General features: G+C 35.7%; 5 protein-coding genes across 5 annotated transcripts in view; 3 read left to right on the forward strand and 2 right to left on the reverse strand.

The window, feature by feature from the left end:
* The window catches only part of LOC113500154 (band 7 protein AGAP004871), a 9,732-nt gene extending 6,088 nt beyond the window's left edge, over window positions 1-3,644 (forward strand). Inside the window, exons 3-7 of the mRNA XM_026880856.1 lie at window positions 18-90; window positions 217-299; window positions 454-713; window positions 2,613-2,793; window positions 3,496-3,644. Coding sequence (XP_026736657.1) covers window positions 18-90; window positions 217-299; window positions 454-713; window positions 2,613-2,793; window positions 3,496-3,600 — 702 coding nt within the window. The 3' untranslated portion in view covers window positions 3,601-3,644. The remainder of the gene's footprint in view (window positions 1-17; window positions 91-216; window positions 300-453; window positions 714-2,612; window positions 2,794-3,495) is intronic.
* Window positions 3,645-29,190: 25,546 nt separating this feature from the next.
* On the reverse strand, window positions 29,191-48,368 carry LOC113508480 (titin homolog). The gene is made up of 8 exons (XM_026891552.1): window positions 48,069-48,368; window positions 47,841-47,946; window positions 37,975-38,068; window positions 34,084-37,625; window positions 31,837-31,935; window positions 31,496-31,673; window positions 30,966-31,104; window positions 29,191-29,815 (listed from the first exon to the last, which is right to left on the reverse strand). The coding sequence occupies exons 1-8, from the start codon at window positions 48,083-48,085 to the stop codon at window positions 29,233-29,235; spliced, it is 4,758 nt and encodes a 1,585-aa protein (XP_026747353.1). The 5' UTR covers window positions 48,086-48,368; the 3' UTR covers window positions 29,191-29,232.
* Window positions 42,254-47,821, reverse strand: LOC113508471 (mucin-3A-like). Its single transcript, XM_026891541.1, has one exon. The coding sequence runs from the start codon at window positions 47,549-47,551 to the stop codon at window positions 42,353-42,355; it is 5,199 nt and encodes a 1,732-aa protein (XP_026747342.1). The 5' UTR covers window positions 47,552-47,821; the 3' UTR covers window positions 42,254-42,352.
* Window positions 48,369-49,014: 646 nt separating the features above from the next.
* On the forward strand, window positions 49,015-52,947 carry LOC113508491 (LETM1 domain-containing protein 1). The gene is made up of 4 exons (XM_026891564.1): window positions 49,015-49,228; window positions 49,496-49,858; window positions 50,077-50,365; window positions 51,697-52,947. Exons 1-4 carry the CDS (start codon window positions 49,128-49,130, stop codon window positions 52,018-52,020), a joined length of 1,077 nt encoding a protein of 358 aa, XP_026747365.1. The 5' UTR covers window positions 49,015-49,127; the 3' UTR covers window positions 52,021-52,947.
* Window positions 52,948-55,976: 3,029 nt separating this feature from the next.
* Window positions 55,977-59,695, forward strand: LOC113508497. The gene has a single exon (XM_026891577.1). The coding sequence runs from the start codon at window positions 56,280-56,282 to the stop codon at window positions 59,538-59,540; it is 3,261 nt and encodes a 1,086-aa protein (XP_026747378.1). The 5' UTR covers window positions 55,977-56,279; the 3' UTR covers window positions 59,541-59,695.
* Window positions 59,696-60,948: the final 1,253 nt, after the last annotated feature.

Here is a 60,948-nt window from a genome sequence, read left to right on the forward strand (position 1 = left end):
CTTTTGATTTGTTTTAGGTTGTGCAAGAGTACGAAAGAGCTGTCATTTTCCGTTTAGGGCGCCTTCTCTCTGGAGGCGCCAAAGGACCCGGTAAGTAACAACAGTTTAAATAATTTCAAAAATAAATTCTTCAAAAAAAGTATTTCGTTCATTCTCTGACAGCCTTTAAGCATTAGATTTTCTTGAAACAGTTCTTCAATGTTTGACATTTTTCAGGCATATTCTTCATACTTCCGTGCATCGACACCTACGCCCGAGTTGATCTCCGCACACGTACCTACGATGTCCCGCCTCAGGAGGTTAGTATTTTATTAAGATTAGGTTAGTTTAGCCTTAAAGTCGGACCAAATTTCTTTAGAATCTAGACATATTATGTTATCATATCAAGATGATGACGATGAGCTTGCTAATCTAAGAATGGCGGAAACAAACTGCAGCGGCTAACAATTTCAGGTTCTAACGAAGGATTCCGTCACTGTATCTGTGGACGCTGTGGTTTACTACCGCGTTCACAACGCGACAATATCCATCGCGAACGTTGAGAACGCTCACCACTCCACCCGGCTCCTCGCCCAAACGACCTTGCGCAACACGATGGGAACACGGCCTCTTCACGAGATCTTAAGCGAAAGGGAAACCCTCTCCGGAACCATGCAGCTTTCTCTTGATGAAGCTACAGAAGCATGGGGCATCAAGGTTGAGAGGGTTGAAATGTAAGTCTTACTTAAAAAATGACTTTTACACATCATATAGGCGCAGATAACACCCAACTTTTTCCATCACGTCGTGTTCCAAAAAATAGAAAATTCACTAGCAAAGCAACAAAACGCATACGAACCGACGCACATAAGTCAGCAATGATCAGTTACAACATGTGAACGTACGAAGCCAAACAACAGAGAACTTTGTCCGGCGCATAGCCCTAAAAAAATGTCAAAACAAACTTTATACTCAAAAAAAATCGACATGGTGGTTGGGCAAAAATGTACAACCTGTTATTCAAAGTCTACAGTCCTTTTTAACAGACTACAGCTAACTTTTACACGTATTTTAGTTCCACCGGGAATATGTCAGTAGCAGGCAAGCCTACAGTTAAATTTACGTACCGTATACAGGGAGAGGTTTCACTACATTTTGTTACACACCTGCATTATATAACTTTCCGGAGGGTATGAAACGTGAAATTTTAGATGATGAATCAGGAATTCTAGAGAGTAGTTCAAATTGCTTGATTGAGAAACAATGGTGGCTAAATCACACCGAACATACGAGAATTTCGTACGTGCCTTTCTGCGCTTAATGTAACATGACGATAACATTTGGATGCACGCATGCCGCATACACTCATGCGGGCTCAATACGGCTAATTTGAAACAAAGAATGCAATCAACTTGCGGAAACACGCGGTGAATTTAAACTTGTGGATGAAATGTGGAATTTCACAACTGTACCTAGTTATGCGGGCATTCTGTATGCAATGATATTTTCATGTGGAACTGTTTTGCTACCAATGTCAATAGATTTAGACATAAATGGCGTAACAAGTATGACAATATTAGTTTTAATGAGAACCAAAATTCAAATACAATTTTTATGTGAAATTTAAAAATCTTCACCTTATTGAATTTAAATTCTTCTATTTAAAATTATTAAAATTAATTGAGTTAGTCGAATTGTTGAGAGGTTAATGCACCTTTAAGGATACATTGAAAATTGATTTCGATTCTTCTAAGAACTATGGAATCTTAAACGGCTATTAACTCTTAAAAAAAAACTTAAAAGCTAAAGTAAAATGTTTTCTGAAGTCTCTTACTTAAAATATGTTTATTCATGTTTCATTTTTAACGTCGCAACCTGTCTGGACCTGCCTGTTCGAAATATTTACTCGCATACCAAATTCCACGACCGAAGTCGCAAGAAAATTCAAGACGTATTTCACATAAAGTTTTGCAGCATCAATTTCAAAATATTGACTACACACGGAGTGAATTAAGTAATAGTAATATTGGAACTTTTTGTAACTTCCAACGGTGCAGCGCTGTATACGAGAAAATTAATAAATTGCCTTTCGATATAATTCACCTGAATAGATGATCAAAAGACATTGAGAATGAATTGACTACAATTTAGATAGCATTATCCAATTAGCCTTTTGATTTATATGAACTACTTTCAATCATACTCAATAGAACATGAAAAACAAGGCAATTTGAAACCTGTATCTAAACCTTGAAAGAGTAATTTTCCGTCCTTCACTTCTAAATTAATCCATAATACCCGTGAGATGTTTTGCAGTTGCGTGATTACACAACTTTTGATCTTTTAAAAAGAAAATAAGTAAATTAAGCTACTATTAAGTACTTTTAAAATTTCTCTTTGAGAAGGAAATATCATTGTCACAGTAGCATTGGTGCACTGGACTTCGAGATCCTTCATCATGCATCCAAAAAGGACACGCATTATTAGTTCTTTAACGCATAGGTTATGTTATAAACCATACTCATTTCGCAGATATTTAGCCAATTACGAATTGACATTTTAATAAACGAGCATTAGTTCTTCACACTTTACATTTTGGGGCACGTAAAAAATTTCGCACTATTACCTAACAGCAAGGACGTGCGTCTGCCAGTCCAGCTTCAACGGGCAATGGCAGCTGAAGCAGAGGCCGCAAGAGAGGCTAGGGCAAAGGTTATTGCAGCTGAAGGCGAGCAGAAGGCCTCTCGGGCCCTCCGAGAGGCTTCCGAGGTCATTGGGGACAGCCCTGCGGCACTACAACTGCGATACTTACAGGTACGACCATACTATTAGAAGCTCCCAACGATTCGATTGAAAAACTGCGCACGATCAAGGGATTCCCGATAGTATTAAGAAGTAGAATTTAAAACTGGATTGCTAAAAACGACTTTGGATTGTTTACCGGATACCTGGTAGATTAAGAAAAATTTAGATTTAAAAATCGACACTGGCTTGTTCAAAGGATAAATGATAGGTTAAGAAATCTTAGCATTTAAATCTCGATACCCAAAAACGACCCTGTTTATGTCTGAAGGATTAACGATAGAATAAGACATAGCATTTAAAACACGGATTCTCAAAAACGACCATGGAGTGTCTAAAGGATTACTGATAGTTTAAGAAGTAGAATTAAAAATCGATTGCAAGAAAAAAAACCGACCTTTGTTTAATGTATACTCGATAGATAAGAAGATGATAATAGTATGTAAGAAAATTATGTGCCAACTTGTTAATTTTTGCAGCTCTATCCTTAGTGCTATTAACCTTAACCTATCGAAAATTATTTATTTTTGGCATGAATCCCTGCTACATGTCTGTTCTTTCTATAACCCTTACTTTACTATATCTATACGTCCTTACTCGACAATGGGAGTTGAAGAAAGTCACAATCACTGCATCAATCCTCCTACGGGGTCAGCGAAGATGGAAGACCAAATCAAGGTCAAACCTGTACTTAGTTTTAACATCTCTTTGCAGACCCTGAACACCATATCGGCAGAGAAGAACTCGACCATTGTTTTTCCGCTTCCTATCGACATGATTACCTATTTCATGCGAGCGAAGGAGGAGTCTCGCATGTAATAGGTCCCTTCTCTTTCTTACTTCACATTATTTTGCAATCCCAATGTATAATTTGCTATTTGTTTTCGCATCATCGTAGGCTAATGTTCGAGTTTAAGATGTTAGTTGTAATTCAAATATTTATTCAGTAGATCGTAGAAGAAGCATTTAAAAAAATATTAATATCGCCTATAAGATTTATTGTTACATCTGTTTGAAGATTATTAGATATCTAAATAAAACAACAACTATCGTCGCCAAGATTTAAGTATGTGTATTAATATATAATCGTTCGTAGGATTTCGTAGTTTCTCGTCAATGTTCGTAGATATTAGTTCTAAATTCCGTAGAAAATAAGGTCAGTTCATAGTTCAATAGACAAAAGCAAATATAAAAATCACAAAAAAAAATTAGACAAAACTGACAAAAAAAAAGGAAACTGTATGGAAATTACATTTCTGAGGAGTTCAACAAATCCGATGTGAAAATTCCATACAATTTGGAAATGGAAATGTTTGATGTAGGAACTTTCCTCCCTGGCCCACCTCCGCCGCTTGGAGTATGCCTGTTGGTATTGAGGAAGTGAGAGAAGCGGTGGCCGCCTTTCTCGTCCTCTATCGCTGTCTTACTCCAATAGGTGTTGGTAGGCCGCCTGACCTCCTAACCTTTGCCTTCAACGTTATGCTGCGAGGCACAAGTTAAGCGGTCAGCCAAACACCACTTGTCAATAGATTCTCATCGATTACTTGTTTATGTGACGTCACAGACGTAACCTTTGGCTAGTCAACAACAGTATTAGTAGTTTATATCTTGTAGTTTAAATAACGTAACATATTTTAATTATTTTAGTCTTAGCCCCTATATACGCGAGGCGACAATGATTCTCTCGTCGTCTGGCGTACAGAGGGCCTTATAAAGGAAATCTCATCAAACGGCTGTGAAAAAGTAGTTCAGACTAGGTTCTAACAAGAATGAGAAATGGATGAAATAGTGAAATGAAAAAAAAAACGTAGTACCAAAAATCCGAAAACCCAAAAAAATAGCGTAGATACTGTTTTAAATTTTATTGTAGAATGTAGTTTCAATAATATTGTATTAACTTATACTATAACTTATACCTATTTAACCATATTAATCAGAGAGTCTTTTCAGAGAGTAGTTTACGAAAGTATGTAGATATTATTAAGGTGTATTATAAGGAATACATGTATTTGAAAGGTGCTATAAAGCAAAGTGTATTACGCAGATGGACAACGAGTAAATCACGAAAAGAGAAAATGAGCATTCATACCAAAAAAATCTCAAAAAAAAAAACAAAAATCTCAATGATTGCTCTATTTCTACATACTTCTTGATTTATTTAGTAGAAATATATGCATAAAAGATAATCAGATGTAATTGATCACATAAAATGTTACTTAACTGAGCAATGAAAAGTAGGCAAGATAAAAAAAAACAAAAACACAAAAAAATGTATAAAACACAACAAAAAAACAAAAAAAAGTGGGTAAAAAAATTAAAAAAATACAAAAAAAGGAATGTTCAGATTGGTGCTCATTTAAATAACTTTTATGGTGTCAACGTATCTGCTATTTAGAATATAATATTTAATTTAATTAAAAGGAACGCATTCGAATGCGTTGCACGCGCCTCAATGTACCTGAAAAAGTCACCACAAAGAGTTGTGTCAAACTGTGTTTTATGATCATTGTAAAACATATTTTGCACACATCCATCAAAATGTGGATATAAATTAGTATGTATATTAATTTTAATAATTATGGACAGTGCGTTGGTTTCAAGTGGAAGTTAATACAGAGGGTGTGTGTATGCTTTGAGCCCACAAAGACATACTCTCTCTATCAACTCGAGTGTCAAATAACATGTATTGCGTAGATTCGAAATAGGCTATATTCCAAATTATAAAAACATGTATCTCGTATTTAAAATTTCTATATTGTAAGTAGGTTATATTCCACATTTTTTAAATTTAAGTAAACGAGGTCGGGAAATGTGTTGTTTTATTAAATACCTTTGAGATCCCTCTTTGAGCAAACTTAGAACACAGAAGACAATAGCAACAGTTCTTTTTTAATATTCTATTTATCGTTTATATCGTAGAATAATCTTTCTACAAATTTTTCGATTGGTCTCACAAACCTTTCCATCGCTATTTAGGAGCTGGGGGAAGATTACCAAAAGTTTAAATAAAGCAGGTATTTTTCATTGATAACAAAGAAAAAATATGAACTATAACACTCCATATTTTCGATGATGATGAATTAATCGCTCCCTTTTTCCGTGAAAGACTGACAAATAGACACTTACTGAAAATTTTCCATTTATATTAGTCTGGATGATCAGGAAAGCCCAAAGTAACTGTTGAAATATAATTCTCTTAAGCCAAACTAAGGAGGAATTACAGCGGAGCAATTAGCCAATAGCATTTCTCCAAGTTAATGAAAGAAACGAAGACATTTAAAATTATCCAAATGAGAAGACCAAAAGTCAAAGTCACTTGTCAATAATTAATGCCATTCCCGCAGATAGATTAGAAGATTTCTGTTCGTTGTCTATTTTAATTCAGCGTAACATTTGGGCTTTACTGGTCATATTAGCAATATGGATCAAACAGTGCTGGGATTATATAGAGTTGACGATTTTCTTTTTCCTGTAAAGCTTTATTGGCAAATGTTGAAAGTGTATAAGCATCATTGTTAGCTCTATCATCATCTTAGTCTTTTCTTGACAATCCTCTTTTCCGGATAGGAAAGAATCATCGTTTTGCTCTAGTCTAACCGAATACAGCTAACGACCAATTTTTACGAGGAACGACTGCCTGTTTGACATCCTCAACCTAGTTACCCAGGCAACACGATACTAATTAGTAAAACTATTTATCTACCATTTTACTACCCGCTACTGATTCTGACTACCCCTAACGACCGTCGAACATGTGTAAAATAACAGCCGCAACTCACAAATCCAGATGTCTTCCGAAATACGAAGGAACTCGTTATGATATAGCTGGTCATCTTACCCACGGATCGGCCGTATCAAGTCTAGCTTAATCCGTCTTCGATCAGAACCCGTGACTAATGAAGCGGGGCGCAGTTTGCAGATTTAAAAAAAGCAGTTGGCGTAATAGTAAAATCATTAAGGCAAGTATAAGAGGTGAGCATTTGTGTGATTGCAACAGGAACCTCCACTGTGTTGTGTAAGAAGGCCTTTATGAAAAGCTACAAACAGTCTACCCTAATTCTTTAAATGAGTACTTGAACATTAAGATCGAACATTAAAGAGTAGAATAGAATATTCTTTAATTTCCACCAAAGAAAGACATCCGTGAAGTTAATTACGTACTTAGGTATGGGTAGGTACAATGGCTTATCGCTATCGCTAACGATATATTTTAGGCAACCTTTTAATGGACAAGAAAGATAGAAATAGAGTAATTATATCAATTCTGAGATTCGATCAAATTAAAACGTGTCATTACAAGCATTGCCAATACCGAAAACTTCAATCCTTATTAATATGTATATGACCCTTTACAATAATCTCGTTAATTGTCTGACGTTTGTCGAAATTTTAATCAAGAGAAATTCGTTCATACACGCCATCGGTCATTATGCGCGTTACGTCATAGGCCGCGTCTGCCTTGATGATGGTGATGATGTCAAATGTATAAAAAAGATCTTATTGTTTGACAAGTGTCGTACATTGACTTGTCAGTACAGCACATAGAAAGGACTTATTAGCATAAGCGCTCGAAATCATTTATACATTCTTCACACGCCAACGTCAGCGTCATCGCATGTGTTGTAGGCGACACACGGCGTTAATAGGTGATTCCGACCGTAACTTGTCAACTATTATGCGCTTCGTAATACCGGACAGGGGCCTTTCAAAATTTTAATTAACGAACAGACTTCAGCTGCGTTTAATTTTCAATTGACAACCTCTCACATATAAATAAGGTTCGGGAGAGTTTTGCAGAGGTATTGAAAATTTAATTAGTGACACATGTTGTTTTTAATTACTGTGGAAATTAATTCTCTAATGGATAGACTGATGAGGTAAAACAAACATCTGCCTAGCCTTCTCCCCTACTATCTTGGGTTCAGCTACCAGTCTATCGGATATCGGATGCACTGCCATCATTCTACGAGAGAATCTTATTACCTGTCGAATTCCTTAACCCAGTTGAGCAACACAATTCATCTTCATAAGACTCAAAGAGTTATCAGTCATCGCATACGCCTCAAGACGTATATAAACAAACTTTATGTGTTTCCATCCATGATCCTATTACATTGCTTAACCTGTGACCGGCCGAACCATAAAGACAGAACTCCTAATATCGTCAGGCAAAGTTAAGAAGCCAAGGAAGTGTATGACAAAAGAGGTGGAAAATCTGCCGCTGTTAGTCTTGTCTGTAAACACTTTTCATTACTAAAAGGATCCTTATCTTCCCTCAAAATGAAGGCATTGGTCAGTTACCGAGCTCATTTGCAGTAAGCGATCTTGAGTTCCAATTAATTAATTGAATTTGAAACGTCGGGAAATAAAATCAAAAATTAAACCGCGATAAAATCCGTAAAAGTAGTTTCATTTCAATACGTAATTGAATTTAGGACTTTTAATACATTTCATTTTATTTTATTTACTAAGTAACCTATAGAGCTTCCTGCAGGTTCTTTTGACGTCACTATATATGTAATTTTACGTTTCTTAAATGCCTTATTACGATCTACTACAAGAAATATAAGAGTTATTTTTTTGTATAACTAGCTGACCCAGCAAACTTTGTTTTGCTTAATAATTTATTTCTAGTTGTATGTTTTTTTTAATGCCACATTTATAAAAAATAAAATCAAAAAATATCGTTCAAAAATTAAAGAAAAAAAATTGAGGGTGAACAACCCTTATCACTAAGGGGTATGAAAAATAGATGTTGGTCGATTCTCAGACCTACTGAATACGCATATAAAATTTGGTAAAAATCGGTTAAGCTGTTTCGGAGGAGTACGGTAACTAACATCGTGACACGGGAATTTTATATATTAGAAGATTAGAAGATTAAAGGAAAGGTTTGGTTGAGGTTTTACCTTGTTTAACCTCAACCGCATTTAACGGCTGTACCATAATATGACATCAGTAATTCTTATGATCTTACTGTTTACAGCAGGGCAATGCAGTACATCCTTAAAATGTATTACTAGTAATAAGTAATAAACTAATAGTAGTAATTAATCCCTAACCAACAAGCCTTTTTTAATCAAACATTCCATTCAATTAAAGAAAGAGCGTTTACGAATTGATATTAACAAAAAAAGTATCAACCAAGATTTAGCACCATCCTCATTCAAATCTTCGACCAACCTATTTATAATAATTTGAAATACGTAGACATCTTTGTAACCATGCCAAGAATAGGAAAACGCGTATAAAAATGTTTTGTAACAATAACTAAAAAGAAATTTCTGAACAACGTTTGCAAAGAAAAAAATATTATTATATCATGAAAAAGAACGTGACTCAAATGCCAACTAAACTTTTTTTAATTAACTAAACAAATAATTTCGACGTTTGAAAAGAAAATCGACAGCTTTTGTTAATATTTTCGATATGGTTTCTTACGTCAAACAATGATCCAAGTTTCACAAGTTCCAAGAATTTGGATTACAAACAAACATTGATTTTACACGAACTACAAAAATAAGCTGTTGATCTAAAATATATTTAAATTAAGATTTTATTATAATTATTACAGAATCGAGCAACAGTGCAATATACACGGTGATTTTTTTAGTCGTCTTACAAAAGTAGCCCAGTTCATGTACCCGACGTAAAATACCCCTAGGCGCGATTATTATTTTTTTATCATCAACTAAGATAATAAGTACGAAGAAAAATTAAACAAGAGAAATCTGAAATATACTCTTAAAAATGATAAAAACGCGGCCGCCCGCGCCCCTCATCATTGTTACAAGGCTCGGACCGCGCTCGCAACAGAGCTGTGTTTCTAAAAAACTACGAATTGCATCATAATATTGAATAAAAATTGCATTTTAAATTTATTCAAATCTCATAAATACCTATTTTTTTATCATGAACGTGTTCTAGTCATTGGATACATGAACTGGGCTGTTTTTGTAAGACGACTAAAAAATCACGATGTATAATCACATTCCTAACGATTAAATATACTTTGGCCAGCATATTCCAAATCATTCAAAGCATTATCGAACTCTACCGCTATTCGTCCGCGTGGTTAGAAGATATAAGTTATAATTTATACCTGCCTTCTATCTATCTATCTGCCTTCTATCTATCTTGTAGGATTCAGTCAGCGTTTGCAATGTAAGCGCAAAAAATGTGTTTTTTACGACCTCACATTAGAAACCTCAAAAATTGTAGCCTATGTGTTATTCTGATGTATAAGCTATATTGTGGTAAAGTTTCATTCAAATCCATTCAGTAGTTTTTACGTGAAAGAGTAACAAACATCCATACATCCATACTTACAAACTTTCGCCTTTATAATAGTAGTAGGATATGTATTTTAAAAATACTTGAAAGTATATACAACACATATTATAAAATTTGGTTTAAAGACTAAGCAAAAGTCCGCGTAAGGAAAACGGTATAAAGAACATTGTAGTATCGAATCGAATAAACAAGTTATCTAATGTTTAAATATTTCATTAGGTCTATAGTTAGCCCACACGCCATCGTCGCATTTGAAGACGGATAACAACGTAATTTTTAAAAATTCAATGCGCTCGATACCCCTTAGGGCGTATTTAGACGATAAAAGAAATGTCTTGCTAGTTGCAATACATATTGGAGTCGAAAACTACTAGAAAAGTGATGTATAATTGTTGGCAAAGAGTTGCAATTCGCACGACAATTCTCGCATCATCTAAAACAGCCTTTATAACATTTTGCTAATAAGCCTGAACGCCGAAATGTATGATACACCCAAGACAAAAAAAACGACAAGGAAAATGAACCTTAAGATCAAAAGAACAAGCATTATATTTCAAAGTATCCTGTTTATGAATGTAATCCTGCAATTGATTCGGTCCCTCCAATTAATTATTGAAGCATCAAATTCGTCATTTATGTTTATTATTTTACTATGATTGGCTAAATGTTAGTAAATAAATACTATTTCGTACAATAATGAAGGGTTCTACAATTTAAGTGACGACACTTTTTTGTGTCCATTAAAGACAAAGGCCGTTAATTATGTATTTAAGAATAATAGTGGATATTTTTTTTCTCTGTCCCACAAACATATTTTCGGAAAAGTACTGTGAACGGAACTTCCATGTGATGTCACTTCTATGTATAATTTCTGCTACGTCAACGTAAGCCTTTAATTGAAGTTAAATATTAATCCTAAGTAATATTATAGATGTGAAAGTGTGGATGTTTGGATGTTTATTACTCAATCACGCAACAACGGCTGAACGGATTTGCATGACATTTAACATGCATGTAGCCTTTGATCTGGAAAAGAACATAGGCTACCTTTTATCGCGATTTCTTAAGTAGTTCCCGAGGGAAAATTTAACCACGCCGTATAAGTCGCGGGCTACAGCTAGTTTATTCTAATTATTTACCTAATATATTTTAATAAGCATTTTTATCACAATTTAACAAAGCCGTTATCCTTAGTATAATATCATTGGTTATTAGAAGGATTATTTTAAAAGAAGCCCAATGCCAATCCAATTAAAAAAAATTCACGCATCAAAAATGATATCTCCAATCTTATACTCGTACAAAGAATAAATAATAAATTATTTCAACAAATAATAACATTCTATTTATCTTCTGTTCAATTATTTATTGGGCGTCTATTATCAAAATACAGTATATTAACCTTTCATGACCCAGACAGCTTAATATTGCTCATTAAGTATTTCTTTGAAAACCTCATAAGAGTCAGAATGTATCATCGTTTAGCAGGATTGATTCTGATAGAGTGACATTCGAATTCTCAGAACTTTATATCGAAACATTTGAATATGAATTATCTATTTTATATATTCACTCATGTCGTATCCTTGGTTTGGCCGAGTAATTTATTTCGCCTATGATATTGGTATATTAAAAATTATGAATAAATAAACAAGTCTTTAAATTACTGGGAACTAAACGCCATATCTGCTCACAGTTTATTCGTTGTTTTACGTGATTTAAACAAACCTTATAGTATTTAGAACAATGTCCCCTGTCTTGGTTTTTAATTTTAGATCGTTTTTATTGAAATCCACAATGAAATTTCATTCAATCAAAAAAATAAACGACTCATACTTTGGTGACTTGATTACAAATTCGTAAGATTTTTCAATTATCTGCTACTTATAGAGATAAATTAAAAAAAAACACTGTTTAAAACAAAGTACGTATAAATCTTATAATACGGTGACAAACATAATAAAATACATCACAACACATATTTTCAATACTAGTCCATTAAAAAAAAAATATCCAGACATCTTCAATTCAATTTCAATAAGTCTTCATCTTAAAAACATGTTCAATGATGTGAGGTAAAAGATTAAAATCCTCCTTTGAACTACAGACGACATTGGACGTCTGAACAAGATTTTTTGTCTGAAAAACAGACAATTATCTAGGCTCAGACATGTTATTAAGGGAGCAAAAATTGAGGCTTTATTTTGCCGTCTTTGGAGTTTTTCTTACATCAATATTTATTTTATAAATTGAGTGCTAACTTTAAGTTTGTTTTTATTGAAAGGTAGAACAGTTTTCAGCGTATTCTTTAATACTGTTCAAAATAAAGTAAAATATTAAGCTACCTCTTTGGTCTGTGGTGCAATGAAATATTTTATGTAAAGCAAAAAAAATTTCGTTTCATAAAACATTACGTATTTACAAGAATCTTGCTCTATAGCAATCAAATGCTAAGCAGCCTTTTTTGTTTAACGTAACTGCTCTTTAAGCCGCAAGTAGTCAACACGTGGTTGCCAGCAAAAAACAAAAGCGGTAAACCACTACCAACGGTACAGTTATCCGATGGTACAAGAACTAAGACTTTATTAACTTACAGGATATCTAAGTGTTTTAAAACCAAAGAAAAATCGATTCTTGATTTTGGAATTTAGATTGAATACCTAAGTTGGATTCACGGCAACATTATCTTTGTCAATTTATTTATTGGCCTCCAAAAAAACTGTATGTACAATTTAAAATTAGATATAGCATTTTATTATTAGAAAACCGATTAAATGTTTGTTTGTTCAGAAGCTTGAAGTCTAAAACCTTGTCTTAACTCTTGCTCTGACCGTGAAGAGCGCTACTTTACTTTCGGCTGTGTAATATTTTCATTCTTAGATGAGGTGACAGGCTTAGTGGTGGCATTCTTTCCGATTTTTGTGGTCGTTTAATGATGAATTGTTATTATATTGCCGTGCACCGACCAAATGCAGGAAACGTTGCACGGTGGTTCGCTTTTAGTTAACAAGAGTCTGACGCTACCCGTTTCGTCCCCCAAAGAGGTCCCCCAAAGTGCCCATGATCATTAAAAAAAAGACTCTCATAACTACTGGCAACAATGCTTACCATCGTGGTTCATGAATATTTAATTTGCCTTCACTGTGAAATTAAATGACTAAAAAACTTATTTACAAACTATAAATAAAAAGAACAGTGATTGTTTCAATACCTCTCAGAGAGAGAAGAAATCAAATTAATTATAAAATGTAAACAGAATTCAGTGTACCAACAATAACCAATCAGATCGACAAACAACCGTAACACTTTCAATTACATTCAATTCGATTGAACTTCGTTTCGTATCGCTTCGATAAGTAGTCTACGTGTTAATTCAGAATATTAGTTCAGGCTTTGATAATTTTAATTATATAATATTTTGATAAGTATAATAAGCAATCAGTTGTTAGAAATCCCTAACCCAAGAGGTAGATTTTAAACTCTGGAAACAATGAATTTTTAAGATTACTCAAAGTCTACAAAGGGCCTCGCCTCCACGCACCATAATTATTATTTTTCTCCAAATTTATGTGAAATAAAAAAAAGAATTGGAACATTTTTTAAATTATTGATTTTCTTAATATATTTTGGTCGGGAAACTTTAGTTATTAAAAACAATATAATATGCAGTTAATTTCACCCGACTCTACATTTTAATTACGGATAATAATTGAATAGGGTAAACTAAAATCCATTCTAGTATCTTTTAATTACACTGGAATACAAAACCTTCGACCGTTTTTATTAATAATTCCTTTGATGTAAAGTCAAAGGCCGAACGGCTGTCAACAAACAATAAAAATACAACTACAAAGCAATAAAGTCTTTTATTAACCTTTGAATATTTCCATGGCTGGCAACGCTGGACCTATGCGATGAATTGTAAATGGATGACAAAAAAGCGAGCGCCTCAAAGCGAGTGCAATTTTTTCATAAGGTACACTTCCGAAGCCTTTCAGGTTAATAAAAACAGGTTAAATGCAAATCGGACTTTCTATACTGAGAGTTCCGTACAAATACGTGAAATAAAATACAATTAACGAGCATAATTTTCCACTCCTTAACTTTTATGACCGCATCAAGCGTTGCTAAAGATCTATGTTTATTTTCAACTGTCAAGCCATCATGGTTTATGAAGTGCAGCCTGGTGGGAAACAGAAGGACAGGCAAACTGACAGTACTTTTTTTACCGTTGCATACCTACGGAACTCTAAAAAGTTTAAAAAATACGGAACGATTCGGTGCAAGCTTTCAAAATGAACGGTTGACTAAAAAAAGATAAATAGACGGGCACCGAGAATATTAGCACGTGATATCCAACCCCTGCTAGCAATAGCGGTTCAGTTTACCAGTTCGAAAGTTTATTAGGTTTCTCTCTATAAAATACTGAAAGAGAAGGGAAAAATGTTAGCAAACAAATAATTTTCTCTGTGAATTGTAAGCTTTTATTATGCCAGGCAACGTAGGCCAATATTCGACGTCTTTAGCCTCCGAACGAAACTCTTTGAGTTCTTATTGTAGTAGAGTCTTGGGGACTAAAGCTGTCGACTATCGGAGACTTGCTTTACTTCGTGTACGAGGAGCCTTACTCTTTCCAGACTGCACAAAACTTGCAGGCTTCACGGTACACAATATACTCCAGTCTTTCGAAACACAGAACAAGTTTTATTTATGGTATGAATATAAATAATTTTTCAAGGAAAGCAATTGTGAATGTTTTAAGTCTTCTTTTCTTTAGTTGAACGAGGGTAGAGAACAGAGTAGGTATTTCTTTATTTACGTCTAAGAATCGACAGGATTTTATTTTCAAGTCAGCGCATGTAATCTTTGTTGATATTGTACGTAATTTGGCCGGTTTATATGGGTTCGATTCCCTCATAGGACAAGCGTGATCGACAAATGCTTGTTCTGAGTCTGGGCGACTGAGTGTCCCAAAGTTAAATAACCCAAACCGCCCGCGACACAAGGATTAAATTTCTTACTGCAGAAGTAGTTCTTTTTCAAAAATAACAACAAAACACCTAATAAATACAATAAGATTTTTTGATTAAAAAAATGTGGTTTTTAAATAGCAAAGTGTAATAAGTAAAATGTTATCTAGCAATTAAGCATTACAACTTAAAACGCAGTTAAATTAAGAATCTCAATAAAATAAACCTGACAAAAACAAAAAATCACAAGCCCTACTTTATAAAAACATGGAAACCAAGTTATTAGCTACAAAACAACCAGCTCATTGTTTAAAAAGCATTCAAATTAGAACATACGTCGTTAGACCAAACAAAAGCGTTTCCATTCACAAGCCACTGAGCTAGTAATACAAATTAACTGGCTGTGTTACCACACTTCAAAATAATTAGAAGCGTTCCACTGCTTGCTATGAGCTCTCAAAAGCAAAGTGTTACAAGTGTGCAAGCGAGTCGAAGCTACTTGTTATGTAGAGCGTTTTCTCGCTCCCACAGTCCTTATCAAGAGCTTGTAGTAGGTTTCCTGTTATGTGAAACTTTTGTTCTTAATTAAGTTTAGAGTTATTTATTTATGAAGTTATATAAACGTTTACAATGGTGTTGATTACAAAACGTACAAATTCAAGTTGTTTACACAATTATATTGAAATAGAGTGTTTGATTTATACAAAAGTAGAGCTGGTTATTAACGTGTGGGTGGGAAAACTAAATAGCACATTTTAAAATTAATAAAACAACTGCATATTTAAGAGAATTAATTTTCAACACATAATAATGTGAAATGCATTTTTTTAGTTTGGCTCCGTAGGTTTTAAATTGTTATAAAAGCATAATTCCAGCAATTAAAATAATAATTCGTTTCTAGCCACGGTTAGATGTGTCTGTTTCTAGCTGATAAAGTTAAATAGAAACGTTAATCTAAAACAAAAACCTTTTTTTGTAAAAATAATTTAAACTACTCCTATCAATTTAATATCAAACTACTTTGAATACAAAATCTAGCTTAAGAAGAGCTCTACGAGTAGATTGCTTCTTAGTTCAAAAGGAGCTCGCAATAAGCTGACCTTATTACAAAATAGTTTCTATAAGCTTGCAGTTTTAATTCTCATTAAAATCTCGAGTATTTATCAAAGCGTGACTCTGTTACCGTGCCGTCTGGAGATGGTTTGTAATAAGTCACTCGGTTAATTACTTCGCTTGAATGAACAGGGTGAGCTGAACTGTTATAATGATATAAGCTGATATGACAGCCGAGTATTAGAGTGGTACATCACTACGCCAATAATTCAAGACCGTGACTTGTTGCGGCTTTGTTTAATGAAAACATTTCTGAGATCGAATGTTTATCCTAAGCGTTGGTGTTTTTGAAAGGGTTTTGTTACTTCATTGGTAATTATTTTCGAATGAGTTATAATAAACTTATACGTGACAGAATTTCAAGCTCAAGTGTAAATGTAATTTTGATTGCGAATTTTGACTCAACAAAATCGACGTTGCTTGACTCTAGCAGTGATTCAAGCAATAATCATTCAACACTCTGTGACAACAATGTGCTCCACTACACATCTACGAGAAATTTGTTGCTTTAAAAACATCAGCTAGACAGTTTCTTGTGCAGTGAATATATTACTACAATACAAAACGAATACAAATCTCTTATTACTTACATTAGGAGGGCTACGTTAATGCTACGTTAAAGCTACGAAAAAGGCTACGAACCCTCTACGCCCGCTACGCGACGAGACGTAGCTTTATGCGACGCACATTGAAGCGGTAATGTAATTGATGTTGGGTACTGAAGTCAAATCTATAAAAGATTAAATAGCTTTTAGAGGAATAAGTTTTAAATTGTAAAGCTTTACAATGTTTAGTACCTACTGAAATCTAAAATCTACATACGTACAAGTTTTTGACTGCATTGACATTATAACATAGTACCTGAAAACAAAAGCCTGTGAGTTAACTTTATACAAAATGTTATTCATTTTACATTCAACGAATTTAATACCAAACATCCATTACAGCGATTCCGGCCAAGCGTGTTGCTTAAGCGTATAAGCGTCAGACTACCTTTTATGCCATCGTTTTGGCTTACGTGCATTTAACCTGACCCACGCACACAGATTTACTCTGGCGTATTTACTGGAACTAGTACTGGCTAGTACTAAGTTCTACAGTATTAGGACTAAGTTGCCAGTTAACAGCTCTTCAAAACCCAACCGCCTTTGTAGAGAAACGTTTTTAATTAAAACACAACAACGATCGATAAAATACATTGGTTCCAACAGCGCACCTGTATATCACTATTGCAATTAATAAATACATTTACATTAGGGTCCATTTGGTAAAGTAAATAGCGGGTGCGCGTATGATATACTGGACACCGAATATGGCATAATAAATAATTGAGTGGCCATTATAAAATCTCTTTGTGACCACAACAAAGCCTTTTCTGCTCTCTCCTCAACAGTATTAACTGTGATTGGTATTTAAGCTTCAATAAATGGTATTTTAAAATGTCTAGTTGCTTTTTGGGATTAAAATGGACATTGTACAGTCAGTAACTAGAGTTTTTTTAATGCAATGGGTATTAAAATTTCCTGCTAATCTATCGAAATAAGGTTGTTGAAGATGTGAAGTCATCTTCGATACCCTCTACTACTTAAGAATTTTTTCTCAAGCCCAATTACTATGATCATCAAATTTAAGTGTGAGGTACATATATTTGTATTGTATTTCCCCTTTCTTATCCTGTGCTTTTTTTTGGACTTCTTTATGTTTTTACCAAGGCCCAACGTGAGATTAAAATTTTAAATGAATAGAAAATCGAAAACTTGCTTACTTTTGGTGCACCTTGCATTATTTGAACAGGAGAATTCTTCTATAAGGTTCGTAGACGTCAACGTTTTTACGTCTGACTTTCGATGTGTTATGTAATTCTTGCTTTTTGAGGACCCTTACTGAATATCCTTTTTACCTGAGTCCTTGATGTAAAATCCATTTAATGTACTACATTTCACAAAATTATTCAGTTAAGTAATTCGGTCATTTATGTATTTTTATGCACAAAATTATACAAAAAATATGTACTGTTTCTCGACTTCTCATCTTTGTTGACTTATTGGGTCTTGTCAAATATACATCAAAATGATTACATGTTTTTCTTTCAAAATTAATAACCAACTTAAAATACTATCACATCTCCCCTTGATTGCTTCATGAGCTTTCAATCAATATAAATATGAGCTTTCAACAGACAATAAAAGCTTTCACAAATATTGGTTTTCGTATTAAATTTATGTTTAAAACAAAGTGCATTCGTGTTTACACAGCCGTATAGTTCCAAACCGTTATAATGCTGAGCTATTTTAATATTGGTAAGTACACAGCATTGTTATTTTAGTTACATCCAAACGTTCGTTTGTATTTTCGAAATCATTTTAAAACAAATATTCTAATTTAATAAACAGTTTATTAAACAGACCGTGATTGTACTTTAAATTTTATGTCCTACATAGAAACTGCGAATAAAGTATTAAAAAATATAATCGGGGACTTTTATTCGGTATTTTCAGGGTTGATTATGCCTGAATAGAAACGAAACATTATAGGAACACTAGTGTGTAAGTATTTGCTAATCTACCCACCCGAGACGTTTGAAATTATCTCGACATATCAATTCTGTGATCTGAAATAAGTAAGTATGAACATAATAAGTTATTTTTGTTAAAGTGTTCCGTTTGAAATTATACAAAATACCCAAAAAATTAACATCCTCGATACGCTTATCACTAAAACTACAAATAAACTAAAAAGCGAAAGAAAATCAGACCAAAGTAATCTACTTCTATATTTTAGAGAAACCTAGGAGAAGAACTTGAATGATTTTTAAAATGCCTACTTTATTTCAATAATATTATTACATAGCATGTGGACGAAATCGCGGGTGACATCTATTGTTTTATGAAACCCTTCTATATAATCTCCTCATTGTTGCATCCTGCATTATAAATCCAGCCAATGAAGCCGTAACAGAACACAGAGTACAGAGTACATTAAAATTAATAAAACTTCAGTAAGATTAATATACACTACAACAATGTCCAATTTAATTTGATAGAACAAACATAGTCTTGGCCTAAGAACCGTCTGAGACGCGCATAACTTTAAAATTGTTGTCAACCAGCAAGCAAAGTCACGTAATTTGTTCTTGTTCAGCTCTTGTTAACAAGAAACTTGTCCCGATACATCGATAGTTACACGTGAGTTCAGACTGTATGTTTGAAGTTTAGTAAGTACTAACTGTTGAGGAATTCGTTTGAGTTTCCCGACAGCGGAGCGACGACAAGTTCCCAAATTATAGACTGTCGAGGTGTACTTGCATGACCATGCAAAGAACAGAGAGTTTGTTAAGTATATTAAGTACTTGAGAACTCTATCTACGTCTTCTTGCACTGCTAATTATAGGGAAATTAACGCAAGTTATTGATTTTAAAACATGTTTTTCCCACGGTTTTATACTCTCTTTCTTGTTTATTTGTCGTTCCGGTTGGATATTTGTAACTCGATTTTGAGACATTTCCCGATAAGCAATCAGGCTGAAATTTTCAGGGTAGCCTTAAAATCCGATAAAAACGGCTTTTATAATTTGAAATGACTGACAATTAAAAACGTATTTTTTTTAAGTTTTATCATTTTGAATAACATTTTACTACAGGCTATTATTATAAAAAAGCGATTTTTTTTTGTTTTCTGTCTAATCCAGCAAAGGATGGTAGATAGCTGGTGAAATAGTAATATCAGTCTTTATGTCAAGCCATTTTTCTAACCAAACAAAAAAAAATTCTTCAATTCGAGAAAACAAAAGAGTTTAGCTCGAAGTGACAAACCTCATTGAATTGAACATGGAAGAATTCTGTGGAACAAGCCAGTATAACATAACAGCTATTATAAATTATACGAGTAGTAATTTCTTCGATAACGTACGCTTACATCGTGGGGACAAACAACTGGCCGTGTTTACCTTGCTCAAATTGTTTTTAATTAGTGTTTTTACCGTTTAGAAGCTAACTGGGTTATAATTATGTTCGGTTGCCTTTAAGGCTTTGATATTGACATACCAGCTTTGCCCTAGAATATCGGTCGTCAATTACTTTTTTTTTTGGCCTACGTTCTCTCTTCTTTAATCGACGTGACGTCACGTTGGGCTGAGCCCTTTAGTTACGAGAAATAGTTCAGTTGCTTGATGCATTGCATAGATTTCTGAATCAGTTACTGCAACTGTTTTTAACTTAACACAAGAAAAAGAGATTTTTCCGGACAAAATGTTTTTAATTACAATTAAAATACACTTCATAACAAATAAAACTTTCAAAACCATGAATTACTCATTTCTGTTATTGGCACAGTCCTCTTCTTTTACAGGGTAGTATTGATTGTCATGCTTGCTCACTGCGGAACGCGATTCTACATTCCAATAAAATGTTAACAAACACATTAGTTATTATTTAGCTAAAAGTTCAAAGTGCAGCTTGAATAGAGTGGTGAATTAGAATTTTAGATTCTCGACCGCGTGGCCGAGTGGTTAAGACACTCGACTCATGTAGTCAGGGCATGTGGGTTCGAAAATTATAGTATGAAAGTATTTTTTGAAATGGACTACGGCTTTGGAATTTGCCTCTGTCTGGCTCTCTCTGTGAACTAAAATCAGCGCGGACGGAGATGCGGGCAACAGCTAGTACATAATAAATTTAATACCATGATGTGACGTGTTATTTAATATTGAGGCTGTCGAATATAATAGCGTGCGTGCATCTGACCGGTCTCGTTAATGAGAAAATCAATGTGATACGAAGAGCATCAGGCTGGCTTTGACGCTTGTAATACAAAGGATCACTGCAATTGCACGTCAATAGCAAAGCAGACCGGTAATAGGAGCCCACAACGACGTTGACGTTCAGATAACATGGACTTTGGATATTACATTGTCACTGACAGTACACTACCCTTTGACGAAGGATTTACCAAGATAGAACTAAGATGGAGTGAATATATTGGGTAGACGTTCAAGAATTATGTTTATTTTTTATATATAGGTATAATATGTAAATCAAGCCAAATTTCTCCTCTTTATTTACCACTAATATAAGAATTTTTGAAATTAGTAAAAAATGTAAAGGCTAACTTAGGGATACAGGCATATATGTATATATGTATTTAGGTATATTCCAACAAAAAATGTTACAACTCTTAAGAAAAACGCGTTTAAAAAACTTAAATTTAAATTTAACTTAAATAAAAAACTTAAATGCGTTAAAAATTAAAGTTCAATGTAAATATTCAATAGTTGAAATGGACAGTTTATTCAAACATCATCCCACTTTTAATACTAAAACGACTGTACCACTACAACTACTTTACATTTATGATAAAGATATATTCTAACTTTCGATTAGCCTCGGACACCACGGTCTATCATGCAGCCGTAGTGCAGGTGGCATGGCTCGTCACGCGAATATTAATGACATTATCCGTCGAGCTCTTGTTGCCGTCGGCGTACCTGCTGTGTATTAGAACCTAATGGTTTGGTACGCGATGATGGCAAGAGACCGGACGGTATGTCTTTGTTCCCTTGGAAGATGGGTAGGCTTTTAGTGTGGGACGCCACTTGTGTCGATACTCTTGCACCATCTCACCTTCCCGGTTCTTTGAGCTGCGCTGGCTCTGCTGCCGCGGCTGCTGAAAACCTCAAACGGCGCAAATATGGTAATCTAGTTGGTAGTTACTTCTTTGAACCGTTTGGGGTTGAAACTTTTGGGCCGTGGGGGCCGAGTGCCAAAACGCTTTTTAAAGACCTAGCAAAGCGTCTCGTTGACACTTCTCGTGACCCAAAGGCTGGTTTTTACCTCGCTCAGAGGATTAGCATTGCCATTCAACGTGGCAATGCTGCCAGCCTTTTGGGCACACTCCCAGCCGGCAGCGACGCCGATGAATTTCTTGATGCTTTAATTTAATAATTTTAAGTTTTTTAACTTGTAAATATTAAACTCTGTAAAATTATAAATAAAGTATATTATATTTAAAATTTTCGATAGCAAAAGCCAAAAACCAAATTAGTATCAAACCCATTTATTCAATTAGAGACTTTTTAAACGTCGTAGCATCATATTGTATAGTATCTTATATTTCCCTGTGTTTCCCAAGTGCATTATCTGTGGAGAAGAAACAGCACAAGAAACTCCACATCATAACACTCCATAAATCTTATCAGACTCCTCATATTTTGCCAATTTTTAAAGTACGTATCGCAAATTGATCATTTTTAAAGCGCAGGCCATTTTCCCAATTATATTTTCTTTATTAAATTTTTCAAGTACATAAAGAGGCTTGTTACTGACTCAAAACAAAACAAACCTTTTGAGAAAAAGAAATGCTCTGCTAATAAAACCACTTGTAAAATAAAAAACAATATATTCGATAAAATTCTGAACTTTTTGAAATCGTCGGGAGCCTAGAGAGACAGACACACTTGAGGCAGCTTAAGTTTTGGGACGGTTTCAACGAAAATCAAGGGATGCGATAAGTTAAAGTAACCTCGGTTCAAGCATTCAATTGAGGTCATTATTCATTTTTCTTTTAAACGTAGCTTAACAGAGTTCAAACAACCTTTTTGAAAGAATGACGTTTTCTCTTTTCAATTTCGAATCACAATTGGACTGTTCGATTTTTTTTTAAACTTAGTTTAATATACTAAACAAGTCGTAGTATAATCGGCCTAAGTCTGCCTGTCTTTCAAGACTCAGTAATATAGATTAAAAAAATATCTGAAGAGCCCGTTCAAAAATAACAGCACACTTATCATTTCGTACTGAACATTTCAAATAGGAAACACGTGTCTATTGAAGCGAAACACAGCTTATATTTACACCAAAGACAAGATACATGCAGATGGGTATTTTGGTCTTGAAACAGAGGGTCCACTACGTCTTACAGTAATATTATAGTAGTTTCAATGCAAAGAGGCTTCTCTTGGCTGTGTAGTGCTGTCACAAGCCGTACTTTAAGATGTTTGACTACACGGATAGCCGAGTGGTATAAGCAAGACACCCAGACTCAGGATAAACATTCTGGGTTCACACACATGTTTGTACTGCGCGGGGATCGTATCAGCGAAACGTCACGCTCAGTGGGTTTGGCGTGGTGACTTCTACCACTAGGCTATGCAAACAAAGAACATGAATGAAATAAAAAAAACTTGAAACTATGCGTAAGTATATTATTATAATCGACTTTTACTCTAAAAGGTCTTTTTATTTGTAAAATTCTGCAGAGAGTTTTACCTATGTATGTATGCTTTTAAAACTGTCTTGGAAGCTATGACAAAAAACAAAACACCAACACGACCCACAGTTACAGTCATGTGAGCTTTGCGAGAACGCCTTGCGGGGAGGCTTTAAAAATATCTTCCATTTTCAAATACAGAATAACTAATGTGTGTCCTCTTTTGACGGCCGACTTCAATTTAAAATGTCGTGGGCTTACCAGAGCCTTCACCGAGAAATATTTTTCTAAATGTTTATTCAACACGTTCGCAGTGACCGTGCATACTTAATGGAAGCCTTTTAGTACATTTGCATCACTTTAAAATTTTATATTGCATTTCCTTTAAAAAGCCATTCTGTTTATTTGCGTCTTTTAAATAATAAGCCTAGAAGTGGTCGAGCATTGGCGGCATCATTGGCAGTATTGCGTCATAGTGTGCCGTAAAAAGGAAAGAAACGTGAGGAGGACTGGATTCTGTAAAGATTAAAAAAAAACCAGGTTCAATCGAAATTGGTCTCTATTTACCCCACCAACTCTATTCACCCCATTTCGTAATATAGTACAATTATTGCACAGCCAGTAGAATCACAAAAATTTAGACCTCAAAAGAACCGCATATTAGGTGACAAACAATTGAACGAAACATAACAATTTCAGTCAGAAATAATATAGTCAACTTGTAGTCTCCAAGGTTGTTGAACCTTTTATTAGGCTGGTAAAGATATAAAGCCGTATTAAACATCATTAATTTACTCAAATCGTTATTCGTATACTTTACTTGGTAACAAGACAACTAAAAACAGGAATACTGAGTCAAAGTATAATGAACAATAAAGTTGTCGTCAGACTATTGTTTAGAAAGACTATTAATGATTAATGCTAATAAAATACCTATTATTATGTCTAGGTATATTTTAATAAGATGTTTTATTTTGTTGAAGAAAACGAAATAAATTGACCTTTATTCAAGCTATTGCCGAGAAGGTATAGAAGATCAAAAAGCGATAATGCAACAACGATTTCTACTGCGGTGCTTTAAATTGATACATCTCGATTTTGTTACACAGATCGCTTTGTAAGACTGATATTCTACAAATGTTACTTCTATTAAATTGCATCCTTTATTAATAGACTTGTGTATGAATGTATCAATACTACACCTACATACATTCCATTTTCATGAAGACAAAAAAGCGAATTGTGTATCTGCAAAATATGCATCCTACCTAGCCAATTATCTCCACTCGTAGATACAATACCAAACTATAATAAAACTCTATAAACATATGCATATTTCATAACGGTGATTTTTGATAAAGTTGTCTCTCCGCCGTTAAGCCCGGTAATTAAATTAGTACGGCGTAGGGTCAATTTGCAAAATAATGAATTTTGTCTGCGGCCTGGGCATAATTTTACCGTGCGCAATTTTTTTATTACGGCCCCGGCACTAATGAATTTAAGTGGCTTGGTTGTAATCCTTGCATTTTCGTATATTGTGAAGTGATTGGGGCTGAAATTGATTGTGTTATTTCATATCATGTTACTTTGTTGCAGATGGGATTGTATTTAATAGCTTTGAGTTATTAACAAGCATCAGATGATTGTTTGCTCAATTATTATGCTAGTTAATATTAATATTTAAAGTTTGCTTTCAGTTCTTACTATGTAACATATAGGATACCTGAAAAAAACATAATTATAACATGAAGAGTATTTTAGATGTAAGTCACCCAACTAGTGAATATTTGTTTAAAACAATTACGACACGATTTTTTTTATTGACATTAAGTAATTAAACATAGAACGGAGTGAGTAGAAGAAAAAAAAAACAAATACTTTTCGTTTAATTTTATTAGATTGTAATAATAAACATTACTATGAAATTAACTCTACTATAATTCCAATGTGTCGTGTTTAATATAGGGAACGTAAAAGCTTTGTCACTGAAACGTGTGACGGCCAACTATATTTATAAGTTACAATCTAGGTCATTATGTTAGTAAGTGGCACGTACATGTGCCTCAATAAAAATCGAAATGTGTTCAAATAGATAGCTATCTAATAATGTAAACAGCTGGCCGCGGTAACATTGACTATCGATTATGGCGCCCAACGTGGGCTCCGGTTGACAAATTGTGGTGCACGTTGACGGTGGAAATGATACACAGGACTTTGATGGTTTGCCAGCAAATATCAACATTTAGCTCTTCTGATTTTTTCATGCTGTTATTTGGGATTGGTGTCCAATCTGTGGAATGCTGTTTTATTTTGGTTATTGGTTATCTTAACTTTAAACACCAAGCTTTGTAGTTTAGGACCCTATGCACAGCCATTAATAAATGTATTTATGTACAACAATAATGATTGCAGCCTATGTTTTTTTATTAGCTTTCGATGAGTTACCTACTAAAAACTATCTACTATCGCTATAGACTTCTTTATAAATTTCGGGAACAAGGAGATTAGACGCGCAACTAATAACATTATTGTAACGTTTTGAAAGTGCCTGCAAAACGGACTACTTGAAATAAAAACGTTTGATTTTGAGACAGTGAAACCATTTTTTTTAAAACTTAATTTCACTTACCAATAAACCTTAACATTTTTACTAAACCAGTTTCTTTCGAAATCGCGGATTTATTGACTCACCAAAATACCTTAACTATTTAACTACAACTATGTCTAAAACATTTCAATGTTTGCTTACAGAAATAAAACTCGCTAAGCCTCACACACAAGGCTCTTGATATCCTGAGAATATTTCCGTCCATTCATCCGATAATAAGAAATAATCCGGCTCTAAGTTTAGAAGACCATTGGCCCTTTCAAAGAGGTTTAATATAATACCCTCGCCTCTTAGACTTCTAAGGAATTTGTGGAAACGTATCAGACAAGATTACTTCAGGTTCTGTAATGTGTACAGACATCTGAAGCTTTAATGTACAGTCTAGACTAAATCTTATAACGTTTGTAAATAATGGATCTATGAATACGTTGTTTATAAAAAGTTCGCGAAGGGATGTATAAAGACGATTTTGCTTTTAAATTTATAAAGAAAAGTTCAATGATATGTGGAGATTTTTGTTTAAAAACAAATATTATTCCTTACTGTTTTATTTAGCTTACACTGCTGGCTTTAGGCCTAAGCTGTCTGTGTTCCACATAGATCACTACATTTTTATTTTTAAGACCTTTCGCCTAGGTAGAGAGTGAAGAAGAGATATAAAAAGAAGTAAAAGGATCTAAACAGGGTCTGATATTCACATAAAATAACTTTTTTATAAAGCGGCTCGTTAAGGCCATTTACTCTTTGGAGGTTTCATACGTTACATGCACAAAAACGCCCAAACTCAGGACAAGCATTTATGGATCAAAAAAATGCTTGTACGATGCGAGAATCAAAGCCGCGACACGTCGGGCGCTGGGGTTACCTCAACCACTCAGTTATCCGTTCCTTTAAACTTTGTCATAGTCTTACACATTAAAAGTCGAATCGAAACACTACAAGAAGTGTAATAGAACATATCGTTGTATAGGTTGAATTTTCGTCGTACTAAGACTACGATGACAATAGGGATGATGACATTTTTTTTGCAGTGTCCGTCTTGTAGTTTTTTGTTTAATAGTGGATACGTATTTTTAATTTGTCCCGCAAACATAAATTGACCAAATTACATTGAATCAAATTTACGCGTGACGTCACGACTGAGTATAAATTTTACCATATCGTTACCTCAGAAGCCCCCTCTCCTAAACTTTAAAGCAGTTAATCTTTGTCAATTCTAGTTTATCTGAAAAAGGAGAAAATACGTGTCTCATACTTTTCAATTATCTAACTGAGAGACTAATGAGGTTTTTTCTTTTTATACCCAGTCATCGTCCCTGTTCATACAAAACACCAATTTTTGTCACTCTATGCTTAGCAACGGTCCTTAATGGTTATAACTGTTCAAGCTTCAAGCAATTTGACCAGCAAGTTGTACAACAAATCGCTCTGTATTTAACCTCTGTCGTGCGGCATACAACCCTAATGGTGTACCACATAGGTATTTAGAAGTGAATGATTTGTATCACACAAATTATCGGTGTGACTATAATCCTTGTCAAGTCGCGACCTTTTGTAAAAGTTGACCTCCGGTTGTAAGGCCAAACGACTGTATTGATTGTACCATGCATGTTGTTACGAAAGCGAGCAATGACATTAACTTCATATTTGTTTTTAACAGATCCAGCAATTGGTCGAACGCTCGCTTTGATGGCAGGCGCTTTGAAACAACCCCGCTTCCTCAAAGTATTCAGCTTTATTTACGCTACTGTTTTTTTTTACTTTATGTCACTGAATGTTTGTTTATTAAATGACATCGTTGGAGCTACACGATCATTTAAACTACAGAGACGCCCAGAAATAAAACCATATTTTATTGAAGTGGTGTTTTTGATAAAATTCGTACTCACCTACAGTATTCTTTATTCCCACGGCCACGTATTTATACTCACTTTTCTTCTTTGATTGTCGTTCCGGTTGGTTTTTAGTAACTCTATTTTAAGGCACTTTCCGTCGTTGGCGACTTATTTTCTAGCAGGCTGAAATTTTTAGGAAAGCTTTTTTGCCGATGCCAATTTTGATAAAATTTGAAAAGAGTGAGTGACATTTAAAATGTGTTTTTTTAGATTTTTAAGTCTACATTTTTTTTTCTCAAATATTATTTTTGTCCTCATAAAACAACACTCATATAACCACTTTAATTTTTTCATGAGGATCATCAAGGATTCCAATCCAAATCGGACGAAATCTATCTGGCAAACAAACTTATGTGGCGTCACTCTTTCGACGATGACGTGGCTACATGCAAGGATTAAGTTATATTTGTATTGCAGCACTCAGATTAATTAATGATGTGGATTAGGGCTTACGGCCAATCCAATCAATAGTTCCGTATTATGGTCTAATGCACTGATGCTGATGAAATAATAATTTGGTTATTACGATATTGGTTCATTGTGTCTGTGTTTGCGTATTAACACCGTTGTGTAATTAAATATGAATCGCAGTTAGTGGGTGATGAAATCCAGCAGAGGCTAAATGAATGCTTACACTCGTTCTTTGGTTTTATATACTAAGACAGAACAGTGAAGAATTACAAGACTGTTTTAAAATGTTGTCGTCTACAAACATTCTGGCCACTGCACTCATAATACGCAGGATTGGACAAAATGTTTGTAAACGATATATGAACAGCAATCATAATAATATACTCGTGCAGACAAAATAATTCACTTTTATTGCTTTTAAAAATCTGAAAAATATTGACACCAAGCGTTTCGGTTCATAAATTCACAAATGTATATCAATCACTTTTCATCAATGTCCTCTCCATACAAACCCTATTACAGTTCAATCATACCTGTAGTCTCGCTTCCCCCTTTATTGACCAAAACGTATATTTGTGTGTGTACACCGCGTTACAAAGCAGACCCCATCAGTTTGTTACTAGGCAACATTTGAATTCCGCGTCGCTTCGCCTCCCCTGTACGCCTGCACTCGAGTGCACCGACAATTTTAATGCTATGCTTTGCAGGAATTTATTTATTGTGAATTCGAATAGAAATTTGAGAGCCCTATCTACTTGAGTTACTTTCGAGTGGCTCTATTATTGCAGCGATGAGTGATTCGGTGAAATTTGTGATTATAGTGGGGTGGAAGGAAAAAAGAAACATCAGCAATTAAATTACAATCAAAATTTTAATAATATTATATTAACACCGTAACTTAAACAAACAAAACTTACACAAACAATACTAAAACTACAAAATAAACGCTTACATAATTCTAAAATTGACCTGTAACCTTCATAGCAAAATCATTTTGTGTCCGTACTTTGTTTCTTACGGTTCTGAGTAGTCTCTGAATGTTTTCAACGCTGCCGCTCCTCGCAGGTTTCTTGTCGTAAGGTGTGGCGACGTCGGCCATATCAGACGTCTCCGTATCTATTATCTCATCACTCTTCAACAACCTCCCCAAATTAATTTTGAGACTCGTCGCGCCATCTCTAAAAACCAAGTTAATATTCGCTTGGTCGAAAATTTTCAGTGAAAATTGTTCGTTTAATTTCACCGCTTTCATTCTTATTTGGAACGGTTTAAATTTCTGGAGTAGTTTCGTTGCCTTTTCCTTGACGAAATTGTCGAGTTCTATTGAGAGCATTTCTTGCTGGGTATGTTTATAGCAGCTGTCGGATGGATCTTCTGTTTTATCGGGTTTCGCGATTAGTTCGACGTCTCTATCGTGCATACGAGTGTTGACGAACACTTGTTGTAAAACTGGGGGATCGTTCAAGGTATGCCACTTCCACCTCCCTGGTGGTCCAAGCTTGGGATCCACGAGGAGGCCTTCGGATTGGTTGTACTTCAGTCTGTTGAACAAAGTATTTTATAAGATTTTATGTTGAGTGTAGTTTTGATGATGGGAATCTAATTAATTTTTACTTTCGGGGGTAATTAGTTATCACGTCTCGTAACATACATTGTAACGGAATTGCAGCATCAATGTACGTTCATGCATTTACATTAGACAATGTATTGAAACTATACGGGTCTGCAGTCCCCTAAGGAAATATATGGTCGTGATCGTAATGCGCCACCTGTAGAATGCGCCAAGATTTGTGTTACTAGGTAAGTAGGCCAACCAATGGGAGGAAAGCCACGCCTCGCTTCTCTTTTACAGCAGCGCCAAAATTGCTCATTTTGCACGATCCCTGAATACATAAACAAGCAGCTAGGGTATATCTGAATCGTAAAAGGCAAAGAGAGATGCAAATAGTGCTAAGCTACGTCTTCGGAATTCGATTTCACATAAGCATTTTTTTTTATATAGGTCTAAGAATAAATACAGGATATTGCATATGTGGGAACAAACATATCGATCTTCAATTTAGTGTCTACTTTCAAGCTGTGTGGAGATGACTAGATCCTAGATCATAGCAATGAGTGATAGTCGATAGATAGTCGCTGCACTTCTCTATCAAAAAACTTGTAACACTTGTTTAACCAAAGATAAGTATGATTTCACTAAACTAGATCCAGATCAGCTCATCTTATTTCGTCACATATGAACAACTCTATAAATAAATCCATTAACTTAATGTCATCTTCGACTTATTAGGCAATTCATATTTTTTTAGACTAAAAAGCAGGTAGACTATCTTCAGGTAGATTTAAAAAAAACGAGATACATTGTTAATGTCTACATTTCAAGAAATTACGCAGATAGCAATCGATCCAAACGCATCAACTGTTGCGTGTGAAAGTTGGGACTATTAACGTCACTCGAGTTTTCAGGACCTACTAAACCATCTTATTTTTTTTAAGTACATGATAAAAGAAAAAATCCCAACCCCTTCAAATTATCATTACAATGAACGAAATATACATAAACAACAAAATTCAGAATGATATAAAATCGGGTCACTGATTATCTGAATATATTATGTAGTTATCAATTCTTTACCTTGTTAACAAAGAAAAAATAAAACAACAATTTATAATGATACATGTGTTGCTTACCTAACGTTTCCACAATGATCGTAGACCACACCATTGCCAAGGACGTCAAATAAACCGAGAACAGTTATGGGTTTTACTCTCCCAGACTCGTTCTCTTCACCAGAACTGTATACTACGTAGCGCTGACCTATATTTGACTCTAAAACAATAAAAATAAGGCTGAATTTTCACATGGTCATATTAATTATCCTTTTTTACTGTTACTAAAATTTGTCTTGATGTTAAAAACTAGCTATCGAACATAATAATTCGTAAATGAGAACTAGCTAAGTCAGACTTTAGGCTATAATATATAATCCTAGGTTATGAGAAGAAATGATATTTTATGTTATTATGAATGAATTTTAGGACTGATATAGAAAATAGTTCCAGTTATGAGGGGGTCAGAACTGGCTAAATGGTTCAATGGTGTAGTAGCAACACTCGGTGCTGCCCGCCATCTGTTACATGAACTTGGCTCCAACACGCTACCACGTATCTAGATGTCGATGAGAGCTAAATTCCAACCCACCACACAACTACATACCAACCTTCAGCATTATAGTAGTCTAACGCGATAGCACCGTTCCTGTAATACCAGTGCCCCCGTCCGTTGTCGTCGATATCTGCCAACCTGACCCCAGAGTCGTAAAACAACTCTTTATCCCCTTTGTGCCGCTCAAACCAGTCATATTGCGGATTCACAGGCTCCATTTTGTAAATATTCATCTAAAAACAGTTTGCAAGGTAAACATAGATGGTTGTAATCAATATTGGACACAACATGAAATTTGTAGGTGAAAAGATGGACAGAGTAACAAAAACTTTGTGATTTACACATTAAAAATATTTCTTAACACAAAAAAAAAATCAGTCCTCAGTTTTAACATACCCTTCGCATTATCTTCTTTGTAGGCAGTTTAGTCCATCCCTTCTCTATAAAATCTCTGTCAGACAGTCGATATCGAATAATGCCATGTTTATAGCTCTTCTATAATTAGAAAAGATTAATGAAAATTAAGTTGTTTCAGGTACTCAAGTGATCACTGATCTCTAATAATAAAAATAAAAAAAATATCTCAAACACCAAACGCGTTTACCTCTGTTCACCAGTTTAAAGGCTACCGTGCCATCCCTACTAATATTATAAATGCGAAAGTAACTCTGTCTGTCTGTTACGCTTTCACGTCTAAACCAGACACGCAGAGACACGCAGAGACACGCAGAGACACGCAGACAGACACGCGTAACGGCGAAACATGTTCCAGAAACATCGTTATAACGTTTTAACATAACTCTGCAGCAAAATAATATTGCAGTTCCGCGGTAGCGAGGCCGCTTGTTTGATTTAAACAATCCCTACTCTATATCAGTGTAATATATTATAGCCGCGCGGATGAAATCGCGTGTAATAGCTATTACTAGTCTAAAACCAGACTTTTTGATTGGTGGTAAAAACTGTGCTGAAAGTCTGGTAGATAGATTCTCGTGTTGTATGTAACATTTAATTTTTGCTTCATCGTTACAAGGTTAAAAGCTGTTTAAATTATTGAACCTGCGTCATTCAAAGAATAGCTCTCTAAGGCTTAAAAGGTGCCTAACCCTTTGAATTTTAATCGTTATCATTATTTTATTGCAACTCGTCTATAACAAAATAATGAGGCTGTCTATTACTGTCTGTCCGTCTGTTCATCTACCGCCTAACCGTTTATGTATTTCACTGATTTTATCCTTCAATGTGAGAGACAAATTATTATTTTTTACCAAAAAACAACATCGAAAAGTGTTTTCAATGAAATACTGCTGTACCAACTAATACTCAAGGGCTGGACTCGAACCCACATCCACCGATTATCTAGTTGGATGCCTTTACCCACAGGCCACGCAGTCTTATCGCGGTTCTTATATCGGCGAATTTAAGCATTGCAGTCGAGCGAAACTCGCGTGATTAGGTGTTTTTTTAAAGATTTTGATTATCTGTACTAATTGTATCAAATATGCAACATTATTTTCTTTAAATATACTACATACATTCATGCCCTGGGAAACCTGCGCGGCAGAAGCTATATCGATCCACCCCACTGCCCGCCACCCGGTAGGACACGTTCGTGTGAGTTGCATTCATTGCGGAGCCGCCCAGCTCTGGTACCAACTGTGGTATATCATCGCCGGCAATGTATCGCAACTTGGACGTATTTCTCGTCTCATCTCAATCACCTGTAGTCCGAATTACTTCACTTGTTATATTACTTGACAATATAATTTCATAAGGCAAATTAGCTACTGAAATAATCTCAAATAGCTGAAGATCGGCTAAGACGGTGCTAGAACTAACTTCAAAAAAAAATTAACTTAAGTAATTATGCTTCCGAAAATAGCAGTGCACGTTGCACGACCGAGTGGTCATCACACTGATTTGATAAAAAGCTCTCGCTTTTGAAATGCAACAACGGGCCTCGCAAGCGCGCACCTATAGTAACAATTTTCTAAGGAGTTATGTTAAAACTTTGATTTTTCCTAAGATATTTAATAAAATTAAATAATTGTAAGAGAAAATTTATGTAACGTATCCATTAACGTATCTATGTTTTTAAGGATTAATACGATATTAACAATAGTTTTTATTGTCAACAAAAAAATGGTCATAGTAAGTCATCCTTAAAAGATAGTAGATCTTTGTAGACTTTTATAAATATTAAATTTTTGTTGTACATTATTCTGATCTATCTTGTAATGTTTACAGACATCGTTTGCTAGGAACGTGTAACATAAAATTTTAATAACAATATAAGAACAGAAAATAGAAAACAGTTCGACTCGCGATCCCGCCGCGTCTGCTCATGATTAAGGACTCCGGTTGGGTCCGAAACTAGTCGGGCTACCCCGATAAATACGCGTGAGTAAACCGTTACATCATTTAATAATATAAGAAACCTTTAAAATTATCAGCGTTCTCTACTATATCTCGACTTTAGTTTTGTCTGAAACTAGTTAGAAAATCCTGGTGAATTGGCGAGTAAAAACCTTTGCTACTTTTAATAATTTAGTGATATGGGAAAAACATACAGATTACGAAAGTGACGTCCAGAGACCAGTGACCAAGTTTACTATGGTATATTCAATAAGTTATTTGATTTACCTCAAATTCTAAACTTGACCCCCGCTCTATGTTTGCTTGCGTGAGATCCAAGAGCTCAGCGTCTTGGAATTCCAGGCGTGTCTTGAAAAGCAATGGTTCTACTTGCACATCCATTTCATCTTTGTAATGTGCATCGAAATGTGTAACTTTCTCTCCTTGAACCATGTATTTAAATTGATCTTGCCTCCTGGGACACGCAAGAATATCCGAACTAAGTTTCTCTACCACAATTTTTGTTTCCACTGAAGGTGGTGGTGCTCTTGCTTCTTCTAACACACGTGCCCTTTTTTGTTTATCTACTTCCTTTTGTTTTGCTAATCTTTTTTCTTTACGCACTTTCCTTTCGGCGTCGCGTTCTTTGTCGCTTATTAATATTCTCATGATAATTGCATTAGAATCGTGCCTTTCTCTAGGTATCCTATCAGGAGGTTTTGAAGGTTTTTCTTCTTTAGATTTATCCGCTTTAGCCTTTTTTTCGGGTGAAAGGTTTTCTTTCTCATTTTCCTTTTTAGGTAGCTTATTTTTCTTTGATTTTGGTTGTTTTGTTTTCTTTTTGGATTTACCTTTAACTTTGTCTCCTGATTCCAGACCTGCATCGTCTTCATCTTTGCGTTTGGGTTTCTTGGCATCTTCTTTTAATTTATTGTCAAGAGCCTTCTGAATTAACGCCATTGATTGTGCTTTTTCTTCTGACAACCTTTTACCTTTAGAATAACTCTTAGTAAAGGTTGCCAATAACGCCTTCAAATCTTTTTTGTTTTTCTCATCATTAGTAAGACCTTTTAAACATTCTTTAATAAAGTTTCTTACTACCTCTATGTCTTCTTTTGTACCTTTTTTAACAACTGCACATAAATTTGATAACTCATTTACTACATTAGTATTCATTTCAGGTGTGCAACACTGTATTGTTTTTCTTAATATAGTATTTATCTCTTTCGTTATCCCTTGATTTAAGTCACCAGTTTCATCATATTCTTCTTTCAAATGTTGTAATTTGTTAACAAGTCCGTTGCTAAACTCTTGAGCGATAGCCAGAGGTATGTCTTTACCTTTTCCCTTTTCCTTTTTGGGTTCTGTAGTGCCTTTAGTTTTATCGGCTGTTGTAGATTTCTCGGGTACTTTCTCAGCTGGTTTCTCGGTTGGTTTCTCGGCTGGTTTCTCTACTATCTTATCCTTTGGTTGTTTAGGTGGTGCTTTGGCTGCACCATGCATCGGATGCTTAGCGGGTCCTTTAGGTTTTTGCTTAACTTCTTTGGCAGGTTCACTTACTGATTCGGGCTTAGATTCTTTGGTAGTTTTATCTGCAGTCTGTTTTGTATCTTTAGGGACCGATTTGTCTAACTTTGTTTTTTTTTCTTTAGGTTCTTTTGCTGGGACTTGTTCTTTGTCTTTCGGCTGGGCTTTAGTAGCCTGCGGTATGTCCTTTGCAGGTAGCTTAGGTGGTGCCTTAGCTGCGCCATACATTGGGTCTTTTGTTGGCCGTCTAGCTGATGTTTGTTTTGTTTCTCGGGAAGACGCTTGAGTTGTGTCTTTAACAGCTGGTGGTGAACCTTGTCCAGAATCTTTCTGAGGTGAAGAACTTTTTTTTGTCTCCCTAGGCGATCCTTTAGATACCGTTTTTGATGCACCTTTAGAAGTTCCCTTAACTTGTTCTGTCGCTCCCTTGTCTGGGCTTTGTTTAGGGCTTTTTGGAGGTGCTTTAGGGGCACCATGCATTGGATCTTTAGGAGGTCCTTTAGCAGCACCACGCATTGTATCTTTTGGAGGACCTTTATCAGCACCACGCATTGTATCTTTCGGAGGTCCTTTATCGGCACCACGCATTGAATCTTTTGGAGGCCCTTTAGCTGCACCAGACAAAGGATCTTTAGGGGGTCCTTTAGCTGCTCCACGCATAGGGTCTTTCGGAGGACCTTTAGCTGCACCACGCATTGTATCTTTAGGAGGTCCTTTAGCTGCACCAGACAAAAGGTCTTTAGGAGGTCCTTTAGCTGCGCCACGCATAGGGTCTTTAGGGGGTGCTTTAGCTGCACCACGCATTGAATCTTTAGGAGGACCCTTGGGTGAGCCCTGTGTAAAATCTTTAATAGCCCGAGGTGATTTTGGAGATTCTTGCTTTTTGTCCTTAGGAGAATATTTTATAGGAGCTTTTGCAGTACCTTTTGGAAGTTTTTTAGATAAATCTAAGGGTGCCACTTTAGGACTTGCTCTTCCGGAATCTTGGACCGTGTCTCTTGGTGACATTTTAGGACGTGCACGCGCAGATCCCTGGGCTTTGTCCCTCGGTGACACTTTAGGAAGTCCTTTTGCTGATTCTTGGGTTGTATCTCTCGGTGACGCTTTTGGTGACCCTCGCGCGGTTCCTTGAGTTATATCTTTCGTTGATCCTTTAACCGAAATTGGTGGTACGTCTTTACTCAAAGCCATTTCCTTCGCTCCTATTTCTTGCCGAACTTGTTTAGCATCTTTAGCTTTAAATAATTTCTGTGCTATTTCTTCCTGTACACTTTTCAGCAATAATTGTGACTGTTGGTTAGTTACATTTTTTGACAGTTCATCAGCTAATAATTCAGTCAAATCTAACATTAACTGCAGCAAATTGTTATCAAGGTTTCTAGATGATCCGGTTCCTAATAAATCACCGAAATCGGATGTCAGTCCTACAATAACTTCTCCTTTAATATATTTTGTGAAATCTTGAGTCACTACAATATTTTTTAACTCTCTTAACTGTTCTAATATTTTGTAAATAATATCTTTGGATAACTCTTGGTTAATTGCATAATTTAAAGTAACTAACAGCGCTCGAATTATTTCCTTATTTTGATGCCATTTTTGGGGTAAGGCACCACTTAACTCTAATAATTGCTTAATTAATCTTTTATAATCCTCCTTGTTAAGTAATTTACTTAAATCCTTAGAAAGCTCTTTTTCTGGTTCTACGTCGCCCGTTATTAGTGCTATTTCTTTACGTAATTTTGGACATTCTTCGTTAAATTGGCCATCCTTACAACGACATGTTGTTGACGGAGTCGGGTAAAGACTATCATCGGATTTGCGCTTATCACCAGCATGCTTAATTTTAAATAGCAAATCTTCTAGCATCTCTTTACTCTGTGACAGGCTTCTAAGAGAAGTCAATTTTTCCAGATTTAACGAGGGAAATAAATCTTTATCTTGTACCCGCATAGATAAAGGTCCTTTTAGTTCTCGAAGGAAACGTTCCAGTTCAGTATCTTTATACACCGTGTGTTGACAGACACTTTCTGAATCAATCAATGCTTGTAACAAATGCCTGACTTTACAGACCCAGACCTTGAATCTCTGCTCCCTCTCAGAGCACCTCCTCCGATGAATATCGATAAACTTACTTACTATAAAGTCACATCTCTTACACGGGATGTTTTTGTGAGTTGCTTGTTTGCAATGATCACAGATGCCTATGACGTCATTTTCTCTTATCGCTTTTATTTCATCTAGCAGGCTACGAACTCTTTGTATAACTGTTTTACATTGTGTACATTTTGTTTTGTATTTATCTGAAACATATTAATAAAAAAACGGTTACGTACATGAATGATATTAAAAGAATTAAGTTAATATGAATTCATTTGGGCTGCCTGATCCCAGTACAAAAATAGGATTTATTTTATTATTACGTTGATTGAATAATACTTCTACAGAACTGCAATACATTAGGCAGCTCAAACATGCTGATCATAATGTGATAGCTATAGTAGGCATTGTGGTTAAAGTCAGCTTCGATAACAGATTATTCTCAGTGAAACGCTAATTAATATACAGATTTATCAAGCTGTGTATCGCTCACAACATTTATAATCCTTGACTTGGCCAATATTTTAAACTTATTACTGTGTCAAAACTTACGCAATTCATTAACATATTCGGTCCTTTTAAGTTCCTTCGACGTAGTATTATGCAGTACATAGCAATAATCATCAGAACTTGAAGGCGGAATTTTCTGTTAATGGAAAATGTTAAAAATAATTAATTGAACAAAATATAAAAACGAACTTTTTAGCTTGCTTTCTTTCTTGGGATCGAAGTAATCATCAATACAAATCAAACTAACCTAAATTCGTTTGAATATTGTCATTATAAAGCGATATCTAAGGCCTCAGGCTTAGCATCAGATCAATTCCATGTCGTTTGCATTGTTACTCTATATCTATATACTAATATTATAAAACTGAAGAGTTTGTTTGTTTGTTTATGTGTTTGAACGCGCTAATCTCAGGAACTACTGGTTCGAATTGAAAAATACTTTTTGTGTTGAATAGACCATTTATCAAGGAAGGCAGAAATGAATTTATAGGCTATATAACATCAAGCTACGACTAATAGGAGCGAAGATACAATGGAAAATGTGGAAAAACGGGGAAAATTATTCATCTTTGAGGGCTTCCGTTGCGTGCGCTGCGAAAACGGCTCAAGATCTTCTAACCACGTGGAGGAAGTCACGGGCAACAGCTAGTACCTATATATGTATGCAATATTTTAGCTTGATTGAAGAATGATGGAATGGGCAAAAGTAAAGCAAAGTAGGTCACCTTCCAAGTACGAGTATGAAACGCTAATTCTTATCATAAAAATAATATACGAAATATTATATTTATCTTCAGTAAAACAAAGTAACTCAGCCTACAGTTAATCAGTTATTCATTCAAGCCAACCAAGCCCACCATACTAACGAACTCTCAGCAGCGACTCTATTATAAAAAAATATTGTGTCATGGTCCACGAAACGGCTCGACCGATTGTAATGAAATTTCGTATGCATATTCGGTAGGTCTGAGAAGTGGACAAAATATATTTTTCATAGCCCTATTTCTTTTTATTATTTCCTAGAACGAATTTGTATGCCAAAGCAACAATTGCTGGGACAGCTAATATTAGTATTAATTTGATTTACGTTCTTGTTTAATTTACTTTAATTAATACGTGTATTTTAATATGTTATTCTTAGTTAGATATTCTTAAGCCCTAAAATATAAAACAATAAATTTACCATGAAAGTTGTGTCCGCGCTCGTCTTCGGTTAGTACCTAGCCAAAGTTTATATTGTCACTAGCATCAGATCAATTCCATGTCGTTTGCATTGTGACCCTATATCTATACTAATACTAGCTGACCCAGCAAACGTTGTTTTGCCGATTTTTTTTCTAGGTGTATGTATTTTTAATGTCACATAATAAAAAAAAACAATAACAAACATTTCTCCCAAAAAATAAAATATTTTATTTTAGTGTGAACAACCCTTATCACTTAGGGGTATGAAAAATAGTTGCTAGTCGATTCTCAGACCTACTGAATACGCATATAAAATTTGGTAAACATCGGTCAAGCCGTTTCGGAGGAGTACGGTAACTAACATCGTGACACGGAAATTTTATATATTAGAAGATACCTTCTAATAATTTTAAAGACCTTTTAATAATTTTAAAGTCGATTTATTTTTACTCAAATTAATTTACTAATTATTTAAGACCTGGTTCGAACCAAATAGGTACAGATAAGATATTTGTAGCAAATTGAAGAATGAATTAATTGCATTAACGGCTACAACTGACAACTAAACTATTTTTTCCAAATGTTTATATAAAGCCAATTAATTATGTTGCCATCACGATTTATTGAAATGGAATCGGTAATTCTCGATTTCGACTTTATTTTTTTTAGTATTTAGTCCTTTTGTTACAGTATTATTAATTTTTAACAGTAATTTACTGATTTACATAAATAATACCTACTATATAATTATTTGCAAGGTGGGAATCTTCTTGCGAATCTTTAAATAGGCTTTCAATGGCATGTCTATATTTTCAATGAACATAATTATGGAAATGACTTTTTCCATTATTATTATTATAGCAATTATTTATTAAAGAAAAATAAATCTTTTACTTTACCCGTCTAATACATACTTACAATCTTGTTCTAAAACTTTGGCCAAGGACTAGGCAAGCAGAAAGATTGTGAGTTGTGTGTATTTTGTATAAGTATTAATAAAATCTTTTTATCTGATGGGCAGGAGCAAGGATAGGAATATATTAAAAAGGTGAGCTATTAGACCAACCTAGCTTTAAATTAATAGTATTAATTAAGATAAAGAAAAAAGACAAGAAATTATTTTGTATTTTAATTAACGGTGACCAGAAGAAACCCAAGCGGTGCACTCGTTGTCAGCTCTACAAATTTATTAGACTGCACCTCACCACCTCACATCTGCAATGAATCGCTATGCATCCTCCGTAACAAGAAATGGTTTCACAGTTTCGCTAAGCTTTGCGCTCTTTAAAACCATCGCACAGCTTTGCATGATGCGGAATTAATTTAGAACTCTCCCACATCTATTGGAAGATCTATTTTACCTAATCAAACCTATGGTTTAATCAACTTAAAACAGCCTAATTGAAATTATTTGAAATGAACAGAATTAATGTCATTTGGATTTTTAAAAAGTTGCCTTTCTTGTATATTATTATTTAAATTTTAACCTTGGCATAAACTCAAAATAATTAAGGATAGCTGAGAATGATTTATTTAAATTATATTAAAGAGATCATGGGAAATAAGAGAAATATATTATGTGCTGATATTTAAATTTAAATTATTTTTAAGAATCAAATGAAATAACTAATCGTGTAATTGGGAAAAGTCAAAGTGAAACATCGAATGCCATTAATGTGATTTATTTAATCAGTTTAGTAATTTATACACTTATCACCAAGTACTTGGTATTATATACTTAAAATGTAACGTTGTTACACAATGTAGATTACAAGACTTTAAGTATCTACGAAAACTTACAATTAACACTTAGATTATGATTATATTTTGAATTTAATTCAACCCCTCGAAGCTCGTATAACGCTTATTCTAGGAGGGGATTGATCTTTGACACTTACTTACACCCTAAACATTTTTACTCTATTAAGTATAGAGGATTAACAATAAAATGTTTTCATCAGTACCGCGTATACCCATACTACCATTTTAATAAGAGATAGCACCGCTCCAATTTATTCAGAACCATTAACGTTTAGCGCTTAGTACCCGATTCCCATTATTTACAAATCGCCAGTTACATTAGTCCGTTAGCTAATAATATAATAATAATAATTATGAAGAAGAAATAATAGTAAGGTCGCAATCGATTTAGTCGATTCTTTCTTAAAAATTCGTAACACTTTTACAAGTTATTTTTATTTTATTTTCTCTCTCAGAGCTATCTACCTAAAATTTTGATACCTACTCGTATTTTCACATTCGTTGATCACAAAATCCCTATCCAAATCATCTTTTATTTTTCACTTTAGAGCCTTCCTTTTCTCCCTACAGTCATCAGTAACTAAGTTACAGTTTTGATATAATGTCAAAGTCTTTTATAATTAACAATTTTGTAAATATAGAATAAGAAAGAAAGTAAAATCTTTTAAGATTTCAAGTATAAATAGATCAGACTTTCGACATTGTAAAACCCAGCAGGGGTAACAAACGTTAATACCTATCGACTCAACTTATACACTAGTGGTCGACTAAATTTTTAAAAATAATCGGTAAATTGACAATAGGACAAGTTAGTTTTATAAAAATCAATAAATTTGGTATACAATATTATGTAACAAGATTTAGAAATAAATAATTCGAAAAATACTATCAGTCGCCAGAATGGGTTAGGTTTAATAAAATTTAATCATTATTACAAAAGCAAGCTGAAAGAAGTTACGAATTATGTATATTATGAAACAAATATAACACTGGACGAAAATTGATATCTGTGAGTAGTCAGCATTCTTATGTAGCCTTTGCCTTAAGCAGAACATTAAATTAAATCGCAAATGCTTTTGCTTTCAGAATAGAAATATAATCTTAAGCTAAGACAAATGTCAAACTAATATCTAAGCTAATTATTGTCGCTACGGACTATATACGCCAGTATAGCGGCAAAAAAGGTGCAGTTTTGGCTTTCAGTTAAGTACCATTAGTGCTTTAGCCAGTCGTGTAAGCTGTGGTTTTACATAACGATATCAATTAGCTGAGATGACAATAGTCAAATAACAGTCGCTTACAGACACTTATTATCACTAGAATATATACTTAAGACTACTTGTATATATATATATATACATATATAGGTATATTATAAATACATTTTTTCGTAAAAATACCTTTAAGTTTGAGATCAAGGCTTCAATGTGATAAACCAGATATTTAAATTTAGGCTCGACAACGTTTGTCTGTTTTACTTTCTTCTCGACCTTCTTCGTTTTTTGGCAGTTGATGGAGTCTGTGTTTCCTCTTTAGCCGGTTTTTCAGGGACCCAAATAGGCGGGCGGAGACGAGATAAACGGGTCGACTGTCGTAGAGTGTGTGTATCAGTTTCACTGGGTTCCCCGCTTACATGCCATTCAGGTCGAGTTAAACCAGATGACACATTAGTGGGTTCAAAAATAGAGGTGCTCCGAGTTGGGATGGTTCGAGTGGGCTGTCTTGAAGCAGTATATGATCGAGTCGCTTTAGGTTCTTCGGTAACATGTCCCTCAGATCGAAGTAAACGAGGTGAGACATTAGTGAGTGCAGCGGTAGTGGGTCTGACGGTTGCAAATGTCGGACTGGTAGCTGTGTGAGTGCGACTCACATTAGGTTCTTCGCTGGAATACCATTCAGGTCGAGGAGTACGAGATGCCACATTGGTGGATTCAATAATAGACTTCCTCCGAGTTGGGATGGCTCGACGGGGTTTCTTTGATGCAGTATACGTACCAGTCGTTTTAGTTTCTTCGATAAAATGTCCCGCAGCTCGAGGAGAAAGAAGTGAGACATTGGTTCGTTCAGAAGTAGTGGGTCTGAGGGTCGCAAATGTCGGACTGGTAGCTGTGTGAGTGCGACTCACGTTAGGTTCTTCGCTGGAATGCCATTCAGGTCGAGGAGTACGAGATGCCACATTGGTGGATTCAAAATTAGACGTCCTTCGAGGTGGGATGGCTCGACGGGGTTTTTTCGATGCAGTGTATGTACCTGTCGCTTCAGGTTCTTCGATAATATCTCTCTCAGGTCGAGGTGAACGAGGTGACACATTAGTGCGTTCAGCAGTAGTGGGTCTGACTAGGGTTGTAAATGTCGGACTGGACTCACTGGGAGCTGTATAAGTGGAAACCACATTAGGTTCTTCGCTGATATGCCATTCAGGTCGAGGTAAACGAGATGCCAGATTGGCGGATTCAAAAATAGACGTCTGCCGCGTTGGAATAGTTCGACGAGGCTTTTTTAATGCTTTAGGTTCTTTGATAATATCTCTCTCAGGACGAGGTAAACGAGGTGAGACAATAGTGGGTTCAGCAGTAGTAGGTCTGACTAGGGTTGCAAATGTCGGACTGGACTCTCTAGTAGCTGCGTAAGTGCAAGTCACATTAGGTTGTTCACTGGTATGCCATTCAGGTCGAGGTGAACGAGATGAAACAGCGGCGGATTCAACAGTAGTGGGTCTGAGAATTGCAAAGGTCGGGCTTGGCTCTCTAGTCGCGGTGTAAGAATAACTCACATTAGGTTCTTCGCTTATATGCCACTCACGTCGAGGTGATCGAGATAATACAGTAGCGGATTCAGCAGTAGAGGTTCTGAGGGTTGCAAATGTCGGACTGGGCCCTCTGGTCGTCGTGTAGGTGCAACTCACATCAGGTTCTTCGCTTATATGCCATTCAGGTCGAGGTGAACGAGATAAGACAGTGGTAGATTCAGAGGTAGAGGTTCTGAGGGTTGCAAATGTCGGACTGGGCCCTCTGGTCGTCGTGTAGGTGCAACTCACATCAGGTTCTTCGCTTATATGCCATTCAGGTCGAGGTGAACGAGATAAGACAGTGGTAGATTCAGAGGTAGAGGTTCTGAGGGTTGCAAATGTCGGACTGGGCTCTCTGGTCGTCGTGTAGGTGCAACTCACATCAGGTTCTTCGCTTATATGCCATTCAGGTCGAGGCGAACGAGCTAAGACAGTGGTAGATTCAGAGGTAGAGGTTCTAAGAGTTGCAAAGGTCGGACTGTGCTCTCTTTTCGCAGTATACGTACAAGTTCTATAAGGTTCTTCGCTTGTATGTTGGTCAGGTTGAGGTGAACGAGCTGAGATATTTGCTGATTCAGCAGTAGAGGTTCTGAGGCTTGCAAAAGTATGGTCCCCAGTCGCAGTGTACGTACAAGACGCTTCAGGTTCTTCGCTGACATGCCATTCAGGTCGAGGGATATACAATGAGAAGTTTGTGGATTCAGCAGTAGAGGTACGACGAGTTGAAATGGTCGGACTGGGTTCTCTCGTTTCTGTGTATGTTACATTACGTTCTTCGCTGATATGCCATTCAGGTCGAGGCAAATAAGAAGAGAAATTGATGGATTCAGCAGTAGAGGTCCGACGAGTTGAAATGGTTGGACTGGGCTCTCTTGTAGCTGTGTATGTACAAGTCACATTGGGATCTTCGCTGATATGCCATTCAGGTCGAGATAAATAAGATGAGAAACTAGTGGGTTCAATAGTAGTGGGCCGGCGAGTTGGAACGGGTGGACAGGACTCTCTACTGGCAGTGTACGTGCTAGTCACATTCGGTTCTTCGCTGATATGCCATTCAGGTCGTGGCAAATAAGATGAGACATGGGTGGATTCAGCGGTAGAAGTCCTAAGGGTCCGAATGGCCGGACTGGGCTCTCTGGTTCCCGTGTAAGTACAAGTAACTTTGGGTTCTTCGCTGGTATGCCATTCAGTTCGAGGTAAATGAGATGAGACAATGGTAGATTCTGGTGAATTGTAGGGCCGGCTCCCACTTGGCCCAGCATACACCCGAGTCAAATTAGGATTTTCGCTGACATACCAATCTGGTCGAGGCAAACGAGATGAGACAATGGAGGATTCGGGTGTAGAATAGTCTCTAGTGGCACCAGTTCCAGAATATGTAGCCGTCAGATTGGGATCCTCTTCGATATACCAGTCCGGGCGAGGTAAACGAGGTGGAACAATGGGCGATTCAGGTGTAGAGTACGCCTGCGTCGCGCTTGTCGCAGTATACGTACTAGTCACATTGGGTTCATCGATTTGCCATTCAGGTCTAGATAAACTGGATAAGATACTAGGGGATTCAGATGTAGGAATCGTGCTCATCGCGATGGCTGCAGTAGCCGCACTAGTTGCAGTATACGTGCAGGTAACACTAGTCGCTCTTGTCCTTCTATTGCGTATTGGAACGAAGCTTGTTCTAGCACAAGTTTCGCGACCGGTCCGGCCATAGGGGCCTTCGTCATATATAAGCCTTTCCGCGGGGTTTTCTCGGTTGTCCGGTTGTGTCGCAAGCTCCTCGGGTATTTCGTTAAGCAGTTCAGTGGTCCGTACTCGGATTACTGGCCCATGCTTAACTTCAATAATACGAGAAGTTTTCGCAGGAGGGCCGAAACGAGCAGGTACATCAACAATGTTTCCGAAGATGTTGGGTGAAACAACTCGTTCTGACTTCTGTTTAACTTCTCGCATACCGAAAGTAGGTAAGCCTGGAGCTTCTAAATTATCTGGAGCTTCGACTACATGAGGAGCTTCAACCACTTCTAGTGGTAGAATATCTGGTGGGCCGGCTAGTTCATGACCCTGGACAACCACTGGGGCTCTAACAACTTCAGGTAGTCTTATTTCTTCTAGGGCACCAACTTCTTCTAGAACAGGGATTTCTTCATTTGCGGCAACTTCTTCTACTGCTGCGGCTTCTATAGAACGCCTCATATTTCGTCCGCATTCAACGATACTCTGAACGATCTCGTCGAAATCCGGCTCTTCAGCCATTTCTCGTGCAGGTGCTGCTTCAAAAGCCAGAAGTAGATCTGCCGGCTCATCTATAGTAAGCTGCGGACTCTCAGAGTCTTCTAAATTATGTTCAAAAAAGTCTTCGGCTTCCGGTCTTCCAAAACTTTCATGGCCCCAATATAATTGTTCATCTGGGATTTGAATTACTGGTTCTTGTTTAGTCTGTAGTTCATCGGGATTTTGTATCGAAAATTCTGGAATACTTAGCTGTTCATCTGGGTGAAGCGTTGCCGGTCCTGGGAAATTTTGCTGTTCATCTGAGTTCAGTGTCGATGGTCCTGGGACATTTTGCTGTTCGTCTAGGTTCGGTGTCGATGATCCTAGGATATTTAGCTGTTCGTCTGGGTTCAGTGTAGATAGTCCAGGGACATTTTGCTGTTCGTGTGGGTTTAGTGCTAGTGTTTCTAGGACATTTTGCTGTTCGTCTGGGTTCAGTGCTGGTAGTTCTAGGACATTTTGGTGTTCGTCTGGGTTCAGTGCCGCTGGTCCTGGGACATTTAGTTGTTCGTGTGGGCTCAGTGTCGATGGTTCTGTAACATTTTGCTGTTCTTCTCGGTTCAGTGCCTCTGGTTCTGGGACGTTTTGCTGTTCATGTGGGTTCAGAGTCGCCGGTGTTGGGATATTTTGCTGTTCATCTATAGTAGGTGTCGCTGGTACTGAAATATTTTGCTTTTCATCCGGGTTGAGTGTCGCCGGCTCTGGGACGTTTTGCTGTTCGTCTGGGTTCGGTGTTTCCGGTCTTAGGATATTTTTCTGTTCGTCATGGGTAGGTGTCGCCGGTCCTGGGATATTTTGCTGTTCATTTGGATTTAGTATCTCGTGTGCTGGTGTATTTTGCTGTTCATTTGAGTTAATTATCACAGTTTCTGGGATGTTTTGCAGTGCAACTGAGTGAAGTGTCGATGATTCTGAAATATTTTGGTGGTCAAGTAGGTCAAGTGTTACCGGTTGTTGTATGGTTGGCAGTTCATCAGGATCAACAGTCACCATTTCTTCTGGGCTTGTCCGCAACAGTTCTTGGGGCTGATGCTGTTCATCTAAATTTAACAGTGCGGATTCTGGGATATCCTCCAATAAATCTGGTTTCTGTGTTGGTCGTTCTTCTATTGTCTCCTGTTCATTAGGGTTCTGCATTGCTGGTAGTTGAATGTGTTCCTGCTCCTGTGGATCCTGCCGTGGTGGGTCTTGAATATTTTGGTTATTGGCTGCCACTTCGTTGTTGGATCCCGAGGGCAAATTATCGTTATCAGAAGACATCTTCAAAACACTGGAGAATGTTCTAGCTAAATCGTTTATAGCATCTAGGCGAGCTTCGTAAGCCTTTTTTTCAATTGCCGCTGCGTAGGCCCCTTCTTCACCTGCAGCGCAAGGAAAGCTTCTCAGGCGTTCAATAATAAAACGAAGTTCCGCCCTTATATCTTTTGGATTGAAAGTACGGAGCCTTGCGCAGTCAAACTGTCCGAACGCGTCCAACACAATATTTCTCGTATTCAAAATATCTTTCACAGAGTAATTACAAATACAAATCTCTATTAATAATTCTTCAGGCAATGAATCTAGTCGAAGTTCGTTTCCAATAAATGAAATTATACTCGAAACACCATTTTCCATTACTTTATAAAAGAATCCATCACATAGAACTTTACTGATAGTCTGACACACATAACTTTAGTCTGTTAACTTCACCACAACCGTCCGAGGCGACGTGTCAGCCTCAACTGCATCGTAAGTTAGGATGCGACTGGGATAATTCCCGTTTTTATACATCCCGGCGCATCGACAGGACCGCCCTGAAGTTGCGCAGGGATCCCATTTACGCTATAAAACAAGCTGGAGGGTGGAGAGCGGGGGAACTATTTGGTAGCAATTACTTTGAATAGACATAAATAAAGAAATTTACCTTTTCATCCTTCTTCTTATGAATATAAATAACGAGCCCAGAATATTCGAGATCCACAACCTTTTTAAATCCTTCCGAGCAAGGAGCTCTACAGCTTTGGCAACATCTTAAAACAAAATAAAGGCATTAAATATGATAAGCGACAGTGGTTAACCGGCACTTTTTTACTTCTCAATAAAATACAATATCTACAATACGAATTGTAAACAATGAATAATAATATCTTACCCAGTTTTCTCCCCCATACTTATTGGATTATTTCGTCTTCATGACAGAAATAAATTGACAGAGTATTGTCATAACAAAGTAACATAATTTGTTTTAATATATACTAGACATAAAAATTAAAATATTAGGACTAAATAAGAAAATAACCGTTGAAATTAAGCTAAAAACTTGAGTGGTTACAATAATATCATCTAAATCTAGTGGGTCACCGTATTTAAATTAGTTTAGTTATTAAAACTATGTAAATAAAACACAAAACGTATAGAAGTCTTATGACTTATTTAAACCATCCCGCCATTTTAAGCTAAGCATAGTCTTTCCGCTGTGAATGAACTCGGTCAAAATTGAATGACTGTGTAGAAAATGTTGCAAGTATAGAAAATAATGTAAAATTTTATTTGTTTTCGTTTTCATTTGACTTAGATATCACAGTACTGGAAAGTGCAGACTGAATGCGAAATGGTTACTTGATAGAAATAAAAATGTTGATGCATTTTAGAGATTGAAATTTTACCTCGACATATGTACAGTGTTTGGTTTACTGGTGAATATTTTAATATATTTTACTTCTATCTATTTACAGCGTTTCTGGTCTGATCATTTAATATCGTATTAAGTTATAAGATATTTAATTTTATGAAGCCTTAAGTATATAACGGTTATTTTAACCCTCACCATACCTATTCACTTCACCATATCATAATAATTATCTGAGTAAAGATATAGTAGAAGCTGCTTTTTTTTCATCAGTAAATTATAAAGAGTAGACTATTTATAATTAATTTATAATATATAAAAATATTAAAGTACATGCGTAAGTTTAAAAAAAATGGCATGGATAAGTAATTTAATTTTTTGTTCTTATCTTTTCCAGGGGCATATATTTGTGTTTTAGTAAGTTACTATTCTTACTATTAACGTTATGGCAACCCTGTGCCAGCCCGAAATCATTCGATAGAACGAAATAATGTCATCAAACAGTGACAGTTTGGTTATCTTAAAAATCGTCAAGAAAAAGGAAATCTTTTGAGGAATTTGCTAATTTAATTACCTTCCACAATGCCTTTACAACGTGTTGTGGCTTTGTCTAATCTTATTCATCAATCAAATCGTACGAGTTTAGTAGTAAATACAAAATATCATCAGTTGAATAAGTACAAGTGAGTAGATTAATTCAATATACGCAATATTTTGTGGTAAACAACATGCTTTGTAGCCAAGACGGCTTTATTTTTAACTGTTGTTTGCTAAAAGGAGAATAATGCGTAGATCACACGTATAAACAAGTACGACGGGCAATGCAATACTAGTAATGAATTCTTACATCATTCACATAAGATTGAAATCCTATTCTTCTTGTCAATGCTAAGAAGGCTTTCCGTGCATGTTTGAGTTCCTAAATAATTGTCATTTGCTTTTTCTTACAGATGTCTAACCATTAATAGATTAAAACACACCAAAGTACTGAAGAGTGAAAAAGAAAAATTACACACATATGTTATTCAACGGTACATTGAATATGTTAAGAACTACACAAGAGTTTTAGAAAATAGGTTCCCTACAGCAGTGAAAATGTATAGAGTTTTCAGTGTAGGTATCAAAGATTTTCTGACAGACTTGAAAAAATACATTTCCTTACGTATTAAAATCACTAGAGACCAAGGATTTACAAAGATGAGCCGCCAAGAAATTGAATTGTATCAGAAAATGCCATCAGATATGTGGAGGATAGCCCCAGTTTTAATATTATCTGCAATACCATTTGGGAATTATATAATATTTCCTCTAGCGTAAGTATCTGATGTTACTTTTTCAAGGTTATGAGTCGGACACTTTGTGATTGATTATAAACATATAACCAAATGTATTATTTTAAAGTAATACCTGACTGTTGCTGATAATAAAAGTGAAATAGATTAATTTATTAAATATTGTTTACACTCTTACCACATTTAGTTGTTAATTTTGTAAAACAAATATAATAATTACGAACACTAAAATATTCCAGATTTTTAAAACCAAGAACGCTACTGTGCTCTCATTTCTGGTCAATACAGCAAAAAGTAGAATTTTCGACGCAAGACTTGGTAGAACGTCTGAGGAATAACAAGCCAGTGTTTCGAGCTTTGCAAGCAAAACTAGATTCAATACCAAATGGTGATCTTAAAGATAAATGGAAGAATGTTGTAGCTCAGCTTGGTTCTGGAGTTCATCCTACACCTGAGGATATATTGTTGTGTAAAGAATTATTCGCAAAAGAACCGTATCAGCTAAGCCACTTGACCTACAATCATGCGGTAAGTTCTCTTCATCTGTCGCCTTGTATTTTTCTACACTCCTGTTACTAACATGACTTGAGGAATGGAGTATTTCAATGTACCAATCTGAACTGTGTGTTTTTCACTTAACCAAATGATCATATCTCATCCCTACTATATAATATTATAAATGCGAAAGTAACTCCGTCTGTCTGTTATGCTTTCACGTCTAAACCATTAACACTGTTAACATTGGAACAGAGATAGAGTTGACCTTGAGAAAGAACATAGGATACTTTTCATCCTACAACAACATAGGATACTTTAAATTTCGATTCATTCATGTTAATATATTTAGTACATCAGTAATATTTACCTTGCTGTGAGCCTGCCTATGTTATGTTTCATGACAGCCTGAGTCGAATTAATTGTTTTCAATACTAATAATAATTGTAATGTGCTTAGTGTTCTTTAAATGCATTTGCAAAAGTCATTTACATGCTTCTGTTTCATAAGAATTGCGATTGTGATTTGTTTTGATAATGCATGTGATATATAGAGCATAGAATTGCCACATACTAGGCGACGTAGCGATTCGACTGATGATTGCAATGCATTGCCATGCGAGAGACCTTGCATGGCTATTGAGGGTTAGTTGATAAGAGTGAAACTACCCAATACCTTCCCCGAAGGGCATGCTACGCGTCCAGAGTGGCTGAAATATTGTGTATTTAAATAATATGAACCTAAATTCTATGTGCGCAATACGTAAGAGTACGACTATCTGACCGTCCTAATGTTCAACTGGCTTTACCCGCCAAGCTGTATGTTTATAGGGAGCCATTATTGACAATACTCTCATTCTTCTATTAGACTAAAGTAATATAAATCCTTGCACTGCAATATAAATCTATATGTATACTTAAATGACTCAGCTATTAGTTCAATGTGGCTGATGCGAGGCGATAGCACATTTGCTCTCCTAGCATGACTTGCGATACGTTGTGATTCTTAATTCAATTTCATTCGTTCAAGTAGAAAAATCATTTAAAACAAAGAACATAAAACAACAGCAAAACAAAAAGAAATGATTTATGTTACAAGTTTGTAAAATCAACATGCTATAAGCTAAATATTCTTCTTATAATATGAGTCTGGCGAATGTTTTTAATTTAGTGCTTAATCCAGAATAATTTTAAAAGCGTTATTTAATTTTGTGTTGAAAAGCTTACGTTTATGATATCAATGCACAGACTGTAGAATGGGCTCACACCAGATCAGATAGCAAAATGTGTGTTGATTAAACTTTCTGTGAGCACAAAATGATGACAATGAATGTTTAAACTAATTATTGTTGATCACAATTCCAGGGTCACTTACTCAAGATGCATGGACTAAGAAGAACGTTATTTAGAACGAGTAAATTAAAATACAGAGCCTTCCTACTACTCGAGATGGATAAGGCAATTGAAAGGGAAGGCGGAGTTGAAGCTCTCACCATGGAGACCTTAAGGAACGCGTGCCTGATCAGAGGACTTAACGGCAGTCACTTAACAAACCAAGAAATGAAAAACTGGCTTCAAAAATGGCTCACAATCTCACAAAATGTAGATAAAACCTCATATTCCTTACTTTTACATAGTCCTATTCTATTAGCATACAATCATCCCCAAAATTGGGTGCTCATCTATTAGGGAAGGTCTGAAGTGGAAACGGCAACGATTTTACAATAACTGGTAATTAGATTACGAATTATTGAGATGAGTGTCGATCAACAATCATATTGGATCTACGTTTTTATGCGTTGATTTGATTCCATTGTCGTTTCCACTCTGTTTGTCGATAAGACAGCCATTATTTATACGCTTTAGGTTATTCAAGAGGTACAAGAGGTAAAATACACAATGGCTATAGTCTTAGTAAAGTTTGTTCAGAATATATCGTTAAATGAAAGTATAATCATTGGCTACTTCGAGTTTCGCGTAACCTCTTGTATAAAAACCGTTATTGTAACTGAGGCAATATCTAGCAATTATATATATGTATATTTATTTATTGATATTTATGGGAAAGCTTAGCTGTGAATTTATTTTGTCATAGTGTTCATAATTTTGATTAAGACATTTGAAGTGGATTAAGATGATTTCCAACTTGCTCTCAAGACTATTAAGAGATTTTTCAATGTCTGAACCTAATAGTGGTAAATAATTATAAATGTCTAAAGTAACATTGAAGTCTTCCGCTACACATAAAAGAAATTCTTATTTTTCTTCAAAAGTGATTAATTCTTCTAACTGTTATAATTGTTGCCTATTACTCTTGTTAACTATCATTGATTATATATTTACCTGAGCTGTTTTCAAAACGTTTGTTGTTCTGTTAATTGTGAAGAAGCAATAATTTAGCTTAGACTAATAAACCTAGATGTTTTATAAAAAGCTTTGCTTTATTTCTGTGGGTAGATTGAACTGATAAGTAGAGTGCAACGTTTTGTTAGTGTGCAGATATGATGTTCAGGCCAATTTGTAATTGCTGGGAGGCTAGAAAGGCAGTCACTCCTTGTAAAGCACCAGTGCTTAGCTAAAATAGTTTGTAACAGGCTAGTATGATGACAAATGACTAGGAAATAGAATGCACATAAATTTCTTAGCTGTTTTTGTTTTTAGATATTGGTTGCATAACAAAACAATGAAAAAGCAATCAAATATTACCACCATCTTACAATTTGTAAAATATGAAAATATATTTTATTTAAACATACCTAATTGAAACTAAGCTTAAATTCATTTAGTAAATTGGATTCAAACGTCGCATGAAAATACTTCCTTTTAGAATAAAATCTTAATGGTGCAATTTCTAACTGTTACACTATGTATCGAACCCTCTCAATTTCGTATCTAACAATTTCTAAAATTGTATTTTCATTATTCAATGGCAACAAATTCTGCAATGAATACCTTACCTCGGTCCTTTTACCCACAGAAACAATGTAAGCGATATAAGTTATATTAATATGTGGTATAACCACATAAGCACAATTGTGATTGAAATAGCACCACGGTAAAACTATGTTCTTAAGTCTGTTAATGGACTACAAATAGTTCATCGAATATTATAGAAAATAGTATCTATTATAGGCAAACATACAGATAATAGGGATGATGACTGGGTATGAAAAAAAAAGGTCATTAGCCCCTCAGTTAGATAATTGAAGAGTATGATACAGGAAGTTTTTCCTTTTTCAGAAAAACTAGAATTGACAAAGATTAACTGCGTTAAAGTTTAGGAAAGGGGGCTTGTGACGTAACGATATGGTAAAATTTATACTCAATCGTGATGTCACGCGTAAGTTTCATTCACTGTAATTTGGTCAATTTATGTTTGCGGGAAAAATTTAAAAATACGTATCCATTATTATACGAAAACTACAAGAAGGACACTGCAAAAAAAAATTGTCATCATCCCTATTGTTGTCAATGGCGTTAAAGAAACATAGCAAGGCTAATGTTCTGCATTCGTATTCGTTTAGATAAGTTGACATAATTGATATTGTTCAACATGTTTGCCTATACCTACAAGTTAATGTGTATCTCACAGAACTATATTAATATACAAAAAAAAATGTGTTCTTTTAGTAATAGTATCAACAAAATCTTTTTTGTCCGGCATTTTTTGGAAAATCTTGTTTATTGCTTGTGCTTTCTTCTATGTTTGGGTAGTAAATTATAAATCTTACCTACTACCGAATTTTAATTGCGACTTTGATTGAATGACTGGAATATTAACAACCAACCACAGTTATTTACTGTTTATAATGTATTTTACACAAAATTATCTTATTTTTTGTACATTGTCTTACATCAAATCTGATAAATGCTTATCAATATAGTTCTGTGAGCTTGTTCTCTATATGTTATTATTGAAGCTATGGGGATGTTAACTATATATAAAAAGTTGAAAACTATTAAATCTATCATTAAGATTATAAAAAATAGTACATGTAACATTTTTTATTATTTCATCAACAAATATTTTATTGGGCGATCATATTCTCTAACCTAGGATTCTGTCCGAAAACATGACGCATAAGTAAATGACAAAGCAATTTCTCAAACTCTATAAAAGTAGTATTTTCTATTTTGACAGGCCAAAAAAAAACTAATCTATTATTTTATGAAAGTTTAATTTCACACGGCCCTTTGTCTGTAAAGTTTCCAGTTTCCTATTGAGATAAAACTTTGTATACACATTACATGTATATTATGATATTAGTGACATTGAGCTGATCTGAGGCTGAATCTGAAAGGTGGCCATAAGAGATCTGCAATAAAACCGCCCAAAACTGGATAATATATTTGAGATTAATATTAATCGTCACAAGGCAGAAATGTAATAAATAATTTATGTAGTCAACTTCCCCTTAAAAAAAAGGTTTTATTTAATATAGATGTTTCAAGCACTTTTAAAACGTTACAGTGGTAGCTTTAGGTGCGATTCGAAAATGTTATTTCTATGGAAAAGAACCGGCAAGAAACACCATCTAACGAGTGTTAACATAGTTCCTAGTACTCAGTACAGACATTAGTTTAATCTTGTTGTAATGTATTGTTGTGCACTAACAGTATTATTTATCTTGACATTACACAAAGAGGTTGAATAAGATAAATATTTTAATTTTGTTAAAGCTTGGCTGTAAAGATAGATATATTTTTAATAAAGTTTTGAATTTTTGATTGAAGTTCGTTTTGCTTTAGTTAGTAAAAGAAGTGATCGTTGCTCTCAGAAACTTTTTAAAATGCTTTGGGTTATTATTTTTTTAGTTGTCCAGTTAATTAGTAATAGTGTGTATATATGTATATTATGATTATGTGCATTAAAATCATACAGTTGTTTGTGTTTAAAAAATGTACGCTCTTTTATTCGACTATTTTGATTTCTTGTTATAAACGGCAATGGTATCAAAATTGGTTAAATTGTGAAAGCTATTTCATTTAACTAGAATAATTGTGTTTGTTCTGTTATTGTGTAACCAAATCTCGTAAAACAAAACTTATGCAATTTTGACATATTTTGGGTCAACTTGATATGACAATGTTTTTCTTATATAGTACAGTTTAATTATAAAACGCCAAAATCCACAAAGTGGTACCAAAGTACCAGTGATAGTATGTATAGGTAGTTTGATGTCTGTTATAAATAGGCACAAATATTCAGCAACAACGATTTTTGTAATGTGTTCTGCGTTTGTAGCTGTTGCGATTTTCACTAAAACGAATGTAAATATTGCAATTTTTATATGTTTAAATAAATGTTACGCCAAAGCAATTATTTATTTGTCTGCCTGCTGGAGCCTAGTTACCTTGTTAAACCGACTGTGCGCGACGTTTCCCACCCCTGCATAGGACAAGCACTAGGTGTGATCCACGTGAATCATGAATGTTTGTGAAGCCCACCACAAAGTTGGATCTTCAGTGCGGAAAAGTGTTATTAAAAAGTCGTGGCAGCTTTAGTTAGTATTCGAATTCGGCTAAAAAAGTACTTTAATTACATTTCAGCTTTTGGATGCGAATTTCTACCAATTCGCCATGTTTGTTGTTTTAGTTAAAAAGTATTCTAACATACAAGAGCGTTAAACTATTTGGGTGGTAAGGAAACATACTATATTTCATGCTGTTATTTGTACAAAGTTACATCTAAACAACTTTTGTCGGTTCAGTATTTACTTACTGAAGTCCAAGTCAAATCAAATTTTTCAACGAAAATGAACATTTTATCGATCCGTTAATGTATTTATTTGCCTACTATAAAACCTTTTCCCAAAAAAACGGCTTATTTAATAACGTCAATCATAACTTGTCAACTTGTGTAATATTCAAATAATGATGAAAAAAGTATTTTGAATACATAGCCTGTGATTTTCCTGCCCTTTGCTAGTATATTTTACTAGAAACAAATGTCTTTTAACATCCATAAGTACTTAACTGTCTGGTTGGTGTGCCTACTTCTATTGATACAAACGAAAAAGCCGAACAGTAAGCGTCAGCAAGCGGTGTGGCGTCTTGAGTGTGAACTGGGCATGATCGCGGATCCTGACTGTCCTGTAGACGGTGGATGGTCGTCATGGAGCGTCTGGTCCTCTTGTCAGGGAGCCTGTGATGATGTAGGCCATCGTCGCAGAACCAGAGAATGTATCAACCCGCCACCCTCTCAAGACGGAGCATCTTGTGGCGGCCCCGACGAACAATCCGAAGTGTGTTTCCTTACCAACTGTACTGCTGCCAATTTTCGATCTCTCGTCAATGGAGACTCGGCAAGAATGTCAGCCTTACACCAATTAGAAGCAGTCCCTGCGCTCATGGAACGTTGTCTACAGATGGAGTGTCCATTTGAAGCTATCGAAGCTGCCCTGGCCTATGATAATACGTGGCAACTGAATTCTGAATCCCTCTGGAATGCCTTACAATGCGTGAAACGTAACTTAGGCTGTCCTATAGCCGGCGAGTGGGGGGCATGGGCCGCCTGGTCAGCTTGTGGTGCTCGATGTGGAAGAGGTTTGAAATGGAGACTAAGACGGTGCGACACACCTGCACCTTCAGACGCTCATTTCGGTTGCACTGGCACTCCATTACAAGCAGAAAATTGTGTAGGTGATCAATGTGCCATTAGTGACTCCGGAGGCAGTTGGGGAGAATGGAGCGCATGGTCTCAGTGCTCAGAAAAATGCGGAGCGGGTGTAAGGCGACGAAGAAGAGTCTGCCACGAGACAGATACCCCGCCCACGGCCGGCGCATGGGGGACTCATTGCCGAGGGCAACATGATCAGCTAGAAGTTTGCGAGAACAGTGTATGCTGCCTTGATGGTGGATGGTCGGGTTGGGGTAGTTGGGGTCCATGCTCGAAAACCTGCGGAGCTGGTCGACGGTCTAGGACAAGGACATGCACCCGACCCATTCCACAAGGTGGAGGCGCGGCGTGCGTCGGGCCGAGGACTGAAGTTGGAACCTGCCACTTGGTACCCTGTGACGTTTTCTCGCACATGGTTGCTATCTTCCATGGTGAATCATCACTTTACTACAACTTTGAGAACAAACGTGCAACGCTCTATCACTTTTTTATAAGATTTACGCCTTTTTCTCCGCACGGAACCTTGGTACGTAGAGAAACTGGACAGAAGTCGTTCATTCGCCTCAGTCTCCAAAAATGGCATGTCTGCCTGGATGCATGTGGAGCTACTCGTTCCTGCTGTCTTCCCAGAAGTTGTTCACACACAAAACTAGAGCCGGCACAATGGCACACTGCACTCGTCACTGTTACTAGTGAGTCAGCTGTAGTTAGATTAGATGACGCTACTATGAGCGTAAGATCCGTTTGGCCATGTAATCCCGAATTACCCGACGATAAGATGAAGATTTACGTAGGAGAAAGGCTACACGGACAAGTTCAAGAGTTGATATTGAATTTTATTCCTTTGAACATGATTATAAGTCGTAACCAAAGATCTAGAAAGACTGATTTCCACCCAGTAGCAGCTGCAAACATTGCTTACGAGAGAGCTAGTACTGAAGAAGCCTATTTACCACTTAGCGACGACCAGTACCTGCGCTTACCTTGCTATCAGAATCAAGATGAATGGCGACTTGAATTAACTTTAAAAACGAAGAAGGAAGCTGGAACCATATTATTTTTGAAAAACGATCAGAATACTAACTGGTTACATTTATATTTGCAAAATATGAGACTTAAATTAAAGCTTGCCCTTGGAAGTTTTAGGTCCGAAAGTAGCAGCACCGCTGAATGCTCTGCGGATCAGTGGTTTGATGTGGCTTTGTCTAAGAAGCAAGAAACAAATGCAATCGAAGCGTCTATTAACGCTGGAGAACGAATGCACGTGCTATTTGAGGAAGAAGTTTCTAGAAGGAGACGCGAGCTTATCCAAACTACTGCCAACCAATCAGGGACTAGCACTAAGAATGTTGATGTGTCAAAACCAATCGTCTCCACTCTGTGTACAGATGAATTCTTCATAGGTGGAGTTCCCAACTTTGTTAAAAAACACATCAAAACCGAAGATTTTACTTCATTATCTGGAGTTATAGCATCGATTAGTCTTAATGGTGCTCTTTTAGATATACACGACTACAGTATTGAGCGATACAAAGATGATAAAGTTCAGGTATCATCCAAGACGGCAAGTGTATCGGGGTCCTATCATGAAACAGCTTGGGGCAAATCAAACCGATTAAATCTAACCTGTCTTCATGCCAGGACTGTCAGGTCACCACATGAAGCTAGTTGGCTTTTCTTAGATACTGCCGTTAGCGGAGTTTTGAGAGACAAAACTGTAAGATCTATCGACGATGGTCGAGTACTCCGGCTTGTAGCCACAGCTGATAACGATTTGAGAGGATTTTATACGTGTCGAGCGCATAGTAACAGGCGCACTCGAAACATAGTGACATACGGCGTGTTAGGAAAGATACAATATAAGCTGACTGGACCTGACACAACGACAGCAATCGCTGTAGTTACTACACTTTTCCTCGTCCTAGGAACTCTAACCTGGCTTGTGATTGAAGGTGTTCATGACATCCGAAACGGCTATGGGTTCTTTAGAGATGCGCATTTGTCGCCAAATGAAGAGGCCGAAGCTGTGTGCAGATATATTGATCAGAATATGAATTTGATAAGTTCTAAGAGCGCTGCTAAGATAGCTAAAGCGAAAGCTAGGAGGAGGGGCAGGCAACTAGCGAGTAGATCTAGCTTCGCCGCACAGGAGCCTCAAGGTCTGATGGAGGAGAACTTGCAGCCAGAGCAAAGTGAGAACACGATGAGTGAGCCAGAGGGTCTGCCAGCTCTGCCTGAGGTGAAGAGCTCGGGGCCGGAACCATCCCAGAATATATACAGACTCGAGCCGTGTTACATGAGTTCACCCCGCCACGACTCATTATCCTCTCCAAAGGACAGAGACAGCTCATCATCCTCCTTTGATTTAGTCTCGCCAAAAGTACTTTGTTCTCGACTGCTACTCTCGACCAAGCGGACAACTTCCAGGGAAAGTGTCATCTCTAAGAAGAGAACCACTAGAACGACTGTAACTTCCTCGTTGCGAAGAGGCAGGTTCAATCTCACTACGATTAAGTCTTCGGGTTACGTTAATCAATCACCTGCTCAAAGAATTCTTAAGAAATTCTACGAGCTAAAGAGTGATGATTAATAAATGAAAGTGATTAGTTGATTTTAATTTTAAGCTTCAATTACTTTTAATACAAAGATTAAATACTTTGCACATATTAATTTAGACTTCCTTCTTAGGTCATTTAACAAATAAGTTCTTAACTATTATGTTATGTTACTGCAATAAACATGTTCCTTTTTAATCGTAAATAAAACAGAAGTTCTGGTTCTAAATATTTATTATAATTTACTTGTATTACATATTATAATTTACTTAAATTTTAATAACATCAGTGACAAAATAATATAAATAGAGAACAACCATATTTGGCAGCCAAATACGATCGATGATTGTTTAAGATTATTTTTTATTACATGATAAAATTCTGGCTATAAAAATAAATGGCACCAAATACTTTTGTAGTAAGTTCATAAGTCTAAAATACAGAATTCGAGTACTTTATATAAATAATAAATAGGATAGGAATTAATTAAAGTATGTCTTTTATACGCTAGGTGGAAACATGCCGTATTTGTTAATGACTTCCCATACTCGCTACATTTACATTCTTGGAAAGAGCTTTTCGAATGTCAAGTTATCTTATTATAAGGAATATGGTAGTAATACCCTTGACTCAGTCACAGCCGTAGCCTCAATGTCCTGGGAGGAAATGAGAGAAAAAGAGAGAATATAAACTAAACAAAATAATTTAGAAGTACAGGCAAAAATATATCATTAAATATGATGAGATGCTAGTATCCATTGTTATATCCGGAATTTAAATCTGTATTTAAATCGAAATAGGCCATATTTTTCAGAGAAATAATTTGATATAACATCTACAGCACTTACATTCAGATAGTTTATTAAATTCGGCTATATAAATGTTACACAAACATTGATTAATTTTAAACTCCGAAACTTTCCTCCAAATATTCCATTTCTATCTACTTAAATATGAAAGGATAATGCAAATAATACGTCTTTTATATATCAAATGCAGAATATAAAAAAAAATATTACAACTATAATTTAAAGACTCACAAATCAAATTGACTATTTTTCTCGAAGGCTATACCAATTGTATTCTTAGTGACTAGAATAGACAGAATGAGGTTATCATAACTATTTATAAACTAAGAAACATTTATAGTTATTGGTTGTAATGAGCCAAAAGTTTTTTTTTTATATTCGCGGGCTAAATGCTTTTGTCTTTTAAAACTACTTTATAAAAAGTAAAACATCTATTTGGCACTAAGATTTTTCCTGTATCGTTCGTTATTTGATTTTAAAATAAAAAGGAAATTTAGGTTAGTTTTCTATATACCTATAGAAACCAATAACTATCATGTCTCTTTCATAGGAATTGAATGCTAGGACACCTATAAAAGATAATTACATTTATTTAAACATTAATTAGTCGAGAAATACATTCATGAAGTATTTA

The sequence above is a fragment of the Trichoplusia ni genome, chromosome 1, assembly GCF_003590095.1.
Source record: "Trichoplusia ni isolate ovarian cell line Hi5 chromosome 1, tn1, whole genome shotgun sequence".
NCBI lineage: Eukaryota > Metazoa > Arthropoda > Insecta > Lepidoptera > Noctuidae > Trichoplusia > Trichoplusia ni.

Coding starts and splice junctions, on each gene's coding strand:
- LOC113508471 (XM_026891541.1), bottom strand. CDS start 47,551: ATGGAAAATGGTGTTTCGAGTATAATTTCATTTATTGGAAACGAACTT.
- LOC113508480 (XM_026891552.1), bottom strand. Junction 37,626..37,974: donor CGAATATGTTAATGAATTGC/GTAAGTTTTGAC, acceptor AATATGTTTCAG/ATAAATACAAAACAAAATGT. Junction 29,816..30,965: donor GATCATTGTGGAAACGTTAG/GTAAGCAACACA, acceptor TTTGTTCAACAG/ACTGAAGTACAACCAATCCG.
- LOC113508491 (XM_026891564.1), top strand. CDS start 49,128: ATGCCTTTACAACGTGTTGTGGCTTTGTCTAATCTTATTCATCAATCA. Junction 49,229..49,495: donor CATCAGTTGAATAAGTACAA/GTGAGTAGATTA, acceptor TTTTTCTTACAG/ATGTCTAACCATTAATAGAT. Junction 49,859..50,076: donor TATATAATATTTCCTCTAGC/GTAAGTATCTGA, acceptor AAAATATTCCAG/ATTTTTAAAACCAAGAACGC.
- LOC113508497 (XM_026891577.1), top strand. CDS start 56,280: ATGTCTTTTAACATCCATAAGTACTTAACTGTCTGGTTGGTGTGCCTA.